Consider the following 72,089-nt stretch of genomic DNA (forward strand, 5'->3'; position numbering starts at 1 on the left):
TTCCATCTCCAACTTCCCATTCCATTAACAAGGGGGAAATTCTTCTGAGGTCCTTAAGAGTTCATCTTTCCTTAGTATATTCCCCTGTGATGTCTTCCAAAGCCACTTGGTTCCTGAAGGCAAACAACTCTACTCATTTGTGTCAAACCTGAGCCCTAGAATCTTTGTCAAAGCTATGAGTCCCCCTTGCTGTGGACCAGGTCTCTCTAGGAACAACACATGGTGGATCTATTCAGATCTCTTGCCAGTTCCTGAGGGTATTACTAGGTACTAGACTGTGGGTTATCACTATTCTTGAGGGGCATGAACCTCCATTCCTAGTCTTGAGGAATTTCTTTTCCTTTATTCACTTTCCTTGAAGGGATTCAACTTTCTTCTCTGCACTGACTAGTCTTTGGAAGCTCAGCTCTCTCCATAAAACAAAGGAAGAAAACAGCTCTTTGCAAGTAGTATCTCCATTGATTCAGGTAATACAAATTCTTCTTGAGATGAAGAAGAATGAAGACCAAACTATTTGCTCCTAGTAGAGCAGAGATACAAATATAAGAGGAGAAAACTCAAATTAATATAATAAAAGATCATCATATTCATTGATATGTTGGTAAATGCTTATCAACCAGTTCTCTGTGGGGGGAGGGAGATAGGGAGTGAAGGGAGAGGGGAACGCTGATTTGTAGGAATTGCCTAATTCCATATTGTAAATATTCCATTGTGGTTGATTTCAAGCTAATCACATAACATAACTGAATATAGTGAGAAAGAGATTGCACACTAGCATGTAATCATGTAATGTTGCCATTACAGATATAATAGATATCATCTCAAGAGTGTGGAGAATGCTGAATATTTATTATTTACTTATGGCCTAACATATCTATTATTTATTTGTAATACAACTGATTTACTTATGAGTTTGTATAATTTAATTTCTTAAAAATGGATTTTTAACAACTGTCATGCATAATTCCTAAAAACTTGCCAATCTACTTTTATGATATACTAATACCAGCTGTAAGAAATGTCAAAGGTCCAAGAGCTGGCTGCAGCCCACTACTGATCCTACTGCACAGTAAAGACCTCAAGCCTGACACTGGAAACTCTGTGTGACGAAAATTGACTTAGTCTCTGCAAACAAGGACAACAAAGAAAAGTTCCTTTGCTCTCTGCAGTATAGAGAGAAACCTTATCTGTTCAACTTAGAAATCCAAGTATTCCATCATCTGTCTTACTGCACGTACAACAATTCTCAAATTTATTGATCTCATGACCACTTTGTGTTCTTAAAAATGATTGAGAAACCAAAGAGCTTTTGTTTATGAGGACTAATCACTGAATATTTACCATACTAGAAATTAATACTGAGAGGTTTGCTTAACACATAGTCATTCATTTTAAATATTTTTATTTGTTTATTTGAGAGAGAGAGTGAGAGAAGGGAGGGACCAAGAAAGAAGGAGAGAGACAATTTCAAGTCAACTCTCCACTGAGTACAGAGCCTGACACAGGGCTCACTCAGTCTCACAACCTTGAGGTCAAGACCTGAGCTGAAATCAAAAGTAGGTCAATCAACCTACTGAGCCACTCACACATCCCATATTCATTCATTTTAAAGTAACAGTAGGGACGCCTAGTGGCTCAGTGGTTTAAGTGGCTGACTCTTGGTTTCAGCACAGGTCATTATCTCAGGGTCCTGGGATTGAGCTCCTGGCCACACCCTGTAAAGCACCACACTCAGCAAGAAATCTGCTTGTGGATTCTCTCTCCCTCTGCCCCTCCCTCACTCATGTGCCTTCTCTCTCTGTCAAATAAATAAATAATCTTTTTAAATAAATAAACAAAATAAAGTAACAATAAACCTCTTACATGTTAACTATTTTTATGAAAAATAACAATATTGTCCAGAATAAAAACTTAATGGAAAGAGCAGTATTTTTGCAAACTCCTTTAATATCTATTAATAGAAGGTGATTGGATATTCATACTTGCTTCCTGATTAAAACAAGATGAAAATCCAGTCTCACACAGATAGACTGTTAGAAAAGAGAAGGAACTTTATTATTTTTTAAAATAACTGTGAATTAAAAAATAATAATTGTGAATAACATTATTTAATAATATACCATGACTCAAAAAATGGGTAGTTTTTTTAAAAAGGTTGGTTGTAATGTGGAGTCTGAAATTATGTCAATTTTCCTACTCTGTTAAAGTGACACATCTTCTACTTTTAATGTGTATTTTACCCACATATAATTTTGTTAATTCATGCAGTGGTCTTTTGAAATACATCAGTTAAACTAGTTATGTAGATTTTCTGAATGGTAATTTTTTTTCATGTTGTATTTAAATTCCAGTTAGTTAACAGTGTAATATTAGTTTCAGGTGTAGAATTTAGTAATTCATCACTTACATACAACAAACACCGAGTGCTTATCACAAGTGCCCTCCTTAATGCCCATCACATTATTTAGTCCATCCCCCCACTCATCTCCCCTACAGCAACCTTTCATTTGTTCTCTATCGTAAGAGTGAGTTTCGGTTTGCTTCCCTTCTGTTTTTATCTTATATTATTTTCCTTTCCCTTCCTCTACGTTTATCTGTTTTGTTTCTTAAATTCTGCATAGGGTGAAATAATACGGTACTTGTCTTTCTCTGACTGATTTATCTTGCTTAGCATGATATTCTAGTTCCATCCATGTCATGCACATGGCAAGATTTCATTCTTTTTATGCCTGAGTATTATTCCATTGTATACAGATACCACCTCTTCTTTATCCATTCGTCAGTCTATGGATATTTGGGCTCTTTCCATAATTTGGCTATTGATAATGCTGCAATAAACATTGGGGTACATGTATCTCTTTTAATCAGTATTTTTGTATCCTTTGGATAAATACCTACTAGTGCGATTGCTGTGTCAGAGGGTAGCTCTGTTTTTAACTTTTTGAGGAACCTCCATACTGTTTTCCAGAGTGGCTGCACCAGTTTGTATTCCCACCAACAGTGTAAGAGGATTCCCCTTTCTCTGCATCTTCGCCAGTACCTGACTGGCGAAGTCAGTACCTGTTGTTTCCTGACTAGTTAATGTCAGTTGTTCTGAAAGGTTTAAGGTGGTACCTTATTGTAGTTTTGATTGGTATTTCCCTGATGCTGAGTGATGTTGAGCATCTTTTCATATGTCTGTTATCCATCTCGATGTCTTTAGAAAAAAACTGTTATTCATGTCTTTTGCCCATTTTTTTTACTGGGTTATTTGGTTTTGGGGTGTTGAGTTTGACACGTTCTTTTTTTTTTTTTAAGATTTTATTTATCTATTTGACAGAAAGAGACACAGCAAGAGAGGGAACACAAGCAGAGGGAGTGGGAAAGGGAGAAGCAAGCTTCCCGCCAAGCAGGGAGCCCAATGCGGGGCTCGATCCCAGAACCCTGGGATCATGACCTGAGCTGAAGGCAGACGCTTAACGACTGAGCCACCCACGTGCCCCTGGTTTGACACGTTCTTTACAGATTTTGGATACTGACCCTTCATAAGATATGTCATTTGCAAATATCTTCTCCCATTCCAAAGTTTGCCTTCAAGTTTTATTGTTTCCTTCACCATATAGAAGTTTTTATCTTGGTGAAGTCCCAATAATTTATTTTTGTTTTTTGTTTCTCTTGCCTCAGGAAACATATCTAGAATGAATTTGCTATAGCCGTATTAAAGAGGTTACTGCCTACGTTCTACTGTAGGATTTTGGTGGTTTCCTATCTCACATTTGGGTCTTTCACCAATTTTGAATTTATTTTCTGTGTGGTATAAGAAAGTGATCCAATTTCATTCTTTTGCATGTTGTTGTCCAGGTTTCCCAACACCATTTATTGACGAGACTGTCTTTTTTCCATGGGATAGTCTTTCCTGTTTTGTCAAAGATAAGTTAACCATATAGTTGTGGATCATTTCTGGGTCTTCTATTCTATTCTATTGATCTATGTGCCAGTTTCTGTGCCAGTACCATACTGTCTTGATGACTACAGTTTTGTAATATAACTTGACATCTGAAATTGATGATCACTCCAACTTTGCTTTTCTTTTTCAAGATTGTTTTGGCTATTCAGGGTCTTTTGTGGTTCCATACAAGTTTAGGATCACTTGTTTTAGCTCTGTGAATCATGCTGGTGCTATTTTGATAGTGATTGCATTAAATGTATAGATTTCTTTGGGTAGAATAGACATTTTAACAATATTTGCTCTTCCAATCCAAGAGCATGGTATGTTTTTCCAATTCTTTGTGTCATCTTCAGTTTCTTTTTTCACCAGTGTTTTACAGTTTTCAGAGTGCAGATCTTTTACCTCTTTGTTAGGTTTGTTCCTAGGTATCATATGGGTTTTGGTGCAATTGTAAATGGGATCCATTCTTTGATTTCTCTTTCTGCTGCTTCATTATTGGTGTATAGAAATCTGATTTCTGTATGTTGATTTTTGTATCCTCTGACTTTACTAAATTTGTGTATCACTTCTAGAAATTTTTGGTGCAGTCTTCCAGGCTTTCTACATAGACTATCATGTCTTCTGCAAATAGTGAAAGTTCTTCTTTGCTAATTTGGATGCCTTTTTTTTCTTTTTGTTGTCTGATTGCCGAGGCCTGGATTTCAGGTACCATGTTAAATAACAATGGTGAGAATGGACATCCTGTCTTGTTCCTGACTTTATAGGAAAAGCTCTCAGGTTTTTCCCATTGAGGGTGGTATTAGCTGTGGGTCTTTTCTACACAGCCTATGCAGTTGAGGTATATTCCCTCTAACCCTACTTTGTTGAGGGTTTTTATCAAGAATGTATTCTGTATTTTGTCAAAGCTTTTTCTGCATCTTTTGAGAGAATCATATGGTTCTTATCCTTTCTTTTAATATTGCAGTGTATCATGTTGATTGATTTGCAAATATTGAACCACGCTTGCAACCCAGGAATAAATCCCATGTGATCATGTGAATGATTCTTTTAATGTACTGTTGGATTTGATTTGCTGGTATTTCGTTGAGAATTTTTGCATCCATGTTCATCAGGGTTATTGGCCTGTGGTTCTCCTTTTTAGTAGGGTCTTGTCCAAATTTGGAATCAAGGAAATGTTTGCCTTATAGGATGACTTTGGAAGTCTTCCTTCCTTTCCTATTTTTTGGAGCAGTTTGAAAAGAATCGGTACAAACCCTCCTTAAAAGTTTGGGGAAGAGATTATGCTGAGTGAAATAAGTCAAGTAGAGACAGTCAATTATCATATGGTTTCACTTATTTGTGGAGCATAACAAATAGCATGGAGGACATGGGGAGATGGAGAGGAGAAGGGAGTTGAGGGAAATTGGAGAGGGAGGTGAACCATGAGAGACTATGGACTCTGAAAAAAAAAAAAACCTGAGGGTTTTGAAGGGGGCGGGGGGGTAGAAGGTTGGGGTAACCAGGTGGTGGGTATTAGGAAGGGCACATATTGCATGGAGCACTGGGTGTGGTGCAAAAACAATGAATACTGTTATGCTGAAAAGAAATTTTTAAAAAAAAATTTTAATTATTTTTTAAATTTAAGAAGAAAAAGTTTGGGAGAAAACCCCTATGAAGTCCTCTAGCCCTGGACATTTCTTTTTTGGGAGATTTTTGATTACTGATTCTCTTTGCCGATTATGGGTCTGTTCAAGTTTTCTATTTCTTCCTATTTCAGTTTTGGTAATTTATGTTTCTAGGTATTTATCCATTTCTTCCAGCTTGCCCAATTTGTTGGCATATAATTTTTCATAATATTCTAATTGTTTGTATTTCTGTAGTGTTGACTGTAACTTCTCCTCTCTCATTTGTGATTTTATTTATCTAGGTCCATTCTCTTTTCTTTTTAATGAGTCTGGCGAAGCATTTATCAGTTTTTTATTTTTTTCGAAGAACCAGCTCCTGGTTTCATTGATCGATTTTTGTTTGTTTCCATATCATTTATTTCTGCTCTAATCTTTATTATTTCCCTTCTTCTTCTGGGTTTAGGTTTCATTTGTTTTTCTCCTACTAGCTCGTTTAGGTGGAATGTTAGGTTGTGTATTTGAGATTTTTCTTGTTGATTATTTCTTTCAGTATTAGGGGATTTACTATCTGAAATCAGAAAAATTGACTACAAAGCTAATGCAGTACACAGAACAAGTATTTTGTAAGAAATTAAACTTTATGAAGAGAGATATATAGCTTTCTAAGTTAATGTGAAATCAGAAAATGAAAATTTGACCTATAATTTAATTATACCTTTGCTTAAGAATGCTTGGATCAACCAGGAGATCAAAGAAGAACTGAAACAATTCATGGAAACCAATGAGAATGAAGACACTTCGGTCCAAAACGTATGGGATACAGCAAAGGTGGTCCTAAGGGGGAAATACATAGCCATCCAAGCCTCCCTCAAAAAAATTGAAAAATCCAGAACACAGCAGCTTTCTCTACACCTTAAAGAACTGGAGAATCAACAACAAATCAAACCAACTCCACACATAAGAAGGGAAATCATCAATATTAGAGCTGAGATCAATGAGGTAGAAACCAAAGATACAGTAGAATGTATCAATGAAACTAGAAGTTGGTTTTTTGAAAGAATCAATAAGATCGATAAGCCACTGGCCACACTAATCCAAAAGAAAAGAGAGAAAGCCCAAATTCTTAAAATTATGAATGAAAAGGGAGAGATCACAACTAACACCAAGGAAGTAGAAACAATCATCAGAAGTTATTATCAACAGTTATATGCCAATAAGCTTAGCAACCTTGATGAAATGGATGCATTCCTGGAAAACTATAAACTCCCAAAATTGAACCAGGAAGAAATCAACAACCTCAATAGACCGATATCTAGTCACGAGATTGAAGCAGTGATCAAAAACCTCCCAAAAAAACAAGAGCCCAGGACCTGACGGATTCCCTGGGGAATTCTACCAAACTTTCAAAGAAGAAATAACATCTATTCTCCTGAAGCTGTTTCAAAAAATTGAAGCAGAAGGAAAACTTCCAGACTCTTTCTATGAAGCCAGCATTGCCCTGATCCCCAAACCAGGCAAAGACCCTACCAAAAAGGAGAATTTCAGACCAGTATCACTGATGAATATGGACGCTAAGATTCTTAACAAGATCCTAGTAAACAGGATCCAACAGCACATTAAAAAGATTATCCACTATGACCAGGTGGGATTCATCCCTGGGCTACAAGGATGGTTCAACATTCGCAAATCAATCAATGTGATAGAACAAATTAATATGAGAAGAGAGAAGAACCACATGGTCCTCTCAATCGATGCAGAAAAAGCATTTGAAAAAATCCAGCATCCGTTCCTGATTAAAACGCTTCAAAGTATAGGGATAGAGGGAACTTCGTGAACTTCATAAAATCTATCTATGAAAGACCCACAGCAAATATCATCCTCAATGGGAAAAAGCTTGCAGCCTTCCCATTGAGATCAGGAACAAGACAAGGATGCCCACTTTCACCACTCTTGTTCAACATAGTATTAAAAGTCCCAGCAACAGCAATCAGACAACAAAGAGAAATAAAAGGTATCCAAATTGGCAATGAAGAAGTCAAACTCTCTCTCTTCGCAGATGACATGATTCTTTATATGGAAAACCCAAAAGACCCCACCCCCAAACTACTGGAATTCATACAGCAATTTCAGCAATGTGGCAGGATACAAAGTCAATGTGCAGAAATCAGTGGCTTTCTTATACACTAACAATGAAAATACAGAAAGGGAAATTAGAGAATCGATTCCATTTACTATAGCACCAAGAACCATAAGATACCTGGGAATAAACCTAACCAAAGAGGTAAAGGATCTGTACTCGAGGAACTACAGAACACTCATGAAGGAAATTGAAGAAGACACAAAAAGATGGAAGACCATTCCATGCTCTTGGATCGGAAGAATAAACATTGTTAAAATGTCTATACTTCCTAGAGCAATCTATACTTTTAATGCCATTCCGATCAAAATTCCACCAGTATTCTTCAAAGAGCTGGAGCAAATAATCCAGAAATTTGTATGGAATCAGAAGAGACCCCGAATCGCTAAGGAAATGTTGAAAAGCAAAAATAAAACTGGGGGCATCATGTTACCTGATTTCAAGCTTTATTACAAAGCTGTGGTCACCAAGACAGCATGGTACTGGCATAAAAACAGACACATAGACCAGTGGAACAGAGTAGAGAGCCCAGATATGGAACCTCAACTCTATGATCAAATAATCTTCGACAGGAAAAAATATACAGTGGAAAAAAGACAGTCTCTTCAATAAATGGTGCTGGGAAAACTGGACAGCTATATGTAGAAGAATGAAACTCGACCATTCTCTTACACCGTACACAAAGATAAACTCAAAATGGATAAAAGACCTCAACGTGAGACAGGAACCCATCAGAATCCTAGAGTAGAACGTAGGCAGTAATCTCTTCGATATCAGTCACAGCAACTTCTTTCAAGATATGTCTCCAAAGGCAAAGGAAACAAAAGCGAAAATAAACTTTTGGGACCTCATCAAAATCAAAAGCTTCTGCACAGCAAAGGAAACAGTCAAAAAAACAAAGAGGCAACCCACAGAATGGGAGAAGATATTTGCAAATGACAGTACAGACAAAGGGTTGATATCCAGGATCTATAATGAACTCCTCAAACTCAACACACACAAAACAGGCAATCATATAAAAAAAATGGGCAGAAGATTTGAACAGAGACTTCTCCAGTGAAGACATACAAATGGCTATCAGACACATGAAAAAAATGTTCATCATCACTAGCCTTCAGGGAGATTCAAATTAAAACCACATTGAGATATCACCTTACACCAGTTAGAATGGCCAAAATTAACAAGACAGGAAACAACATGTGTTGGAGGGGATGTGGAGAAAGGGGAACCCTCTTACACTGTTAGTGGGAATACAGGTTGGTGCAGCCTCTTTGGAGAACAGTGTGGAGATTCCTCAAGAAATTAAAAATAGAACTTCCCTATGACCCTGCAATTGCACTACTGGGTATTTACCCCAAAGATACAGATGTAGTGAAAAGAAGGGACATCTGTACCCCAATGTTTATAGCAGCAATGGCCACGGTCGCCAAACTATGAAAAGAACCAAGATGCCCTTCAACGGATGAATGGATAAAAAAGATGTGGTCCATATACACTGTGGAGAATTATGCCTCCATCAGAAAGGATGAATACCCTACTTTTGTAGCAACATGGACGGGACTGGAAGAGATTATGCTGAGTGAAATAAGTCAAGCAGAGAGAGTCAAGTATCATATGGTTTCACTTATTTGTGGAGCATAACAAATAGCATGGAGGACATGGGGAGTTAGAGAGGAGAAGGGAGTTGGGGGAAATTGGAAGGGGAGGTGAACCATGAGAGACTATGGACTCTGAAAAACAATCTGAGGGGTTTGAAGTGGCGGGGGGGTGGGAGGTCGGGGTACCAGGTGGTGGGTATTATAGAGGGCACGGATTGCATGGAGCACTGGGTGTGGTGAAAAAATAATGAATAATGTTATGCTGAAAATAAATAAATTTAATTTTTAAAAATATAAATAAATAAATAAATAAAGTATCACCAGGGGGCTTAAAAAAAAAAAAAAACAATTTCACCAAGTACAGGGAAATAAAGAACAGTACCAAAAGTATGTGGTTCTCAATAAATACTGGTTGAACTGAAAACCGAACACCGGTAAAATCTGTGCTGCCTAATTATTTAAAAGCCTTGACTTTGAAGAAGAGAGTTCCTGTCTCTTCAACTTAAATAAGTGACTCTAGAAAACTAACGGGTTTTACATAAGCCTAAATTTTCTTACTTGAAAACTGGAAGTTATTATAACTCTATCTTTAGAAATAGATTTTTTTTATTAGCTCCTATTAGCTGATGTAAGTGAAAGCATTCTGCAAATGTTTAGGTCACTGTACAATTCTTACAGCTATTCAATCAGAGCTATCAGATCATAAGCACTAAAACTTAGACTACAGCAACTTAAAAACCTATTTTCTATTTAACTGGCAAAAAAGCGTATTTTGATTTTTAGCCTTGACATATGGCAATGAAACATGAATTACACATTGGATTCACACGTAAATGTCAGAAAATTTCCGTATTTTTTTATATGAAAGTTATTCCATTTGGAGAATCCGTTGCATTTTCCTAAGAAATTAATAACTTGATCAAAGCCATCAAATAAAGTTTGCTGCATATATTGTGCTTCTTTCACATAATGGTGTTTTCAGATCTGTGCCTTTGCCTCACAATACGTAAAGGAGAGCGTTTACTAAAGAAGACTGCTCTGTGTTTCTTTGAGTTTTGTTTGCACTTGACATTTGAATTAATATGTCCCAATTCTTCCTCCAATTTACTCGAGAGTTTATTGTAGTTGGTTAAAAAAAAAATACTGCAGGTAAGTCCAACGATAAACTGTGATAAGCCATTAATCCTCAGTAACAAGTAAGAGTCAGAAAGCTGCATAGACAACTGGGCTATAGCCTTCAATAAGACAACTGATAGTGAATCAGCATGTCACTTCCTATATCCTATTCTATAGGCCTCAACAAAGTAGCTGCCATTTTCTTCCTCTATTGGAAGTTATATAACATACTCCATTTAAAGAACAACCCTTACCTCATAAGAACATACAGGAGAGAATATATTTTAAACACATTAGAAATACCAATTAGCATGATTTACTTTAGCAGTATTCAATAGTAGATGAACTGGAGGGGAAATGTCCATTGTGGAGAGAGATCAAGGAAGGAGAGACTGATCTGGTACAGGTGCAGAATGCTTCCCAGTGAGGTCCAAAGTTACCTGCCTACCCACCTTGTTCTCCTTACCTTTAGTCAGTGGTTTTTCTTTTAAGTGGACTTCTGGGGAAAAAACTTCATTTGTTTTTACCTTTACCTCCAAATACCTTTATTTATGCCTCATATTCCATTTCCTCTTATTTCAGAGAGACTGGTATTTTCCTAACCTATCCAGAGAAAACATTTCTTCCTATGTTTTCCATGCAATCATATTCAGCCTCCTTGATTTTGACTAATCCACTCATCATGGCTACAGCTAGTGGTGCCTGGGTGGCTCAGTGGGTTAAGCATCTTCAGCTCAGGTCATGATCTCAGGGTGGTAGGATCAAGTCCCTTGTCAGGCTCCCTGTTCAGTGGAGTCTGTTAGTGCCTCCCCATCAGTCCTTCTCCCTGCTTGTACTCTCTCTCAAATAAAGTCTTTAAAAAATAAAATAATTGCTACATCTAGGCTGTCTTTGACCTCACAACCTATAAACACATTCATGCTTCCCCACTACCTTGGACAGATATTTCCTTATTTTTGTCATTCCCTCAATCAAATTTTTCCCTCTTATTTCCAGTATCCTTCAGATGTCATTTATATTTATTGTTCCCACTTTCTAATTGATTTTTCTATATGGCTTTTATTACCATAAACTCTAGTAAAACTTAGATCACCATGGCCCTCCTAACCAGAACCAAAGGCCTTTTCCAAGTGTAGTACTTTCACCTATTGCATTTGACATAACTCCTCCTTCTAAAAACTCTCCTCTTCTGGTTTTTTCAGCACTGTTCTTTATTTTTCTCCCACATCTCTGACAACCCCCTTTTTTTTTTCCTTCAGTGTCCTTGTATTAGTTATCTATTCCTGTGTAACAAATCACCCTAAAACTTAGAGGCTCAAAGCAACAAATGTTAATTCACTCCAAGTGTCTGTTGGTCAGGAATTCACTCTGGCTCAGGTCTCTGATGAGGTGCAGTTATGACATTTCCTGGGGCGACAGTCAGCTAAAGTTTGGAATGGGACTGGAGGGTCATCTTTCAAGAGCTTCCTCCATGTGGCTATTGGCAGAAGTCCTCAGTTCCTCTCCGGCTTATTACAGGTGTTCCAGTTCCCCACAGTTCCCCACTTCTACCTCAATTGCTAGAAATCTCGGTTCCTCACTCCATGGGTCCTTCTACATATGGGCTGTCTGATTGTCTTCATGACGTGGCATATGACTTCCCCCAAATCAAGCAAAGAGGTAGATAGACAGGAAGACAGACAGACAGAAAGCTGCAATACCTTTCATGCTCTAGTATTTAAAGTTGTACACTGCCACTTTTACTTGAATTCTATTTGTTGGAAGTAAGCCACTAAACCCAGTCCAACACTCAAGAAGAGAGGAATTAGATTCTACCTCTTGAGAAGTATCAGTTAATATGTGGACATATTTTTATATTACCACTGACTTCTACGTTGCATTCTTTGAACTTTACTGTTCCTGAGGAGTCTTATCACAGTCCTCTTACCTTCTCACTTTATCTCTTCCTCAGTGATCTCAATTACTCCAAAGGTTCCAAATGTCAGCTATATTGTTTAATATATTCTATGTTTAGTCTCAAATCATTATTTGAGAGATACATTATTCTAGTTCTGACCTGTCTTCCAAATTTCCAAATATTTGTATTGTCAACTTCCTGTCATATGTCACCAGAAAGCCAACTCAGCTTAACCAGAATCAAATTCTTGTTTTCCTTTCTCTTTGCTCCCAGTTCAGCTAGTTCTTCTAGATCTTCAACCCAGTTTCCAAGATAGAAAACATGAAATTATCCTCAATTCCTATTTCTCCTCACCTCTCAGGACTTTGATATAGATTCCCCCTCATTGTTTATACCTCCTAAATAACAGTTTATTTCCTCTCTTCATCATCACTATCTCTGCAAAACTGTCATCATTTCTCTCTAAGACTACTACAGTAGCCTAATAATTGATCTCTATGTCTAGTCTCTCCTCTTTCTAATTTATCTTTTGTCAGATTTATCTTGGCTAAAATATATATCTGAGATCATGTATCTCTATAAAAACCCTGAATGGTTCACTAATAACTTCAGTTTAAAGTCCAAGTCCTTTAAAATGATATATAAGGCCCTTTAAAATCTAATCCTAAAATGTTTTTAACTTCATCTCTTGTCACTGTCCTAACACATCTTCACCAAATCACTGGCATTCCCCAAAAATGTCATGTACTTTCACACAGTCATATATTTGCACATGCTATCTTCTGTCTGAAATACCCACCACTCTCCACTCTGCTTGGTAAACTCCTATATTCAGAGTTCAAACAGCACCTCCTCTGAGCTCCTCTCTCTGACTTCCCTAGGTGAGAAGTCATTTTTATCACACCATCACATATCCTGTTGGCATATCTTTGTCACCCATATGTCATGAATGTTTTTTAGGACTGCTTCAATTTCAGATGTTCTGTCTTTATTTCCTCAAGAGAACATGAATAAATTTGTCAGACTATGTTTCCCACTTCTTAATTCGGAAAATGTGATTGCTAGTGACACTACTTGTCCCCTCCAGGAACTGCAGAGTAACTATTGCAGGAAGACACCTTCTCTTGCAGAAATTTTGGAACGTAGTTAAATTTTATGTTGCAAACACTCATCATTAAAGAAGACAAAGAGTCATTTCAAGACCACAGCACAAGTAAATATTTTAATAACGTTTACACCCTTCTCCACATTGCCCATTCCCCATCCCCCCCACCCCAACACACCATTAAAAATCCACATTTCATAATAAGTAGCTGTGTCATCAAGAGAACTGGAAGAAAGGAAGCCTACAAATGTGTCTCTACACCTAATTAAAGATGTTTATCCTCAGAAACCTCACCTATTAAATGTTGTCCTTTTCTTGTGGAATCTTGGCATTTGGTGACATATAGCACATCCCCATAATTACTGGAAAATTCCCCAGATGGAGGTTGATGCTCAAAACATCTTGGCCCAGAGGCTTTTTATCAAATTCATTTTCCATAGATAAGATAAATACCAAAACTAAATATACTTTTGCAGAGCAAATGGGAAGGAACTCTCAGCTATCACCTCAGTTCTTAACCACCATTTACTTAAAACACACACACACACACACACACACACACACACATTCATTGAGTTCATTCTAAGAGACAGGTTGTGTTAGATGCTGTAAATGTAGTGGTAAATAAGACACTTAGGATCCCTGCTCCCATGAAGTCTACATTCTGGGGTAAGTGACATCTGATTAAGAAATAAAGAAACAGGGGTGCCTGGGTGGCTTAGCAGGTTAAAGTCTCTACCCTCAGTTCAGGTCCTGGGATCGAGCCCCTCATCGCATCGGGCTCTCTGCTCGGTGGGGAGCCTGCTTCCCTTCCTCTCTCTCTGCCCACCTCTCTGCCTACTTTTGATCTCTGTCTGTCAAATAAATAAATAAAATCCTTTTTAAAAAAAAGAAATAAAGAAGCAAAAGCACAAAGAAATTACAAACTGTGGTAAATGCTATTAAAGAAATGATGAGTGATGAGATGGAGATCACTGGGAATTGGGGGATGGAAGTCCTTTAGATACAATGGTCATAGGTAGGCATTTGGAGGAACTGGCATTTGAGCTGAGACCGCTGAGATGAAAATGAGCCAGTTATGTGGAGATCTGGCAGAATAATATACCCCAAAGCAGGACTAAGAGCAACCATACCCTAAATACAGTACCCTAATCACAAAATGCAGGTTACCAGCAAATAACAGTATCTACATACACATGGGAAGAAATAAGAGGCCAAGACAGCTTGAAATATCTACAAACACTGGAACTTTATGTCTTACATTGGATGCTCAGTACAATTCATCCGAATTCTAAATGAGATACATTTTTAAACCAACTCCAGAATCAAAATTACCGTTGACAATCTCCTACCGGAAAGGTTCATCTCAGTAAGCATCCCTGTCACAGTTGCCTCTTCTCACTTTCCTCCCTGAGCTGCTTTTCCTATGTTTGCCTTTTAAATGCTGTTCCCCTATATTCCTATTGTTTTTGCTCTGTATAATCTCCCTCAACATCATCCATTCCCATTGACATTCATATGTTCCAAAGTCTCTCCTGAGTTTTCAATATGCCGTATGTCAAATATCCATATGCCATTTCTCCACATGATGTCCTGCTAGCACCACCCTATATGCAACTGAGCCAAAACTGGATGCATTACCCCCTACCCCACACTCTGTACATTACTGATATAACGCACCTAACATCATCACTGATCATTTGGCCATGCTTGACACAAGGAAATCTTCTCCTTACTTCTTGGCTTCTTCTGCCTCAGCTCCCACACCTAGTCACCCAATCTCCCATTTATACACTCCTAATATTTCTTGGAGTAAGTTCCTTTAGAAATTAATGAGTCAGCACTAAACTATTTACTTCTTTATACTATGACCTGGATTATATGGTAATCTAAACTAATTTTGTGCTTACCATGTGTCATGTACTCTGATGCATTATGTCATTTCGTCCTTCCAATAGCTTTGTAAGCTATGAAGAGTATAATTATTTCTCTTCTATATATGAGAAAACCAAAGCTTAGAGGTGTTCAGGAATTTGCCTAAAATCACTTACAGAAGTGGAAAGGATGAGATTTAACCCATATAGTTATGACTTTAAAATTTGATCTTCTAAACACTGTATCATAGAAAAGAAGTAGAAGTTAGTTTTCTTAACAAAAAAAATGAAGCATTTAACTTAATAGTTCTTTCCAGGAACAAACTTAAAAACCACTTCAAAGATTTTAGCATTCTGGGATAACTGCTAAATCCAGATTCATAGGTGACATGGTATTTGATTAAATCAGTTATTCTAAAATGTATTCAGATAGCAGACATCTGGAAGTTGTGGTATTATTTGAGCAATAACAAAATATATATATATTTAATTTCACAAAAACCTAGATATGTTTCAAACAGAAAATAAGACTCATTTTATGTAATATCCTGATTATTTGAAATGTATATAAAACATGAAGCCACATGAAGTATTTTATCCATGACTGCTTGTTTCTTCTTTGTTCATTTGTTTGATTATATGCTAACTAAAAATGCTAGCAATCTACTTTTTAAGAACATATATGAACGATAAATATTGAAAATGAGAATATGAGTTTTTTGCAATAGTTCAAGAAGAGATGTGTCCTGCGAATAAAATAGTGAGGTAGGAAGGGCATAATCTGAAAAATATTTAAAAGGTAGAGTCATTGGGGGCACCTGGGTAGCACAGTAGGTAGAGCATCCCACTCTTGGTTTTGGCTCAGGTTATGATCTGAGGGTCACGGGATCAAGCCCCACATCGGGCTCCTCTGCTCATTGTGGAGTCTGCTTGAGCCTTCCTCTCCCTCTTCCTCTGCCCCTCCTGTCCCCTTCCCCGTTCACACTCTTGCTTTCTTTCTCTCTCTCTAAAATAAATAATTCTCTTTAAAAATAAATAAAGAATAATTAGGACTTGACTGGATTTGGAAGCTGAAGGAGGAATCAAAGATAACTCATCAGTTTCTACCTAGATAAAAGGTAGGCAGTTTCTGTTATATACACAGGAATATTTATGAAAAATTCAAGAGTGTGGAGTCTAGTATGTGGGGTACAGAGGGGATAGGAAAGTTGTCCTAAAATGAAGAGTATAAACTGAAATAACCAGATAAAAAGTAATCATTATTGGGCTGAGGAAAGTATAGAATCCTTAGTATTGAATTCGAAGGGGCATAGGAAGCCATCAGAAAACTATTACTAGGGCAATGACATGATTGATGGGAACTGGTTTTAACTTCAATGAAACAAAAAATATTTGGAAATTGTACATCTTGATATCTTGACAAATGCCATAATAACTATTATCAGAATGGCACCAAGAAATATTTCAAATAGCAACAGATAAGTCACCCACATAAGTTACTCATTTAAGAAAATTTTATGTCAGTGTAGGTTGAAGCGAAGGTTTACAGAATTTAAACTCATACTGACAAGTGAAAAGAGGTTTTACATGCTCTATTGAAACATTGGCAAATTTTTTGTAATAGTTTATTATTTTGGAGAGGAAAAAAATGTCTTAAAGGAGACTGCCTACATGTCAGAAGCATTTTGAAGAACCCAATATTATATATAAATCAAAATACTTTCTACTATGTACTGCCTCAACTCATAAAATGCATCAGTGACTTATAAGACCAGATTGATCTTATTTCTATGACAAGAATTTATTTAGATAAGCTAGCAGTCTTGCCTCTGCTCACCGTAATAGCAACATCTACAGAAGAGACTGGTCCTTTACCAGTCAGGGCTGTAGTACTTTGCTAGAGCTGCCATGACAAAATACCACAGATGGGTGGCTTACCCAACAGAAATTTATATCCATATGATACTGGAGGCTAGCAATCCGAGATCAAGGTGGTGGTTTCTTCTGAGGCCTCTCTCCTTGGCTTACAGATGGTGGCTTTCCTGCTCTGTCCTCATCTGGTATTTCCGCTGAGTGCAGCCATTTCCAATGTCTCTTTGTAGGTCCAAATTTCCTTATCTTATTAGAAGACCGGTTAGATTCCTTTAGAGCCAACCCTAATCACCTCATTTCAACTTAATCAACTCCAGAAAAGCCCTATCTCCAAACACAGTGACAATTTCACATTTGGAGGTACTAAGATTGGTGCTTTAATATATAAATAAAGGGGGAACACAATTCACTATACTCCAGAGTCCTTGGTTGCAAACAACTAAAATCAACACTAACTTAAGTAAAAAGCGAATTTATTGGAAATATTTCTCACAGAATTTAAGGAATCCTGGAAATCTTAGTAAATCAGAATCTTAGGGAGCCTAGAAAATCAGGCTAGGAAAACAAAGCAGCAAGAGAGAATACCAAAGAATATAATTAGAAAGTCTAGTGCAGATGTTGCCACTGGCCTACCACCACCCTAAAATGCGCTTAAGAACTCCAGAACTCTTCCTGAGTCTTGTCTCCTTCCTTTGAGTACAAAGCCTTAGGTGTAGGTGGGAGAGAAAGAAGAATCTTCCGGCTCCTCCCTAGATTATGAATTGAGGATCTGGTTGTGTGGGGTAAGGGAAAAAGAGAAACTTGCCCCCATTTAGCTTGTAAAGTGGGAATTATAACATAATGGGTAATTCTCTTTCACACACACAGGGAGGACCTTTGTTTGCTTTGTCTTTTTTTTTTTTTTTTTAAGATTTTACTTATTTATTTGTCAGAGAGAATGAGCACAGGCAGACAGAGAGGCAGGCAAGGGCAGAGGGAGAAGCAGGCTCCCTGCTAAGCAAGGAGCCCAACGCGGGACTCCATCCCAGGATGCTGGGATCATGACCTGAACCAAAGGCAGCCGCTTAACCAACTGAGCCACCCAGGCGTCCCTGTTTGCTTTGTCTTACATCTTGGATCTCTACCCTGTTCTCTTTCTTCCCTCCATTTTTATTGATATATAAGTAACATATAACACTATGTTAAGTTTAAGGTATACAACACGATTTGATATAGGTATGTATTACAAAATGATACTGTGATAAAGTTAGTTAACACATCCATCATGTCACATAGTTACTTTTGTTATGTGTGAAAGAACTTTTAAAATCTATTCTCTTAGGAATTTTTATGTATACGATACATTATTATTAACCATGGTCAGGAAGGACCTTTGGATGTTGGGTAACAACAATAATAAAAAATCTTCCATTCCAAATCTACACCCTAGTGATCCAGGTTCAAAAAATATATTCTGGGGGCGCCTGGGTGGCTCAGTGGGTTAAAGCCTCTGCCTTCGGCTCAGGTCATGATCTCAGGGTCCTGGGATCAAGCCCCGCATAGGGCTCTCTGCTCAGCAGGGAGCCTGCTTCCCCCACTCTCTCTTTCTGTATGCCTCTTTGCCTACTTCTGATCTGTCAAATAAATAAATAAAATATTTAAAAAATATATATGTTATATATATATTTATTAAATATATATTTTATATATACATATATTTTTTTTCTGATATCTTCTAAAGATGTAAAGTTTTGGAAATGGTATCCAAGGCAGTAAATTCACAGCCTGTCCATCAAATCAGCCAGGCAGGTATGACTTTTTCTCTCTCTCTTTAATTGTGTGCATTTACCTGAGGCTTGGCCGTGGTCCCACCATTCCCTAATGTATTTCACTTGTCTTGACACCCAAATGTATATCCCTGCCTTTTGGGCATTTGAATTTGGTAACCCCTGACTACAACTTTAAACTTTGTTTTGTGGGAGTTTAGCTTGAATTATGAAGAAGTGGAGTAGCAGGTATAGAATTCCTTCTCTTGTTGCAGTTTTCTATCAGAGATTGCAAACCAGCAATTACCTTATTTCAGAAAACAGTGAGTTCAATTAGTCAAGATTTCTGACTGATGAAGAAATGACTGTGAGAGAGAGCTATCAGAGAAGACACCATATTTAGAAATGTTTATTTTTGGGGGGATGGGAGGTTGGGGTACCAGGTGGTGGGTATCATAGAGGGCACGGCTTGCATGGAGCACTGGGTGTGGTGAAAAAATAATGAATACTGTTTTTCTGAAAATAAATAAATTGGAAAAAAAAAAGAAATGTTTATTTTTCAGTTGAGGCCAGGAAGGATCTTTTTCCTCTACAAAAATCACAACTTCAGGGCAGAAACAAAAGCAAATGTGAAAGGCAGAAGGTAGTTAAAAATTATGGACCCAGCACTACTATTATAATTTATGAGATTCTAGATTCTTTGTATTTTCCCCCATATTTGTTACTTATTATTGATCAGATTCATAAGAACAATTGCCAGTAAAGTTCTTCCAAAAACAAAGGGTCCAAAGTATATTTTTGAAAGCACTAAAAAGTAACAATTAAGACAACTACATTCTACCCCTCTTAAAGGAGAGAATCCCCAAAGTATCAAATCAATTATAAAACTGAGTAAAGAGGAAAGAAGGCTGGGTCCCTCTGTGCTCTAACAAGAACAACTACAAAAATAACAAAAGATAAACAAGGAAATAAATAAGGGAGTAAATAAAGAAGTAAAAGATAGGGTGGTTCATCACCCTGGGACAGGAGCCCAGAGGAATTTCATGATTGTATATACAGCCAGTACCCAATTTATGAAGGTTTGACTTAAATTTTTTTTACTTTTAATGACACAAACAAACGTGATATGCATTCAGTAGAAACCATATTTCAAATTTTGAATTTTTATCTTTTCCCAGGCTACTCATATGTGGTAAGATACTCTCCCAATGCTGGGCAGAAGCAGCAGTGACAGCTCCTAGTCAGCCACGTGATCACAAGGGTAAACAACCAACAGACCCATAACCATTCTTTACCCATAGTGCCATTCTGGTTTTTTTTTTTTGTTTTCTTTCATTTTGTTTTGATTTTATTTATATATTTATTATTTATATATATAAATAATATTTATGTAATATATATAATATATATTATTTATATATTTATTATTTATATATTATTTATATATTTATTTATATATTTATTTACTTTGACAGAGAGACAGTGAGAGAGGGAATAAACCAGGGAGAGTGAGAGAGGAAGAAGCAGTCCTCCTGCTGAGCAGGGAGCCTGATGCAGGGCTTATTGCGGGCTTGATCATGACCTGAGCTGAAGGCAGACACTTAATGACTGAGCCACCCAGGCACCCCTGCCATTCTTTTTTTTTTTTTTTTTTTTTTGCTTTCGGTACAACATTCAATAAATTGCATGAGCTATTAAATACTTCATTATAAAATAGGCTTTGCATTAGATGATTTTGCCCAACTGTAAGCTAATGTGAGTGCTTTGAGCATGTTTAAGGTAGGCTAGGCTAAGCTATGATGGTCAGTGGATTAAATATATTAATTTCACTTTGATTTAATCTTTTCAACTCACCATGGTTTTATCAGGACATAACCCCATCATAAGTTCAGAAAATTCTTTATATACACAAACACATATACACAAGCACAAACACCCATACTTGGGATTTTTTGGCATTACCTAGCTTATGTTGAAAGCTACTACTCAAATAATCAATTGCACTAATTAAAGGAACTCTTAGTTCTCTCCATATGGAAATTAATGAAAAAGATTTAAAACCTTTATCTATAAAGATGACTCTAGGCCCTATAGTACTTTTCTAACAGAAGTACTTTATCTAACAGATAATCATGGAACAAAAGTAACAGCCAAGCATTATATTAAAACACACACACACACACACACACAACAGTATTTTGGTCTGTAGAAATATTAACAGGCGCCAGCCATTCATTCACGTACTTTTTCAAACAGGACCATTTTTGTAATATTAGTGATAGAAATCTAGACTTTTGTAATTTCAGTGATAGGAATTTAGATAGGAATGAAACTGTCAAAGTTGAAATCCGTGGCTCAGCCTTTAACATAACCTTGGGCATGTTTCTTTCTTTCTGTGCTTCATCTATAAAACACAAATAGTAACAATTCCTACCTCAAACAAAGTCCTTGTGATAACTAAATGAAATAACGTGTGTAATGTGCCAAGTAGTTTCCAGCCTCTCAAGAACTTAATGAACGTTGTTGAGAGAGATGTGCTCTCCACCCCCAAACTAGGTTTGGTTTTCATATTACAAATGGGTTTTTAGGAATCATCTAGACACTTTCCTGAAATCTGAAAACGATTTGATAAATACAGTACATCAGAAGAGTTCAAATTCCCCCTTCTCTGGGCTGCCACCCCTGGTTCCCTTCAAATGAAACTTTTTCCATGTCTTAATAAGACTTTGCAGGAACCCGAAGCATGCTGTATTCGCCGGCCCTGTACCATCTGTGCCTAAGAAAGTACGTGAGTACCGTGGCCTCCGAGCAGCCCTGAGTTGCGGCGACTGCTCGGTGATCATTCAGGATGATAATAATAATAAGGGCAATTATTAACCGAGCAGGTAGGACAAAAGAATCGCCCATCCTCAACAACAACGAACCTGAAGGGAGGACCAAAGCGCAGCGGGCGCCAACCAACTCGCCTCATTGATCCTAAGGCCTGACACAACCTAGAAAGGACCAGGTGGATGAACGACATCACAAGTGATGCCAAGTCATTTCCCCACGTCCCTTCCCTGCCCCCTCCTGGCCGGCCGCGGCAGAAGCGCAGGCGCAGCTCCGTTTCCGGGCGCCGTCCTCGCGACCCACAATGCTCTGCGGCGCCGACCTGTCGCAAAGGCCGCATTTCGGCGGCGAGTGAGCGCCTTGCTTTCCGTGCGGTGCGGCGGCGAAGGAGGCCCGTGTCCTCTTCCTCCTGCCGCGGGGCCAGATCCCCTGACGGTGTCCAGCTGCGCTTAAGTCTGGCCGGTGCCACCTGTCCCCGCAATGCCCCCCAAGAAACAGGCTCAGGCCGGGGGCAGCAAAAAGGCGGAGCAGAAAAAGAAGGAGAAGATTATTGAAGTGAGTACCCACCCCCTCCCCCACTCATGCTGTGAGCCCTCAGGGAAGCAGCCTTCTGGTTCCCCGCTCCACGGCTTCTGCTCGCGTCTTCCGGGACGACGTGTGCCCCTCTGGCTCTGTGGCCCACTGCCCCTTCCCCAGCCCCGTGATGACGCTCCCTACCTCTCATCGCTATAGTGACGCTGCTGGCGCCCCCGCACCCAGCCTCTGCTTCTCCGCCCACGCCCCCGCCTTCACCGACCCAGGTCCGAAAGGGCACCCCTCTCCCCTACCCGTTTCAGGGTTTTGACCTTCGCTAGTCCTTAAAATTGAAAACGTTTCTACCCTGGTGTTTTTGGAAAGGACGCTGAATGGGCTTGGGTCAGACTTTTTCTGGGGGGTCGGCTCGTGAGGAGCCTTTGTGTTCCAATTTTACCCATCACTTAGGAGCGGTAGTTGTTTCGAGCTAACAAATTACCACTTCGTGGCTTTTTCGATCCATTACAAGTTTCATAGAGTGGTGGTTTCTTTAAGGTCGCAGCTCACCGTTTTGTACATGGCTCTGTATATATACGTTGTGAATTACATCCGCTCTGCTTTAAAAGAGATTGTTTCAGTGTCACTAGCTGTATTAAGTGCCGTATTTGAATTTGTTATGTATTCACAGATATGTAGATGCACATATATATGTATGTATACACACACATTTATTCAGTTAGTGCCCTGAGTCTACAGCTCTTTATGGCCGAGGAACATTATTGACGTTCTTGAATGTTTTGTATTTGCCTTCTAATGACTACCAGTGAGTTTCCTGAGAGTGAACCATCAGTGACTTTTAAACGGTTCTTCGTGTTCTTTGGATATAATTGGAAAAACCTATGACCATTTTCCTGCTTATGGTATACCTGAATAATGGACACCCTTTGTGGAAGTGTTACTTTTTATCAAACTCGACCAAAATGCATGTTGGTTGTTTTGAAATGAATTTATTTATAAATGATTACTGGTTTTGTTTATTTGTTTTTCAAAGGTTTTATTTATTTGTCAGAGAGAGAACACTCAAGCAAGAGGAGCGGCAGACAGAGAGAGAAGCGGGTTCCCCACTGAGCAAGTAGCCCATGCGGGACTCAATCCCAGCACTCTGGGATCATGACCTGAGTGGAACACAAATGCTTAACCAACAGAGCCACCCAGGCATACGTAAATGATTACTGTTTTTAATATTTGGTATTTATAGCCTTGAAAAACATCAGTGAAAACCCTCAAGGCTTCATAGTATAAACCTTATTGGAACTTGTCTTTGTCAATTTTTACATAATTTTTAAAGTCTACTGGTTTAACATGCTTATAAAGAATTCTAGTAATCTTTGCTGAGTTCCAGCTCTGAAACAGAACCTGTATTCTTTTTTTCTTTTTTTTTTCCTATCTTTTTTTTTTTTTTTAAGTGGGCTCGAATTCATAACCCTGAAATCATGGCCTGAGCTGAGGTCAAGAGTGGGAGGCTGAATTGACTGAGCCACTCAGGTGCACCCTCCCAACCTGTATTCTTATTGCTAATTTGTTCTATTTAGAACTGTGATGAAGCAGATAGCCAGAACTTTAAAAGCAAATGACTATCTTCTTCACGCATGTGTCTCCTGTCACCTTTTTGAACAATCTGGACACTGGCATTTGAGTAGATCTCTGGGAATGGTGATCTCATAGCACTCAGTGCTATGTAAACAAGGGACATTTTAGGGATCACATTATACTTGTCAGTTTCCTGTACTAAGATTGAATTAACATGATACAAAGTGAAATTTCCTTATAGACGTGAAATTAAATGTTACCTGACAAAGTATACCTCCTACATTATTGAACTTTAACTGTATGCAGTGAATTTTATTTTAAATTGGCAGGAGTAGTATTTTTGTTTTAAGGAGTTTTACATGAAAGTTATGTACTGTTTCTCAACTAAAAGTGTAGGTATATAATGGGTTCATTCATCTTGTACACAGTTATTCTTAAGGTAAAGAGAAAGCGACCTTAGTTTCATTAATGAAAACTTAGCCAAAGAAAAATACAAAATAAGACAGCTGCGTTTTTTAACCAAAAATACCCGAACAGTGTTGATATTAGCCTGCCCCTCCCCCCCATTTATCATATATGGTGGGCATCTTTTTTTTTTTTTTTTTCCCTTAATGATAGTAAGGTTTTGTAGACTTAAGTGTACTGTATGGATATTTGCTACCAGTGGAGAGGTACAAAAATACCCCCTAGTGAATTTAGTGTTAAGTTTATCATTTGTTGTGAAATGAGATTTATGTAGAAAATTCTGTTACTCAGCCTGGTTAGGAAACAATATATTTCTCTTTGTTAAATATTATAGATGACTTTTTTTTTTTTTTTTAACTTACCCCAAACCCTAGCATATCTTGATGGGTAGTGTATGGGGTTAAGGATGAAAATTGATAGAGGAGCTGGGAGCAAAGACTGATGATGTACTTCTTATCAGCAAAATGGAACTAATTCCTATATTATAGAGCTGTGGGTTAAATGAAATGACATTTGTAAAATAATTGACATGTAGATAATAAATGGCAGCTATTATTTACTATTTAAAAAAGAACTAGTAAGTGAAAATAATCAGACTGGCCTGTGCAGTCTATAAAGGGTTTACTTTCTGTCACCTGAAATAATTTCCTTCTGTTGCCTACATTTTTTTCTTTCTCTCTTTAACCTTTCCAAAATGTATTAATTGATTTGCATTAATAGGTATTTTCTTTCTGAAATGATTATATCAAAATATGCTATGGTTCTGTTAGACATTTATGCAGTTATCTCAAATGGCATATATTATTTGCTTTCTTATAGCTGACATTTAATAAACTGAAGTCAACTTTGAGAAGTAGATTTGAAAATGGAAAGAGAAAGGATCCTTGGGTTGTAGGGCATGCAAATAAATTGTCCAGCTAAGGACTTGTAGCAGCAAGAAAGTGGTAGTAAGACACCTAAAGAGATGGTATCCAGATATGTAAAGGATGGAGAAAGAGAAATGATTGGTTGCCAATGGAAAAACTTTAGTCAAGGTCAGTTGTTGATTATTTGAAGTTAGATTAACCAGCTGTAGAATATCCATTTCATAAATGGAGAACAAAAATACATTAGACAGTGCGTGTGGCGGGTGGGGGAGGTAGACAATGACTAACGAAATAAAACAGTGCTTGCTTCTGCTTACCCTAGTGTCCCAAAAGGTAGTCTCTAGTTGTCTTGGAGTACTATTCAGTATTGTCCTGCTCTCCCAACCCTTCCCCCTTGTTTTCACACATCTTATTTAAAGAGTGGAGACTGGCTGTAAAAGAAGCATGATTACTTAATGGGATGGCAGGGGGAAGAAGAAAGGGTCAGTTTTAAGTGAAGTCTGGAGTTCATTGAATGCTAAGGCTCTTGGAGCTTCAGGGAGCCATCCTTTTTTAAAAAAAGTGTTTTCTAAACTGCTTTGTATTCAGTTTTGCACATCTGAAACATACACATACACTGTTCCTTCCTTATAACCTAAACTTGGGGACCATATTGATCCAATGAGGACTACTAATTCCAAGTTTATTTTTTATTTTTTTTAAATAAGAGATTTTTTTTTTAAGATTTTATTTATTTGACTGAGAGAGAGAGAAAGCACGGGAAGTGGAGTGTCAAAGGGAAAAGCAGGCCCCCTACTCAGTGGGGAGCCCAATGTGGGACTCCAGGATCCTGACCTGAGCACAAGGCAGTTGCTTAACCAACTGAGGCACCCAGGCGCCTTTCCCAGTTTTATTTTAAGCACGATTTGGGTTCAATTGTAACCTCCAGTCTTCCTGTCTCATACTCCCCACCTGCAAAAAATCCAGGCTAATCTTCACATAAGTGTCCTAAATTCAAGAAAAAGGGAGAAAGCCCTTTTGAAGTATTCCAAATTATAAACCATCCTATTTTCAATAGGCAGTGTTAGTATCCCACATCAGCAATGTGGTATTCAGAAAGCTTTTTGTGTACCAACCTGCACAGTAATCTAACTAGGTTTCCCTGGAAAATAGTTTTTCATGGTGGAAAGAACAAAGACTTTGCTTGGAGTCAAATATACCTTGGTTCAAATATCATCTGTGTCACTTAATAGTTAACACTTACTGAGCCAGACACAATTATCATTGTGTTGGAGAGAGAAGACAAGCCACGTACAAGTGATAAATTTATGCAGCTTTTTTAAATTCTCTCCATGAGATAAGTTTTATCACCCTTTTTGTAATTGAGGAAACAGGTACGGGGATTACATAACTTGCCCAAGGTTACTAAATTGGCCATTAGGAGAACCACCATTCAAACCCAGGAAGTGTGGCTGCAGACCTCCTACTGTTAACCAGTTTGCTCCACTACTTCGTAGTAAATCTTTTAACTTCCACAACAGTCCTAAAAGGTTAGAGTGAGACCCACTTTACAAATAAGAAAACTGCGGCAAAGAAGGTAATTTGCTCAGTTTTGTTTGAGCTTAGAACTTTTGCAGCCTGGCTCTAGCTTATACTCTTAAATCATTACACTATACAGTCTGAACTTCAGAAGAATTGTTGAACCGTTCTCAGCTTCAATATAACATAAGATTGTTAAGAGATTCAATAAAATATATGTTGACTTTAGGTTTCATGAATGCTGAATAGATGTGTCCCCTGTCTCTGAAAAAAATAATGATTTCTGAGCTCTACCCTAATTAAAGACTTTAAAATCACAACTCATTCATTATCTCTTTTAGTCTGGTTAATTATGTGCTAAAGCGGTGTAATTAAACCTGAAAAACTGTTTTTCTTCTGGGATCTGGAGCTTATATACTTCTATCAGAAACTGTTGTCATGAGTATTTTTTTCTAACTAGGCAAGTCCCCTTAGGCACTTTTTTCTTTCCTAAATCTTCATATGTTAGTATCTATCTTGCTGTTTGTTATCTATCTTGCTTGTTTATTCAATAGTTTTGTGGTTAACTTATGGGGCATGGTTTGAACCCTAGTTATGCTCTTCTCTGACAGGCCTTATGTAGATGCACTTGCACTTTGATCTTGATATTTTTATCTAGGATTTTTCCATCTCCCCTACCTCCCATGAGAACTCACTTTTTGTAAAAGGAAAGTGTCATTTCATACCCGGTTGCTGCATGTGCTCATTTCTTTTCATATATCACATACTTGACCATCTTTTCTTCTTACTGAATTGAATGTTGAACTCTCTTACCTATAAAAACAAGGGACACCAAGGACACCTGGGTGGCTCAGTGGGTTAAGCCTCTGCCTTCAACTCGGGTCATGATCTCAGGGTCCTGGGATCAAGTCCCACATCTGGCTCCCTGCCCAGCGGGGAGCCTGTTTTCCCCCTTTCTGCCAGCCCCTCTGCCTAATTGTGATCCCTCTCTCTGTCAAATAAATATATTTTTTTAAAAGGGGGGGAGAGGACACTGGCCCTAAAAAAAACTCAAGTTCAGCATGTTTGTATGTCCTACTTTTTTTACATGAGTAAATTACAGAAAATTCATGTAGAATTTTGAAATATGGAATATTAAAACATGAGAGAAATTTAAGTAGGGGAAAGTGAAATTTTGGTATATGGTTGGATGTAGATGTGAATGAATAAAAAGATACTTCTTAATGAGAACCTTCTAGAGCTGAACTGTCTTCAACTTTGCAGATGTTAAGAAAACTGAAAGATCTGTTTTACTGATTTTGAGATTCTGTAAAATTACGTCATGCTGAATGTTTTCAAATACTAATCATATCAGTACTGTTTTTCATTTCCATCGTGTCCACATAGGTATTCTGCAGCTGTAATACTTCCTATTACTTTGTCCCTTCCCTCAGAATAATACCGAAATGAAGGCTTTAAAATCATCAGTTTATTTCAGACTGATTATTTTTAGAGGGTCTCAACATTTCTTTCAATAGTATAGACCTTTTTACCGCTTCATCCTTTCTCAGATCTACCCACAAACAAGAGAATGAAGAAGATGCAAACTCCCATTTTAAAATTAAACATCTAGGGTCAGCTAGTTGATTCAGTTGGTAGAGCATGCAACTTTTTTTTTTTTCCAGATTTTATTTGTCAGAGAGAACAAGCAGACAAACAGGGGAAGAAGCAGTAGGCAGAGGGAGAAGCAGGCTCCCCACTGAGCAAGGACCCCAATATGGGACTTGATCCCAGAACCCTAGTATCATGACCAGAGCCAAAGGCCAATGCTTAACCAGCTGAGCCTCCTAGGTTCCCTGAGCGTGGATGGAACTCTTGATCAGGAGCTCATGAGTTCATCCCGCATATTGGGCATGAAGCTTACTTCGTGATAAAGTTAAACATCTGTTTGAACCTCAGTCTACAAAGATTGATAGCGTACGGATAAATTGGTAACTGGCTCAGTAGAAGAACAGAGTTCAACCAACTAAGCCACTCAAGCACCTGTATAAATAAATCTTTAAAAAAATTTTTTTAATTGTTTTGAGAAGATAATTCTCTTACAAAAAACAAACAAACAAAACCAGTGGAGTACATAATATTTATGCAGTATTCCTAAAATGTGTTCGGTAGTACATAATCCCTTAGGGTACTCTGAGAAGACTGCATTTTGAAGTAAAAAAAAGATTCAGAATTGCTACATACTGCATCCCTTCTGGTAAAAGCTCTAAGATATCTTACATTTAAGAAATTTAAGAATTAAAAACACTGTTAGGCAAGCATTTTCCTTAACTTTCTTGACTGTAGGTCATCTTGTCCTATATTCCAACCCTGCACATCCTGTAGAATTTATATTCTGAAACACACTTTGGAAAAAGCATCTTAGAGTAACAGGTTTAATAACGATAGTTGTAAGTATGTATTGAATTGTAAAGAACTCTGGGTGGACTTGATGTTTTAGTGTTTCACATGTTTATGTAGCATACTAAAGAAAAGTTTTCTTTTGCATAAGTGAAAGTGATTTTTAGATATGACTGAAAAAAATAGATGAGAACTTAATATAAATTGCTAAGATATTTCTGTACTCTTTTTCATTCAGGACAAAACTTTTGGTCTAAAGAATAAGAAAGGAGCAAAGCAACAGAAGTTTATTAAGGCTGTCACTCATCAGGTTAAGTTTGGCCAACAAAATCCACGTCAGGTAAATAACTTAAAAATTTCTGCATTTTCTTCATATGGATGTAATAAGGCATTTGTTACAGATAGACATATTTGGAATGGTAATTGTATTTTAAAATGGAATCCTACTCTAAAACTTTTCTGCATCTTGCCTCTGTTACTCAGCAGTATGTCTTAGATATTTCTCTAAGTCATTTTGATACAGCTCTAATTTCTTCTAATGGCTTCATACTGTTCTACTATATGGGTGTACTGTAAACATCCATTTCACTATAAGTGATCACTTTGTTTCTAGCTTTTTGACATTAGAATAATTCTATGAGAAATGTCTGTGTACGTGTGTTCTTAACAGGCATTTTTGCTTTTTTGTGACACATTTCTAGATCAAGGGAAATGGACCTCTTTTTTTTATTTGTTTGTTTTTTTAAAGAGAGAGAGTGTGAGAGTGCCAGCTGGGTGGGGAGGGGAGAATCCCAATTAGCTTCGAGTTAACACAGGCCTCGATCTCATGACTCTGAGATCATTATATGAGTGGAAATCAAGAATCTGATGGTTAACCAACTGACCCATCCAGGTGCCCCAGATATCTAATTTTAATAGATTAGATTAGTTTCTGTGGCGATTGTAATCCTTCGCATTTTCATTTGCAGTGCATGAGTTACAGGTACTAACGTTCTTTTTAATGTTTTCCAATCTGGTAAGTATAAATTGAGACCTCATTCTTTGCTTTGTTTCCCTCATTACAAGTGAGTTTGAGGGGTTTTTTTGTTTGGTTTTTTGTTTTGTTTTGTTTTGTTTTTTGGTTATTCTGTTTTGAGTACCTTTTCAAATGGTTGTTGGCTGTCTGGGTTTATACTTCTCTGACTTGTGTATTCATATCCTTTGCTTTTCTGGTTGTCTTTTTCTTGTCAATTTATGAGAGACACCTTTGCCTGCATTACAGATAATTTGTGATGTTTCTGTTTCATTTGCTGTACAATAATTTTTATTTTTTGTACTGTCAGGTATGTCTAGCTTTTTAAAAATACAGTTAAAAAGTCTCTTGCACCACTGGATTATGTGTGTTTTTCCTAGATTTCTATTTTTTTTTTACAGTCTATAATTTGTCATAAATTTATTTTATATGTCAGTAAGTTAATATTCTTTCAAATAAATGGCCATTTACACCAGCATCATTTATCCCACCAAATTGAAATACCATTGTTGACATATAGTAAAGTCTCAAATATATTAGGATCTATTCCTGCATTCTCTTTTCTATTCTGTTTATTGTCTGTCCCTAAACCAGTATCCCATTGATTTTTATTATAGTGCCTTAGTAAAGTGTTCTGTTAGCTCTTTTTTTTTTTAATTATATTTATTTATTTGACAGACAGAGATCACAAGTAGGTGGGGGGGGGAGCAGGCTCCCCGCCAAGCAGAGAGCCTGATGTGGGGCTCGAGCACAGGACTCTGAGATCATGACCTGAGCCAAAGGCAAAGGCTTAACTCACTGAGCCACCCGGGTGCCCCTGTTCTGTTAGCTCTTAAAGGAGGTCCTTTCCCCCAAATGTTACTTTTTTTATATTTTTCTTGGCTGTTCTTAGGCATTTATTCTTCCATATGAATTTTGAAATCATTTTATCTATTGGCAACACGTTCAAAAAAGTTAGCTCCTTTTCTTCATGTTCTTTAGATCTTTCACTTTCTTGAGTTTAAGATTTTACAGACCTGCATCTTTATTTTAAAAAGTATTCTTTTTCCCACTCTGTCCTTAACTTTTGGAAATACTTTTTTTCATCTGAGAATATCAGAATATATGTTTGTGACTGCAATCTGAAACAAATTTCTCTCACATATATTGTCAGCAGGTTAGTGCCTCGAGCATTTTTTTTTTCTTATACCCAGCTTGATTGTAGAACCAAAAACTATTGCTCTTCCATGCTGCTAATTTAGTAGCCTGGTTTAATAAAAATGTATGCTTAGATCTTGGAGTCATCTTATTTGTTACATGAACTTAAATTTTAGTGACACTTATCTGTACAGTGGAAGGATAATTACCCTTGTAAGGTACCTGTGGTGGTTAAAGGAGAAGATAATGTGGATCTTCTGGAGAATATAGGTGTGTGAAAAGAATTTAGTTTTCTTCCCTTATTCCTTTTTTCAATCCTGTTCTCCTCTCCCTATTTTTTCTTCTAGTGGGAAGTATATTGACAGATAATTTTATATTTTAAAGACCCGAGAAAGCCTGAAATTTTCAGTGGTGGTGGTGGTTAGGATTGATGGCACCTTCAGTATTATAATTTTTGATAATTTCTTGGGTACTTGGGCTTTTATCTGCAAAATGAGCAGCAGTCCTGCTGTTAGAGCCAGGCAGTAGGTACCCCACTGTAGGCCCTGTACTGTAGAGGATGACCCTACTCTATGTCTCCTCTAGACATAGCTCTCCCACAGGCAAGGAGTCAGTGGGTTAAGGGAGTTTATACCATCCCTCTCCACAATACTTCAGGGCCTACAAAGGTCATGTTGCCTATACTTAGGGTATACTGTACTGCCAATATGCCTGAAGTACTCAAAAGGAAGGTTGTGTGTTCACTTCAGCAGCACATACACAAAAAAAGAAGGGTGTATGTGCTGGGAGTATGGACAGATCTGAATCCATACCATGTCCTTCCCCACACCTTCCACCTTCATGCACACACATGGTGGGATGAAACTCAGTGTGGGAAGAGGAAGAGCCAGAAGTTGATTCTTGTTTTACTGCCGTGCTCCAGCGTAGAACTCCATGGAACCTGGGCATTTTAAATTTGAACCCGTCCTTCCAGGTTGTAAGGTATATTTGTTAAGTAGGGGTACAAACCATATTTTATTTAGCATTAGTTTGATTTCTGATTTTTCAAATATTCACAGAAATGGTTTGTGGGCTTCCAATGTATCCTTGCTCTGGGTCCATAAATGTTTTAGATGAACCTCATGAGCAAACGATAGTTTTATTATAGATAAAATGACTTAAATTTTTCTTTTTAAAAAATGTTTTACAGTTTTTCCATTGAACACATCTACCATCTGATCAAAGTTGGGATTTGGAATGTCTTTAACCTTATAGCATTTGGCCATTGCCTTCCTAAAACTTCTCCTTCCTTAAGTACTTTTTTGTGCTGGATTTCCACCTGTATCTGTGATGTTTCTTGGACCCTTTTATGGGCTTTTTAAAGTTGTGTTGTTGGCTCATTAATATTGGTATTCTTCGGGGAACTGTCCTCTGCTCTTATCACTTTCTTTTTTAATCACTTCTTTATGCTATTCTTGAATAATCTCTTATACACTCAAAGTTTTAATCAATTACTATCGGTAAACTGTTTCTAAAATCTTTATTTCAAATCAGACTTTCTCCCCAGGTATCAAGATCCTTGTCCACTTGCCTTCTAAGTAGCTCTGTTCAGTTGCTCTGTAAGCATCTCATACTCAGGATGTCTAAAGCTGAGTTCATCTCCACCTTCTGCCCTGAAACCTGTTACTCCTGTATACCCTGTCTTGTTTAACAGCACTAACCATACATGTGATAGTCCTAGACCCCACCCTCTCTTTTCTACTTCATGTCTAGTCAGTCACTTTGTACTGTCAGTTCTACCTCCTTAAGAGTTCTCACCTCTTTTCTCCAACCTTGCTACTAATGCCTACTTTAAGCTCTTGTTTTCTTGCCTACAGCAGTTGCATTAGCCTCTTCATTTTCCTTGCTGTTCTTGGGCTTCTTCTAGTCCACTTTTCACACAGTTGCCATTGTGGTCTTTATAAAATACAGTCTGATTGTGTCATTGACTTGCTTTAAGCCATGGAGTTTTACCTGTCACCTACTGATGCAGTCCAAACTTTTCATTGATGTTTCTCATACTGTGTTCCTTCTCGTGCCTGTATCTTTGCATTGGCTGGCTCTCTGCATTCCTTTTCTTACCCATCAGAAAAATTCATCCATAAAGTGTTAGCTCAGTCTAGTTTTCATAGGCATATAGGCGTTCCTTGTTCCCAGAGAACCATGTATTATATTACAGTTGTTGACATGTCTGTCTTCCCACTAGAGTCTGAGCTTCTTTAAATAAGCATCTTTATCTTTTCATCTTTGTATTCCCTGTCATCTAACATAGGACCTGACATATAAATGTCTGGATGAATCCTCTAATCATATTAGGTATGTAAATCGTGTGCCTGGAACTATGTCATATGTCATATTTGTTTTGTTATCTCCCACATTGACCTAGCTCAGTGTTTTTCCACAAGGGGAATAGGTATTTTGGGTGGTACAGTTCTTTATTGTCTGGGACTGCGCATTTCCGGATGTTTGCATTTCTGATCTTCAAAAGGCACCCTCATGTTTCTGGGAAGTGGGTGGTTGTCATAAGAAAATCCCAGGTGAGAACCATTTACTAAAAGTGCTGGGCATGTAGCAAATGCTTAATAAATGCTTATTGCTGTAAGCTTTTGAATATGCTTTTTACTTGGCATGGTACCATTTATAAATTATTTTAAGTCAACTGATACAAGATTTTGCAGTTTCATTTAATAGTTTAACCATACAATTTAATATATACTTAAAGGCCATTGTAACACTGATACTAAGAGGTATGGATACATAAATGTGCAAATGTTTTGTTAGTGATGCTCTATGTACTGTTGTATAATGAGAACAGTTTTATTATATGAAACAAAATTTTCATATTATTCCTGGGAATATTTTAGGTAGCACAAAGTGAGGCTGAAAAGAAATTGAAGAAAGATGACAAGAAGAAAGAATTGCAGGAACTAAATGAGCTATTCAAACCCGTAGTTGCTGCTCAAAAAATAAGTAAAGGTAAATTTTAAATGTCGGAAGTATTTTTATCAAATATTGATATTTCAGAGCCTCTTGATTTGTTTTATGAATACACACACACAAAAAGCACAAACCCATAAATACAGAGAATAAACTGATGCTTTGCCAGAGGGGAGGAGGTTGGAGGCGTGGGATGGGCAAAAGGATGAAGGGGAGTGGGATGTATAGGCTTCCAGTTACAGAGTGAAGAAGTCATGAGTATAAAAGGTACGGCAGAGGGAGTATAGTCAGTGGTATTGTAATAGCATTGCATGGTGACAGATGGCAGCTACATTTGTGGTGAGGGTGGCATATAGGCTTGTCAAATCTCTATGTTGTACTCCTGAAACTAATGTAACATTGTGGGTCAACTACAATTTAAAAAACCTTTAATTTGTTTTGATGTATATTTTCTTCATATAAGCCAGTGTGTCTGCTATGGAAATGATATTCCCTTTGTCAAAATTAAACTATATCAATGACTTTCTTAGAATTCCTCTATATATATGCATAGCTATGTGATTATACAACTATAAATCCAGCCACTAGCCCCCCACTTAAGGTAAAATTAAGGATTTAGATAGTCTGCTAGTTGATTTATAATATCTGTTCTTTGGTAGACAACCTGTGGTTCTATAAATTATAAGTTCCAAACTCTTGGTAGTTTATCTCCATGTATGTTTATATTTCTCTTTTACCTCTGCCTCATTGACTCAAACTAGATAAGTGACTATGGAATAACCTCTGAGTTTGTTTGGTTTCCCACCCCTGGAAATAAGAGTAAAAATGGAAGGAATAATGGTAAGAATAAAAGAAACAAAAATAGGTAAAAAATGGTGTAGAATGAGCTTTAAAGAAATGTCTTAATAATCACCTGTAAGTGGTATTTTCCTCTCACATCAGTGAATGGAAAATAACAAGTTCACCAGTAGTAATTATATCTCAGATAGAAGCTATACTTTGTGATCTGGCAGATTATAATACAAATACCATGTGCTATTTGACGTAGGTGCAGATCCCAAATCCGTGGTGTGTGCATTCTTTAAGCAAGGACAGTGTACTAAAGGAGATAAGTGTAAGTTCTCTCATGACTTGACTCTGGAGAGAAAGTGTGAAAAGCGAAGTGTTTACATTGATGCAAGAGATGAAGAACTTGAAAAAGGTATTTTTTTAAGACATTTTCTTAAAAATATCTTTTGGTTGTTACTAAGATATTTGGAACTTGAAGAATATTTTGCTCTTAGGAAGGCTGTGTTTGTTTAAAAAAAAAAAAATTCTTTTCCACAAAATCGGAGTTGACAGCATTATGTCCTTTAGTTAAATAAATGAGGATGTATAAAAAGCAGTTACTTCTTTTGGATTTGTCTCACCCTTTCTTCCAGTACTACCTTCTCATTTGCCTAAACTGCTTGGGATTTTGGTGAATAATTTTGTAGCACTGTTTATTCCTATCTTTGGTGTCCTTTAAAGAAAATGTGTCAGGTTATAAGTCTTATATCCAGCTTTCCTGGCTAAGAAGATATGCAGTATGTTTTGGGAACAGTAGATAAAATTACAGTATTTAGTTTTCGTATCTCTTTTTATTTAGATACTATGGATAATTGGGATGAGAAAAAGCTGGAAGAAGTAGTGAACAAGAAGCACGGTGAGGCGGAAAAGAAAAAACCAAAAACTCAAATAGTATGTCCTTTTCTTGAATTGAGTTGCTGTGATATTTATCGTTAGGGAGAATTATGTGGCAAGGTATTTGCTGCTATTTTTTACTGGATTATTTTTTAAATTATTGGAGCTTTTTATAAAGTGCATCAAGCTTTGTTGGAATTTGCAAGTGTTAAGTCATACAAAATAAGATTCTTTTTTCAAAAGTAGCCTTTGAAAAGCATGTGACTAAAGTCCTCAAGTGTCATTTTCTGAGGTGATTTTACTTTCTCTCAGATATGGATGAACACGATCACATATTCAGACAAGAATTCTTTCCTTATGCAAAGTGAATGGAGGGACAATTGATAAACACCTACACTAATGATGAGATTTTTAAATCAAGAAGGTGAAAATGAATTTTGGATAGGTAATGGCTCTAGTATTCCAGGAAATGCACTTTTAAAAATTTATACCTTTTTTCTCGGACCCAGCATTTATGTCCACATATTTACCTATAGTGCAGTTATAGTGAAAAACCTTGATAGCTAGAAAATTTCTAAACACTAGTTTTATTTATATCTGCTCTATTTTTTTTTTGAGGAAAAGAATATTGTTTATTAGTTAATTTTCACTTCTTTCTTTTAAAGTTTATTACCTAAGGCTTCAATACAATTGTATTCTGCACCAAAGGTCACTGTCCTTTGGTTCCTTTTGTACCTTGCTTGCTTTCTCCCTTCTTAGATGTGAGAAATTGCCTATAATTTCAGGTAATTCAAATAGTATTTGTATCACTATTGCATGTGATGAGTTTTTAGGAAAGATCAAAACAAAATCATTGGTTTTAGTTTTTTATAACCACATTTTTTTTCATTTATTTAAAAATCAGGGTTGGATTACATTTACAAAGGCTAAAACTGAGGCATGTCCTTTTGTGTAATTCAGAATTTGGAGCAGTGTTGAAAATAGAAATATTATATAGATCTTCTCAAAAGGGAATTTACCATTGTATTAAGTATTTTAAGATTGATTTACGTGTACGTTTCTGTGCCAAGGGTGCTCTGAAAAGTGAATAGCCTAAGGATGTGAATAAGAATGTACTTGTTCCATATATTTAAGCATTTACCTTGTAAATGGACTTCACTGAGCCACTACTGTGAATAATATTGTCTCTACAGGTGTGCAAGCATTTCCTCGAAGCTATTGAAAACAACAAGTATGGCTGGTTTTGGGTATGCCCTGGAGGTGGTGATATTTGCATGTATCGTCATGCACTTCCTCCTGGATTTGTATTGAAAAAAGATAAAAAAAAAGAAGAGAAAGAAGATGAAATTTCATTAGAAGATCTTATTGAAAGAGAGGTAACTAGAATTTTTTCCTACTATAAAGCTAAAGTAGTATTTATCGTGAAATTATAATATTTACCACTTGGGGGCAATAACATGTTATTATGGAAGGGGAAAAAATAGAACCTTTTCCCAATTGCCTTATTTTTTTCTTTAGTTATTTTATGTCTAGAATATAAACCTAACCATAATCACTAGTCCATCATGACATTAATTTTAGGATTATGAAACAATTTTTTATGCCACTGGTTTATCAAATTCTATAAGATTGTTGTACTAGTATATTCATTAAAATGATACTCTGATTGAACTTGAAGTTTTAGATGTTTCCCCTGTTGTCTTATTTTTTAGCCATTTTACTAATCAATAATACGTATTGAAGGAAACAACTCCTGCAGTTTTCCAGTTGTGTATTTTATCATCCCTGGGGTCAAAACTCCCACTGTGTCAGTAGAGGGGAATATGTCTCATTGAAGAAAATCTTCTCCTCATTTCTGGTTCAGCACAAAAGAGGTTTACTCCATGAGATAGCAGATGGGGCCACTGAGTTAATAGATATGGCTCCTGGGAGTGACAAGAAGATGTTGAGATTATTGGAAATACTAGGTTTAGGATTATATATTTCAAATTATATCCATTTTGTCTTTGGATTGTCTAACTACGTAAGTGTCTAAGGTTGGGATTATGTACATTTGTTCTTAAATGGACATACTGTTTAGTGTCTCATATAAGGCACTATGCTATAATAGAAAATACAGACTTTGGAGTCTGGTATATTTGGGATTGTTTGTATCCTACTTCTGCCAAGTACTAGCTATTAACCTCGGTAAATTTCCCATATCTTTCTATTTGCTTATTTGTGGAGATCAGCGTGTTAGTGTATGTGTAGAAAACATTTAATAGTGATAGCTGGCAGATGTTCAGGAAGTATTATTTTTCCATATATTTATTACTTGATTATTCGCTCTGAGGAGCAGATGGTGTTTTTGCCTAGTTTTTTCCCTCTTTTCCTAAGGAACACAAATGATACTTGGATATTTTCATGGTACTTATGGTATTTTTTTGTTTTCAGCAGTTGACTTATTTTAAAACCATTTTTCATATAACAGGTTTTACTCATTTTCGATATTGAAAAGAAATGCAGCTCAGAATAATATATTTTACTGTGTTTACAAATGTTTGTATCTCTGGACACTCATTTTACTCATTGCCATATAAGATGAAAATAAATCTGTTTATTCTAAATTTCATGTCTTAATAGTCACAGGCAAGAACTTAATTGCATTAAGAGAAAATTATTAAATATTCTTATAGGTGATTTGTGGGAAAATAAAGAACTCTTGTCTTTGCAGCGTTCTGCCCTAGGTCCAAATGTTACCAAAATCACTCTAGAATCTTTTCTTGCATGGAAGAAAAGAAAAAGACAAGAAAAGATTGATAAACTTGAGCAAGATATGGAAAGAAGAAAAGCAGACTTCAAGGCAGGGAAGGCGTTAGTGGTACGTCCCAAACTCACCTGAAGAGATTCTTTATTTTTTCTTATAATTTTATAAGAAAATTTCTTATAATTTCTTATAATTTTCATTTTATAATTTCTGTGTCATGCAAGAATTTATTTTAATTTAATCATGTTTATGTCTGAAATCCATGACCATGAAATGTTTGAATTTTACCATGAGTTGATATATTTGTGTATCTGAATAGATTAGTGGTCGTGAAGTGTTTGAATTTCGTCCTGAACTGGTTGATGATGATGATGAGGAAGCAGATGATACCCGTTACACCCAAGGAACAGGGGGTGATGAGGTAAGAGGAAGCTTTGGCACCTCATCTCCTCATGTTGATGGAGAGAAACAGTGGAGTATAACAATAGAATAGCATGGTTAAGAGAATCAATTCTAGGGCCTCAGTTCAAATCCTGACTCTAATCTGGGAAATCATTTACACTGTAGGTCTCTATCTTGATCTGTAATAAAGTCATAATGATAATCCCTACATGCAGACTACTCGTGAGAGTTAAATGAGGTAATAAAATTATATTATAGTTCTTTATACAGAAAGTAGAACAGTGACTGGGGTAGAGTTAAATGCTTGTATGTATTAGCTAAAAAGTGTGTGTTTTATTTTCCTAAAAGAAAAATGATTTTTTTGTTTGTTTGTTTAATATTTTATACTGGAAAAAAAATGGGACAGAGACTAAAAGGAACAGAGTAAGGGGAAAATTGAGTAGGGAGCAAGAGACAACAGCTAAATCACTCAGTTACAGGCAAACGTAGCTGATTATTCATTTTTCGTATAGTATAAAATTTTAACCTCTGTCTTTGAGTTGAAAATAAAAATGTCATATTCTGTATGTGAGAGGAAGAAAGTTGAAATATGACATTGCTACTTTTTTCCCCAAGAAATTTCGGAAAAGGAGTGAATTTTGGCAGTTGTCAGTTACTGTTTTCACTGGGCATTAGTAATAATTTTGTTTCACTAAGATAAATGTCAGAGGTAAAAGGTAAGTAATTTATGAAAGCTGTTCTCATAAGTAACAACTTTATTTTTTATGTTTTTAAAGGTTGATGATTCTGTGAGTGTAAATGACATAGATTTAAGCCTGTATATCCCAAGAGATGTAGATGAGACAGGTATTACTGTAGCCAGTCTTGAAAGATTCAGCACATACACTTCAGAAAAGGATGGTAAGTATCCTAACTTTTGTATTCCAAGATCCCAAGAATTAGGATGCTGTCTAAAGATAGCAGGGGTGGACAGTTAGACCAGACTGGCGAACTTTGATGTCTGCAGGTACCAGACTGTTAACAATAAATATGTATGGTTTGGCTATATATAGAAATAGTGAGTCGTGGAAGCTGTAGAATTGGTGGCTAGGTGGATACTGAAGCCATTAACTGGAAGTAGAAGGGGACAAAAATGAATTTGGAGATGTAGCTAATCAGTTTGGAACCTCCTGATTTTGAGATATTTTAATTATCAAACGTTGACACTGTCAACAGGAGGAAAACTTTTGAAAATCATTTTCGTTGGTAGCTCAGTGAATGAACTCACCCAGGCACAATACTTAACATGAGAACATTGTAGAATATACTGCAAACATCAGTTAGAATACTCAAAAGAGGGAAAGCTTGAGAAGTACAAAGGAAAAGAAAGAAGAATTTCAGAAAAATTAAGTGGGATTTAGACTGGAAGTCTTCAGTTATAGTAAGAAAGGAGTTGTAGGAATTAGGGTGCCAGTTTTCATCAGGACTGCAGTGATAAGAGGAATGAGGAGAAAAATAAGTGCAGATCACTCTTAACAAATTTTGTTTGAGGGGGAGACATGGTCATGGGAAGGGCTTATATACCAGGGGAAAAAGATCTGGGAGAAGAAGGAAAATGGAAGATGAAAGCTTGTTAGTTACAGAAACAAGATCTGGAAATGGAAGTAATAAGTTCAGTTAAGAGTGAGAACGGGGGAAGGGCTGGGTAGTAAGGCTTGTTGATAAAATTCATGTCTAATGGTGCTTTGACTGAGGAGTTGAAAGAAAAGTGAACGTATTGGCATGGTTAGTGTGAAAGGAAAATGTAGAATACTAATCAAGGCAAAGGTTGAGAGCGCAAAAACTAACCTTATTTTTACAATAAAGGAATGCAAGTTATAACTTGAAAAACTGGCTTGCCCTCCTGAGGTCTGAGTGCTGTCAGCCTATTGTCTTAATGCCAATCTGAAGACTGGATTTGCTCCTTTTAGAAGTAGGGCTGGTAACAGTAGGGAAAATTGCAAGTACTTCAGATTCTATAATCCCCCAAGACTTGACATCAAAGATGTTTAAAATAGCTAAAATCTAAGTAAGGCTATTAAAAATTGTCTTTGTGTAAATATTGGTGTCTTTGAACATTAAAAGACAGCATTTTTGTTGTCTCAGTCTTTCCTAGCCTATAAAGTAGCTGCATAACCCTAGGTTCTTTTTTTCACAATTTGATAGGTTGAAATGTTTTGGGATTCACATCTCTTTGCAGCATTACAACTAGTGTGATTTAACTGCTGTCCCCCAAATCAAAAGCTAAGTAGCTGCTAATAAACATTTTTTGATTCCATGGTCATTTATTCAAAATACTATGTGGAAGTTGACTTTCTAAAAACCTAATTGCTAGGTCATATAGGAGACACTAAATTATATAAGATAAATCTTGCTTTCAAATGTATACCATTAAGCAATCAAATGTCTATAGTGCACAACATACTTGCACTAGGTATATAGCTTAAGCTTTCTTAGGCTTAGAAAAAGATCATTTCTTGTTGGAGTAATCTTAGGAAAGGCATTCATTGAAAAAGGAAAAAAAATGTAGTATGTCTGTGACTCTCAGTTGCTAATGGAATGGTGTTTGTTTCTTGGCCTTACTGATTTCAATGTTTACTTTTAGAAAACAAATTAAGTGAAGCTTCTGGAGGTAGGGCTGAAAATGGTGAAAGAAGTGATTTGGAAGAGGACAACGAAGGGGAGGGACAGGAAAATGGAGCCATCGATGCTGTTCCTGTTGATGAAAATCTTTTTACTGGGGAAGATTTGGATGAACTAGAAGAAGAATTAAACACACTTGATTTGGAAGAATGACACCAGACAAGTCTGAAAAAATTAAGCCAGCTCAGCATGAGTTGAAATTGACTACAGTAATTTTTTTCCACCTAGAATTCTTCAACAGGATGTTTATTTCCCATGCTGATTCTGGAGGGCTTACTCTCCTCCAAAAAAGGAATATTCTCCCTACGTCTTGTCTTCTGACTTTGGCTACATCTCATAGTAAGTTCAGAGTAGTTCATGATAAATTGAAAATATAATGGTCATTGCAGAAAATGATTGTTGTAACTGTCCATTCAAGTAGGAAGTGTGACTGCTTTTCCAGCTTTTTGTTTTCATTGGGCATGTATTATAAGAACAACATAAATATAAATTTAAATTTAAAATACCCTTCATTTAACACAGTTTTTAATGAGTGTTTTTCTTTGTATTTATGTGTTTCAAAGACTGCCTAAAATATGAGCACTGTATTTCATAAAGGAAACTGCATATGCAGATTCAGTATTGTATATCTTTGGACGATTAGATGGACATTTAAAAAGAAACTTCTTTAACCTGACAGAATCAGCTGCAATGCCCTGTGTTAAACTGTTTTAAATGTTTCCCTCTTCTTTTTTGCCAATAAAGTTGTAAATAAAGACCGTCATACATTAAAATCCAAATATAGTCCTTTTTTTCTTTAAGTTTTTATATGAATATTTTCTTAGAATTTATAGTTTGAGGATCCCTTATAGTTAGCACAGAAGGTATACACAGTTAATGGATTCTCTTAACTGATTATGGGACTACGTAGAATACTGACAGTACTACTATGAATTCAGTAAACTATGAATTTGGCTTTAAAGAGACTATAGATAAAACTATAGGAAAGAGTAATTCCCTAATTGATAGATACCAGCCTAATTAAATATCACCTACAGAACTAATTACTACTTAGCCATTTTTGTGGAGACCAATGGTATTAACAATATTACTTGCTGAAATTTGATTACTATGAAAGAGTGTAAACAAATTCACCAGAAAACTGAGCTGAGGGTCTTTGTCATTGAGTTCCCTGAAAAATTATGATGATACAGTTAAATGGACATAATTTACAAATGGCAAATTGTGCCAGCAGCTGTTTGTCATTTTATTTTCAAATATTTGTACTATGTTTCGTTTGTTATCTGCAAATAAAAATGGATTCTAAAGCATTAGAGTAAGATAATAGTATGAGCATGTCTGGTGATGGCCCCAATTTCATTTCTGCCTCAGATAAATTGATTTTTAAATCTGAAACTTAGTTTCTTCATCTGGGTATAGCAGTTAAAGTGCTTCTCAGTTATAAAACCTAAGAAAACATGATTGTAAATTTTGTCAAATGATAATATCAAAGTTTATAAGGACTTGTACTGTAATTGACACTTTTAAAATGGAGAACATGAACCAAGTTTATTTCCCATATGCAATGAAAGTATACTTTGTATATAAAAAGACTGCTTGAGTTTTAAAATTTTGATCTATGAAAGACTGTTCATTTCTTTATGAAAAGTTTTAAATGTTACCAATTCTAATATTTAATAATGAAATATTTTCAAAATAATGTAGAGTTTAAATCTTTCTAAAGCTATAACCCAAGCAATTGTTTTCTTTTTCACTTTTGAAACCATCTAAAACTTTTCCAAATAATTGTATTACTTAAGAGCTTACCTTTAGTCCTTTTACTTTAGGCCCTAAATTTTGTATGTGGAAGGCCTTTTTAAACAAAAGTATGCTGAAGACTTTTAGTTCTTGAATTTGAAGTATTACTATCTTACAGCAAATATGTGATTTTGAAAACCCAGATTTTCTTTAGTCAGTCAGTCAAAGGGAATGCTATCATGGAGGTAATTTTTGATACCAACAATTTTTTTTTTACGATTTTATTTATTTATGGGGTGCCTGGGTGGCTCAGTGGGTTAAGCCACTGCCTTCGGCTCAGGTCATGATCCCAGGGTCCTGGGATTGAGCCCCACATCTGCCTCTCTGCTCAGCAGGGAGCCTGCTTCCTCCTCTCTCTCCGCCGGTCTCTCTGCTGGTCTCTCTGCCTGCTTGTGATCTCTCTCTGTCAAATAAATAAATAAAATCTTTAAAAAAAAAAAAAAAAGATTTTATTTATTTGTCAGAGAGAGAGTTTGAGAGCATAAGCAGGCAGAGTGGCAGGCAGAGGCAGAGAGAGAAGCAGGCTCCCTGCCAAGCAGGGAGCCCAATGCGGGACTTGATCTCAGGACCCTGGTATCATGACCTGAGCCTAAGGCAGCAGCTTAACTGACTGAGCCATCCATGCGTCCGGATACCTACAGATCTTTAAGATGGCCTTCACCTATCTTGCCCTTAGGTTTCTTCCATTATAAATACGATCAATATATGCTCAGAGAATACAAAATATCTTAATATGAGAAAATTAAAATGTAAAATTAAATCTAAAATAACAGTATATTTCAGAGGCCAATCGATACAGTTTTGTATTATTAACAGTACAGTTATGGTATATTAGTACAGTAAATCTGAAATTAGCTCCTTTTTTCAAACCCATTTACACATAACTACATAGTTTTTTTCCTACAAATTGTTCGTTCTTCTCATTCCCATTGTTAACATAGTGTATCTCTGTAATCTAATTTCAGTTATGTGACTTAGCTTCATTTTAAAAGGCTTGTGATTTAGACATTCAGAAACTTACAGTGTAAGCCTTCCATAGTTTTGCACTTATTTCCTTATAGTCTGTAAAATGAGATTATTTTCCCAAATGTAAGAACTTTTAGTTTTCTCCTCAATATCCAGATTTCATCAGCCCATGTTCTTTTTATCCTATTAACCACTTTTTGGGTAATCTCCAGGTTGTACCAGTGTTCTCAGAAGAACATACATCAGTTTTTTTGTTTGTTTGTTTGAACTATTTTATTTATTATTTTTATTTTATTTTTAATTTTTTATTTTTTCAACGTAACAGTATTCATTATTTTTGCACCACACCCAGTGCTCCATGCAATCCGTGCATACATCAGTTTTATTCTACGTGTGCATCTATTTCTACCTGTGAATCCTTGAACTATTTTTATCTTAGTCTTAGGTTCTGTGTATATCAGTGACAAAGGTCATCAGTACCACTTTGACTACACTACATATTTTAAGAATTTTGTGATGGTGTTTATTTAATATTTATTTTGAGTAATCCTGTTTATGGCATATAAAGTAAGAATGTAATTGAAAGTACTTGAGTTAATAGAAACCCCTCAATTTAAAAGTACAGTGTATAATACACTAATTGTGTGGATCAGTTCATAATTGTGCATTATTGTATATGTTGTATGTATTGCGCTTAGAAAAGTTCAACGTAGGGTAGTAGAATCCACTGCAGTAAGTTACGTAATGTTCATCCTTGAATTTAGTAACTAAATCCTTTTGATGATTTTGTGAATTAACATGTGATTGAGAAGCCAGTTAATTTGTGGAGATAATGCATAACTATACCAGCTGTTATCCATTCAGTTATAGTCAAGCTAATTAACTAACTACATTGGTAGTTCACTCCATGGATTATTTTCTTCTAATATGCTAAGAATTATTAGGTAGTCCAATACCTCTTGCACTGATTACCCACCACGGAGGAAAAGTAAATAATTAATATCTCTTATACTCCAGAAATATCTTCCACTCCTGTAGGGGGGTGGGGATTAATTGCTAATAGTTTTAGCCTATTTATCTTCAGGCAGGACTAAAAAGAATTACGATACCATCTAGTTTGAACTAATCATTGCCGTTTTTTAATTATTTGATTGGTCTTTTTAATTTTTTCCCCCAGTGTAGTCTTTTAATGGGAGGGGTAAAGACTCAGCTAACTAATATGCATGCAGCCTTCAAGGACACTTAGATGTGTGAAATGGCTTATATATAGGAGACCCCATTCATCCTTGACACCCATGCCACACCTCCCCTCTCCCGAGATTTTTGACAGAAAAGAGCTTGATCATCCAATATTAGAGATAAAAAAAAATTTATATATACTCTTTATTTAAAACAGTAAGAATCACTATTAGAAGTGACAGAATTATCAGCACAGGTGAGTTGTCTGTAAGAAAACAGTGTTCGGAAGGCTGGGAAGGCATTCACTGGAACAGTAGTTTCATGCTAATCATAGAACCCTGTGTCCATACACAGCATGCTACTGTACAAACATGTAATACTCCTTAAAAATATAGGAATGTAAGAACAAGTGAAACTGTTTAGGATCAATTTTCCTGATAATGCATTTGCATAAAATCAAAAAGTTTCACCTGGGCAGGAACATAAATCTCTTCATCCTTTACATGTGTCATGTATATAAAAAAGGAAGAAAGGAAAAAATTTCTTAATTTCTTAAGTTCTTTATTTGGCAGTGGTGGGGGGTGGGGTTGCAGAGGGAGACAGAACCCCAGACAGACTCCCTACTCAGCACAGAACCTGACCACAGGACAGGATCTCAGGACCCTGAGCCTATATCAAGAGCCAGACTTAACTAACTGAGCCACCCAGATGCCCTTATCATTTAATACAAGCTTTATATGCTGCTTAGAACTCTGCCAGTTTATTTGAAGTCAAATGAAAATAAGTACAGATTCTTTTTTAAGTTTCAGTAAGATTCTTAAATAATAATGCATATCACTCACTGCATTCTTCCTGAACAGAGTTGAATGGTGCTAACAGTTTTCAAAAGCCTGTCCATCTTTTTCATTTTCTCTTCTCTTTGATAGTTGAAGATCAGAAGACCAAGTGCAAAACTGACTGTCAGAACTTGTCCAGAGGCAAACAATAAAAGCATAGGAAAAACTTAAAAGTGAGCCAATAATATTTCAGAGGCTTTGACAACAAACTTAAGCTGCTAACAGGTTTATTCTTGTACTTATGTTTTTGTATCTGATTTAATTTCATACATAAGAATCATCATACTTGTCTGTAGAACCAGGAATAACTTTTTCTATGAGAAGTACATAACACATTGGAATTTGCTTGCAAATGGCCTTCACATGGAGATTTTTGCCACAGTTTTAAATGAAATTTATTTTTCAAAATGTGACCTTATATGGTGAGTTACTAACATTTGAAGGTGTGAAATAAGGCAAATTTCAGAGGTAAATTGATAGAAATGTCTGAATTAATTCCTCTGACAAAACCAAGTGGCTTTTCAGAGCACCTGGGAGGCTCAGTTGGTTAAACATCTGTCTTCGGCTCAGGTCATGATCCCAGGGTCCTGGGATCGGGTCACACATCAGGCTCCCTGTTCCTTGGGGAGTCTGCTTCTCCCCATGCCTCTCCCTCTACTCGTTCTCTCTCTCTCTCTCAAGATCTTTTTTTAAAAACCAAATAGCTTTTCATTAAACAGATTTACTGAGGTATATTGACACAAACTATGCATATTTGAAGTAAACAGTTTTGTTTGACAAATGTATATACCTGTAAAATCGTAATCACAGTTAAGATACGTTGTACATAATCAGCCACACCAGAATATTCCTCATGCATTTGGTAGTCCTTCCATCTTCAAGCAAGCACTTATGACTATAGTTTCGTTTGCATTTTCTTTAACTTTATGTAAATAGAATCCTGTGTATTTTTTTTAACTTGGCATAATTATTGGAGATATATCCATGATGTTGGAGGTATCAACAGTGCATTATTTTTTGTTGCTAAGTAGTATTTTCTTGTATGGATAAAATAACTTGTTTATCTGTTAGTCTGTTGGTACATTTTAGGGTTATTTCCAATTTGGGGTTATTATAAAATTACCGTGAATATTCCATACAAGTCTTTGTATGAACATACAGTTTCACTTCATTTGGATAAATACATAAAAATGGAATGTCTAGTTCATATTTCTTTTTTTAAAAGATTTTATTTATTTGACAGAGACAGAGAGGGAACCACAAGCAGGGGGAGTGGGAGAGGGAGAAGCAGGCTTCCTGCTGAGCAGGAATTCTTTTTTTTTTTTTTTTTTTTTTTTAAAGATTTTATTTATTTATTTGACAGAGAGAGATCACAAGCAGGCAGAGAGGCAGGCAGAGAGAGAGAAGGAAGCAGGCTCCCAGTTGAGCAGGAATTCTGACTTGCGACTGGATCCCAGCACTCTGGGATCAAGACCCAAGACGAAGGCAGCCACTTAACTGACTAAGTCACCCAGGTGTCCCATCTAGTTCATACTGTTAGCTTTTAAGAAATTTCTACAATGTTTTCAAAGTGGTTATACTGTTCTGTACACCAGCAGTTTATAAGAGTTCTGTTTGCTCTACATACTCACTAATACTTGATGTAATCAGTTTTAATTTAGGTCTGTTATCCACTTAGGGTTAATTTTTAATCTGGTCCAAAGTATGGATATAAGTTAATATATTTGTGCATAGTGAACAACCTGATAATTCCAGCACCATTTATTGTTAGACTGTTCTACACTGAATTGCCTTTGTATCTTTGTTGAAAATCAACTGACCATCAATTGACAATTCAACTGTTGTGTTTTTTTTAACTATTTTGATTCATTTATCTCTTTGGCTAGCATATTGATATCATGCTTTCTTCATGACTGTAGCTTTATACTAATAGAGTCTTGAAATTAGAATAATTTCTCCAACTTTGTTAATCTTTTACAAAGTTGCTTTGGCCTTTCTAGATTCTGTGCATTTCCATGTGCATTTTAGAATAATGAGCTTGCTGATTTTTACCAAAAACAAAACAAACAAAAAAAAGAATACTGCTAGAATTTTGATCAGACTTACATTAAATTTGTAGATCAGGTTTGCAAGGAATTGACATTTCAGTATTGAAACTTCTGATCCATGAGTATGATACATGTGTCCATTTTATTTAGGTCTTTGAATTTCAGTGTTTTGTAGTTTTCTGTATGCTGTTCTTACACGTTTTGTCATATTTATCCTTAAGCATTTCATATTTTTTGTTATTATAAATGGTATTTTTTAAAATTTCAATTTACAGTTATTGGTGGTTAATATACAGAAACATGATTTTGCATTTTGATTGTATTCTGCAACATTGCTAAACTCAACTTAATTCTACTAGATCCTTTTGTAGATTTCAGTCTTCCACATAGATGATCATCTGAGAGTCACATGTGAATAAAGAGAGTTTGCTTTCTTTCCAATCTGAATATGTTTTGTTTCTTTTTCTTGCATAATTGCATTATTGTGCATGAATCAGCAAGCCTGTTTTTGTAAATGAAGTTTTATTCAAATACATTTGTTTATGTATATTATCTTCCCTTCTTTCATGCTATAATGATAGGTTAGTGGTGACTACAAAGATGAAATGGCCTCACAAAGCCTGACTTATTTACTACTTGAACCTTTATTAAAAAAAAATTTTTTTAATATTTTTTAAGAAGGCTAGAACCTTTAGTAAGTGGTAAAGCAAACATTTTTACTTTGTTCATGATCTTAGGTGAAAAGCATTCAGTCTTTTCACCAGTAAGTAATGTTAGCTCTAGATTTTTTATAGATTACTTCTATAAGACTGAGCAAGTTCCCTTCTTTTCCAAACTAACTGAGAGTTGGAGGGGTTTTGGTTTTGTTTTAGTGAAGAATAGATGTTGGCTTTTGAATCCTCTGAAGTGATCATATAATTTTTTTAATTTGTAACATGTTAATATGGTGAAGCCAACTTTTAATTTCTGAGATAAACTCTACTTGATCGTAATATATTTTTAATACATTGTTAAATTTGATAAAATTATATTTAGAGTATGGTTATGTGTATAATTGATGAGTTAGTTTGTAGTTTTCTTGAAATGTCTTTCATTTGGGGATCAAGGTAGTACTGTTCTTATAGAATGAACTGGGAAATATTTCATCTCCTTGATTTTCTGGAAGGTGCTATATACTAGATCTTTCCTGAATATATGGTAGAATTTACCAGTGAAACCACCTTTGTAGAAAGGTTTTCAAATATAAATTCAGTATCTTTTAATAGATAGAGGGGTGTTTAGATTATGTCTTCTTGTTTAGGCTTTGTTAGTTTGTGTCTCTCAAGGAATTTGGCTATTTCATATGTTTTCATTGTATTAGCATACATTTACTTATATCCCTCAATTACTGCTTTGGCTGTATCTCATAAGTCTTGATATGTTATATCCATAAATTTGCATTTTAATTCAGATCAAAATACTTCCTAATTTCACGACCAGTGAGATATTTAGAAATGTGTTTTTTCACAAATATTTGGAAATTTTCCAAGAATCATCTGTTACTGATTCCTAATTCTGTTTTGAATGAAGAACATATTTTTTTTTATTTGGATCCTTTTAAAATCATTGAGATTTATTTTATGATCCAGCGTATGGTTAATCTTGGTGAATGTCCCATGTGTATTTCTGCTGTTGTTGGTGGTTATGTTCTATAAATGTTTATTAGGTCAAATTGGTCAGTAGTTTTTTTTAGTCCTTTTATATCATTACTGGTAAGTGCTAGCATGGCTTATTTTTTCTGTCCTTTTACATTTATCCTATTTATGTCTTTATATTTAAAGTGGGTTTCTTTTAGACAACATGTAGTTAGGTCTTGGGTTTTTTTTTTAATCTAACCTAATAATCTGTGCTTTTTAATTGGGGTTCTTAGACCACACATCTGATTGGGTTAAAGTCTACCATCTTTCTCTTATTTCTCTTTGTTCTTTTTCCTTTTACTACCTTGTTTTTAGATTGTATGATTTCATTTTATTTCTTTTCACTTATTAACTGTAATCTGTGTTAATTTTGATTGGTTAGTTTTCTTCTCATTATGGGTTATATTTTTGTGCTTCTTTCACCTGATAATTTTCAATTGAATGATTAAATATTTTGAACTATTCTTTGTTGAGTGCTGGATATTTTTGTATTTCTGTAAATATTACTTGAGTTTTATATGTAGTTAAGTTACTTAGGAACATATTTAGTCTAGGTGTAATTTTCCTCACAAGTGAGGCAAAACCTTTCTGAGTACTGTGCCAGATGCCCCATGAATTAGGATATCTTCCTCTCTGATTGGTGAGAGCAGGAATTGTTCTGGCTTGGTCTGAGCTTTGAGTATTATTCTCTCTAAAACTTTTAGGTGGTTTTTTCCTCCAGCCTTGTATACTTTACTGAAATGCATGGACATGTCATTAGTACTCAGTTGAGAACATCTTCTAAATATCTCTAGAGTGGCCTTGTGTATGGCTTTCTTCTCTCTGGTACTCTTGTCTTACAAATTGTAGTTGCTTTGGCCTTCCTAGACTCCATATCCTCCTGGGTTTTGCCTTCCTGCTCTGTGGCCTGGAAACTCCACATAGTTAGCTGGGAGCAATCATGGGGCTCACCTTTGTTTTCCATCTGTTAGGGATCACTTCCTATTGTCTTGTTACTCAGTGCCTTGAAAACCATTTTTCAAGCAGGAGATAAATCTGATTCATTGTGACATCTTGGCCAAAAGTAGAAGTGAAGTCTAAATTTAGATTTGCACTATTTCTTTGTTGCAGGAAAGATTTGGCCTAACCTTCAAAATCTTGCAGAAGTGTGGGGGTTCACAAAGTTACCACCCCCCCCATTAATTCTTCACCACAGATCCTTATGTTTACCCAGGTATCTTGTGTTCTTAGTCAGTACTATTTGTGAAATTACTTGACAGAAATAGCTTTGTAAATATTAAGAATGTTCATACTCAAGAAAGAACAATTTGCTTTATTTTGTTAAGTTTTTTTTAATGGTTAAACATTTGAGTAGAAATTCTCTGTGATTATAGTATGAAATATTAAAATCTCATGAGAACAACTCAGATATAAGTAAATGTAAAGAAATTAAGTGGAAATTGATAAAGAGGTCTACTGAGTGGCTGAAAGAATGATCTTATTATTGCACATACTTCTTTTGAATTCACTATTAAAAAGATGTGTCTGTATTTAAATGATTATGTGAAACAAAAAAATTTTCCCCAAATTACTGCTTTCAAATCTTTCCTAAGACTTTTTATGTAAAAGCCACAATAACTAACAAATTCTTTAAAACTATATAAATTTATAGAAGCTTAAATATTCAGTGGATTACCTTCTCAGAGAAGATATAGATGTATCTTTATGCTTTGTTTTTATTTCCATATGTTTAGGTTAAAAGCTGCTGCTTTAAATTGCATCTCAAGAAATGTTTTGACACATCTGACTACTTTTGGTTTCTTGGTTCATTTACTTGCCTGTATGTTAATGATGAAGACCGAAGTTAACACCATCCTAAAAATGGGGAAAACATTTGAAGTGGTAATAACAAACTGTTCAAGCTCTCCACTTTAAAATTGGAAATTCAGGGAACATATAAGACCACAGTTTATTTTGCCTCATCCTCTGAACCTATCATGGAAATAGTTTAGCTCCTGGGAAAGAAAAATTCTCAGCCTCTATAGGCTATTTACTAAACCTATCACCAAAAGCGGTTTACAGATTTTTTCTTGATATGAATATAGTAGTCCTTTAAAAAAAAAAAAAAAAAGATGAAGCCATTAACGATGTCAAACGGCATAGTGTCTAGCTAGATCTAGCCATTAATTGACTTTACAACTTAATAATGAATGTGTTTTACCATCAGGCACAAGTTTCCCATGATGACTATATATATTTTTTTAAAGATTTTATTCATTTATTTGACAGATATCACAAGTAGGCAGAGAGGCAGGCAGAGAGAAGAGGGAGCAGGCTCCCTGGTAAGCAAAGAGCCCGATGTGGGGCTCGATCCCAGGACCCTGGGATCATGACCTGAGCCGAAGGCAGACGCTTTAACCCGCTGAGCCACCTAGGCGCCCCCCATGATGACTGTATTAAAAATTTTCAGTTTTACATGTGAAAGTCCTAATACCAACCTGGAAAAATTGGTTGCATTGATGAGTAATGAACTCTGCAAATTGCGGATTATCATACCACCTGAATTCATCTTAAATATTGGCAAAGTATCTGAGTTCTTAACTGGACACATACATTTTTTTCCCCCCAAGCAGGTATTAAAAACACATTGCTTTTCAGAGAGTCTTAGCAGAGTTGCTGCACTGTCTTTTTGACAGTAGGTTAAGGTTTGGAATGTATTGAAATTGCTTGGAAAGATTCATTATAATCCTCTGTTTTCTTCCTCATAAATTAACTCCAGTTGACTGTGCCATTTGTTTTCAGATATATGGAAAAATACATAGTTTACTTTAAAACTGTTTCTACTCCAAAAAGTGAATTTTGTTAAATGAAGGAAGAGATCATAGCAGTTGCAAAGTCTCTGTTTTCAGTTAGACTTGTAGTTAATTATAAATGTTGTTGGTACTGAAACATCAAATTTGGTTTTGTTTAGTTTTGTTTTGTTTTAAGAGACAAGCTAAAATCCATGGGGGTAATCATGTTTAATTTCAACTTCCAGCACAGTACATGAAGTTTTGCATTTAAAGTGCTTTCATATGGCTTAGTTTTAAGGGAAAAAAGAATATGAATTTGCTCTATAAAATATAAACATTTTTAAGGCACCCTTTTCTCAATTGTCAAAGTAGCCTTAAATTCAGATCTCTCTTTTTTTTAATATGTTTATCAATTCCATGTAGTAATTTTAAGATGTATCTGGTCTTTCCTGGATGAAATTTACATCTCTAGATATAAATCAAACAATAAATCATGGGCTTTTACATATGAATGCTTGATAATTTGCCAATGTACCCTGTAGTTCTGAAGGCACTGATAATACAGAGATGAATTCTATTCTTTAGTCATGTACAGGGAAGTGAGCGACAGAGAATGTAGACACTTAAATGGCCCACATCACCTACTGCAATATTTACCTTCTTATATCTGAAGGCTCACAAAATATGCCACTTAGGCATTTTGATTATTTTTAATTAAAGAACTTAAGAAATAGCCAGTGTAAAAAGGACACTCTGAATGCAGGAAATAAACCTCCCATGTGAATTTATCCTTTCTATACCAAGTAGGGAGAAAGCATCATTATTGCCAGAGATAGGGAATTCAAGGCCAAGAAGGCTGGATAAGCAAACTTTGTTACTTCATTAATTTGTTACCTTAAGCCCAAACCTCTTTGCTTTGTCAGATCTTCACAGGTACTGTTTCTTTGTATGAAAGCTATAAAAGCTGCCTGCTTTGGTCACTTTTTTTGAAGTCTCTTATCTTTGGGGCTCCCATGAGTATGAAATTAAATTTGTTTTTCTCCTGTTTGTTTTATGCCAATTTAATTATGAGACGAGCCAAGGAACCTAGAAGGGAAGAAGGGAAACCTTTTCTTCACCTACATATTAATCACTCTAGTCCTGGACTAAGAATATGTGTTATGGTTATAACATAATACTTGGGAGGAATTCACATTTGCAAGGAAAATGTTAACGCAAATTTCATGAAGTGTTAACGAGCAGGAAAGTTTGTGAAGTTGCCCTTTGGTTTCTTGACCAGCTACTTTCAAACTCATCCTTCCCCGTGGGCGGTTGTTGGATGGGCTCAACACGCTTAAGTAATTGCAGAATTATCTATTAACTCTATTAACTTCGTTTAGCATTTACAGTTTGAGAATTTTTCTAAATAGGCTTTCCTTGAAGTCCTCTAGCCCTCTTTGCCATCTTTAATTATTCCCTGTTCTTTGGCAATCTCATTCACTTCCATGATTTCAATAATCACTTCCATATGAACTCCAGCCTCATGTTTCCAATAAGCTACCTCATGGCTCAACATGAATATCCTGCCACCGCATCAGATTCCAGGTTAAAGTCATCATTTTCTCTCCTAAATCGTTTCTTCTTTTTCTTTTTTCTCTCTTTTATCGTCCTTGTTACTGAGATTTTACTATCCATCAACTTGAACTAAAAAATACAAATTGATTATTCTAACACCACCAAGATTCTCTCACATCCATCCTCCTTTCTATTTAACTATCCTCCATTACTGTTCTGTATTATTCAGGCTCTCAACTGCCTTCATAATTATTTATCTTCCAAACTGGGATATTTTTGAGTGTGAAAAAGACATTGTGAAGTGAAGAAACTCTTTAATACTTATACTAGTACAACTGACACACATTGAAACTGCCCCTTTCAAACCTGCGCATTTGGTCACTTTGCTCTAATTAATCTAACTTATTTCCTTTCCTTCCTATAACTAATCATCCAAAGCACTACCAGATTTAGCTTCTTAAAGCATTGCTTTAATCATGAGGTCTCCTTCTTCCTAATTCTTCAATGGCTCTAAATTGTCTAAAACAAAAAAAAATCTAAATATCCGGGCATTATCTTCCAAGTCTACTTTTGTCTGGTGCTATCTTCCCTTACATTATCACTTCTTTTTTCCCACCAGTTTTATTGAGGTATAACTCAATACATACAGCACTGTACAAGTTTAAGGTTTACAGCATAATGACTTCACTTAAATATATTGTGAAATTACCACAATAAGTTAACATCCATCAACTTATATAAATACCCAAATTTTTTTAAGATTTTATTTATTTATTTATTTATTTATTTATTTGACAGAGAGAGAGAGTGAGAGCAGGAACACCAGCAGGGAGAGTGAGAGAGGGAGAAGCAGGCCTCTTCCTAAGCAGGGAGCCCAATGTGGTGCTCAATCCCAGGACCCTGGGATCATGATCTGAGCTGAAGGCAGAGGCTTAACAACTGAGCTACCCAGGTGCTCCAATACCCAAAATATTTTAATGTTTTTTCCCTGTAATGAGAACTCTTAGGATCTACTCTCTTAACTCTCTTTTTAATGTTTTTATTCAAATTCCAGTAGTTAGCATACAGTATAGTATTAGTTTCAGGTGTACATTATAGTGATTCAACACTTCCATTCAAGAGCTGGTGCTCATCACAAGAGCACTGCTTAATACCAATCACCCACTTAACCTACACCCCCCCCACCCACCTCCCCTTTGGTAACCCTCAGCTGGTTCTCTATAGTTAAGTGTCTGTTTCTTGGTTTGTCTCTGTATGTCTGTCTGCCTCTCTTTTTCTCTCTTTTCCTTTGCTCATTTGTTTGGTGTCTTAAGTTCCATGTATGGAGGCACCTGGATGGCTCAGTTAAGCATCTGCCTTCAGCTCAGGTCATGATCCCAGGGTCCTGGGATTGAACCCCACATTGGGCTCCCTGCTCAGTGGAGAGCCTCCTTCTCTCTCTCCTTCTGCTCTGCCCCCTTCTCATCCTCTCTCTCTCTCTCTCTTTCTCTCTCACTTTCAAATAAAATCTTTGAGGAAAGAAAAAAGTTCCATCTATGAATGAAATCATATGATATTTATCTTCCTCTGATTTATTTCATTTATTGTAATACTCTCTAGCTCCATCCATGTCATTGCAAATAGCAATATTTCATTTTTTTTAAATGACTGGGTAATTTGTGAGTGTGTCTGTGTGTGTGTGTGTGTGTCTTATTTTAAAAAAAAAAGATTTTATTTATTTGACACTAGAGGAGAGAGAGAGAGTATAAGCAGAGGGAGGGGCTGGCAGTGGGAGAGGGAGAAGCAGGCTCCCTGCTCAGTGGGGAGCCTGATGTGGGCTCAATCCCAGGACCCTGGGATCATGACCTGAGCCAAAGGCAAACACTTAACCATCTGAGCCATCCAAGTGCCCCTGTATCTCACTTCTTTATCCATTCATCATTCAAGGGACATTTGGCCCTTTCCATGATTTGGCTGTTGGTGATAATGCTGCTATAAACATTGGGTTGCATGTATTCCTTCAAATTAGTATTTTTGTATTCTTTGGGTAAATACCTAGTAGTACAATTGCTGAATCATAGGATAGATCTGTTTTTAACTTTTTGAGAGACCTCCATACTATTTTCCAGAGTGGCTGCACCAGTTTGTGTTTCCACCAAGAGTGCAAGAGGGTTCCTTTTTCTCCACACCCTCAGCAACACCTGTTGTTTCCTGTGTTGTTGATTTTAACCATTCTGACAGGTGTAAGGTGTTATCTCATTATAGTTTTGATTTGTATTTCCCCACATGATTAGTAATGTTGAGCATCTTTTCATGTGTCAATTATTGGCCATCTGTATGTCTTCTTTGGAGAAATGTCTAGTCACATCTTCTGCCCATTTTTTAAGTGGATTATTCATTTTTGGGGTGTTCAGTTTTATAAGGTCTTTCTAGATTTTTGGATACTAACCCTTTATCAGATATGTCATTTGCAAATATTTTCTCTCATTCTGTAGGTTGCCTTTTAGTTTTGTTGATTGTTTCCTTCACTGTGCAGAAGCTTTTTTATTTTACTGTGGTCCCAATAGTTTATTTTTGCTTTTGTTTTCCTTGCCTCAGGGGACATACCTAGAAGGAAGTTGCTATGGCTGATGTCAAAGAGGTTACCACATATGTTCCCCTCTAGGATATTTTCTTGTCTCATATTTGGTTCTTTCATCCATTTCAAATTTATTTCTGTGTGTGGTGTAAGAAAAGTGGTCCAGTTTCAGTTTTTTGCATGTTCTGTCCATCTTATAACTTTCAAGTATAATATACAGAAGTATTAACTATAATCACCGTGTTATCATTAAATCCCTAGTACATATTTATCTGCTAGCTGGAAATTTGTACTTTTTAACCACTTTTATCCAATTTCCCCATCCTCATCGTCAGAGCTGGTAACAAGATATCTGACCTCTTTTTCAATGAGTTGGTTTTTTGTTTTTGTTTTTGTTTAGATACCACATGTAAGTGACATCATAGGGTATTTGTCTTCCTCTGACTTATTTCTCTTACCATAATGCCCACAAGGTTCATCCATGTTGTCACAACATTATCATTTCTTTAGTCAAATAACTCAAAATGTTCATGTTTACCTTTCCTTATCCTGAATTACCTCACTTGTAAAATAGAAATAAAATAGTCCTCAGTTGTGAGGCTAAAATATGGTATTATGTGTGAAGAATGCAGCTTTGTACATAGGTACTTAGTACTTGCTACCAAGTGCTTAGTACATAGGTGATGAGGAACTGGTAGGTTTTATTTTATTGTATTATAATTTTGTATGTTTTATCTACCTGTTCCTACTTTGTGAAGTATTTTGCTCTTTTCCAGTCTACCAATCTCCACATTCCTAAATCCTTCCTATCCTTGGATAGTCTGAAGACACATTCCCTTAAAACCACCTTTGATTTCCCCAAATTGGTGGTCTAAAATTCACATTCGAATATTTCTACCTTGTTTATTAATGTATCTATCTTTGCTTCCATAGTAGAGTATTATTTGCTTGAGAACAGGAACTCTCATTAATTTTAGCCCTTCCTTCCCCCAGTGCTGTGCTTTGAATAAATATTTATTCCTTATTAAAGTATTTATCATTAAAGTGCTCATTCCTTAAATCTCTGAGGCCTGTGGTTCTACATTTGTCAAGTATGGCACATCCATACAATGAGGTACTGTGCAGCTGTTTAAAAGAATGAAGTAGAGGGACACCTGGTTGGCTCATTCCATAGAGAATGCGACTCTTTCTCATAGACTTGTGACTTCAAGCCCCATGCCAGGTGTAGAAATTGCTTAAAAATGAAATCTGGAAAAAAAAAATTAAGTAGATTTTTCTACATACTGACATGAAAAGATAATTATGATACTACATTGACTATTAAAAAAGAAAGGCAAGTATCAAAAGTGTACTGAAAAGCGTGTATAGGTGTATTGTGTGTATCTTGTTAAAAAGAAAAGGTGTTGAAGCTATATACCTGTTAGCAGTAGTTGTCTTTGTATTATGGTTTTTATGTAGTATAATCGTAGTAGGGAGGAAGTGTAGTTACAGAGATCCTAGACGTTCAGATTTGTGTGTGTATAGCAAAAAAAAACAAAAACAAAAAAACACAACATTAAATATACTGTCTTGACTATTTTTAAGTGTAACAGTCAATAGTTTTAAGTATATTCACATTGTTGTTCAACAGATCTCTAGAACTTTTTCATCTTGCAGAACTGAAATGTTAATTTCCCCTTTCTCCTTTCCCCAACCCAAGCCTTGGGAAGCCACCTTTTTACTTTCTGTTTCTATGATTTTTGGCTACTTCTGATATTTCATATGAGTGGAATCATATAGTAGATGTCTTTTTGTGACTGGCTCATTTCTCTTAGTTTAATGTCCTCCAGGCTCATCACTGTTGTAACATGTGACAATATTTTCTTCCCTTTAAAGGCTGTATTGTATTCTATTGTATGTATATACCATTACCGTTGCTTTGTAGTATATTTCGAAGTAAGGAGGTATGAGGGCTCCAACTTTGTTCTTTTACATTGTTTTGGCTACTCAGGGCCCCATGGGATTACATATGAATTTTAGGTTTTTTTCTATTTCTTCAAAGGATATTGTTGGGATTTTGATAAGGATTTCCTAAATCTGCAGATTCTTTGGGTAGTATGGACATTTTTAACAATGGTAAGTCACTTCTAAAGTTTTCCCCTTTTTTGGTATCTCCTCCAGTTTATTTTAGCATTGTTTTATAGTTTTCAGTATGTAAGTGTTCCATTCCCTTAATTTATTCCTAAAATTTTATCCTTTTTAATGCTTTTATAAATGAGATTGTTTTTTTAATTTCCTCTTCTTCAGATTGGTCATCATTAGTGTATAGAAATGCAACTGAATTTTGCATGTTGCTTTTATATCCTACAACTTTGCTAAAATAGTTTTTTAGGTTTAACAATTTTTTTGTGTGAAATATTAAGGATTTTCTACATATACATGCATTCTACATGTCATCTGAGAACAGAGATTATGTCACTTTTTGCTTTATAATTTGGGTGCCTTTTATTTATTTTTCTTGTCTAATTGCCCTGGTTAGACATCCAGTACTATATTGAATAGTAATGGCAAGAGCAGACATCTTTGCCTTGTTCTTTTTAGAAGAAAAGTTTTCAGTCTTTCATATTTGATTATGATGTTCTGTGAATCTTTCATGTATGGCTTTTAATATGTTTAAATACTTTCCTTTTATCCGTCTTTTTGTCATGAAAGGGTATTGGTTTATGTCAAATGCTTACTCTACATCTACTGAAATAAGTATTTTCTTGTCTTAAAAACTATTTCAGGGTGCTTGGCTGGCTCAGTCAGAAAAGTACATGACTCTTGATCCCGGAGTCATGAGTTTGAGCCCCATGTTGTGTGTAGAGATTACTTAAAAAAAAGAAACTTTAAAAAACCCTATTTTCACATCCTATCAATAGGTTGAGTGGCACAAAGTTTCCTTTTCATGAGACTATGCCTAAATTCCTAAATTATTTACAAAGTATGTATATAAATAAATATTTTTATTTTGTATTTTATTATAAATACATTATAATTATAAAAAACAAGATGTTAGAATTGTTTACTGGATACTTAAAAGTACTGTGAAGGATTTTTTTAACCTATTTAAATTTTGTTAATTACTAAACTTAGATTTGATTTTCCTCTACTTGGGGTTCAACCCAATAGAGTTGAGGAGGAACAACACTTACATGATAACACTCACATGTAGAAGCGGTAGTAGTAATGACGATGATGATAGCACTTTACATCTATGGAGCACTTACTGTGTACCAGGCATTATGCTAAATTCTTTCCATTCTAATCTCATGTATTCCTCACAAGAACTCTCTGAGCTGAGTACTCTTAAAACCGAATGAGTACCAGAGAGGTTAAGAAAATGTCCCTGGGGTGCCTGGGTAGCAGAGTCAGTTGAGCATCCAACTCTTGGTTTCAGCTGAGATCGTGATCTCAGTGTCCTGAGAGCAAGCCCCATGCTCAGTGGGGAGTCTGCTTGACATTCTCCCTCCCTGTCCCTCTGCCACTCCCAATCATGCACTCTCTCTCTCTCTCTCTAAAATTAAAAAAAAAAAATCTTAAAAAATGAAAAATAAAATGTCTCAAGGTCAAATAACTACTAAGTGTTAGAAGCAGAATTAAATCTCAGTCCTTTGGACATTATTTTATGAATAGTTCTTTATTTTTAACTTCAGCTAATATACTATAGGGCTATTGTGATTATCAATATAAAAAATCAACATTACTGTGATTTAATTAGAAAAATATCTGAGTCTATTCAACTACTCATTCTGCTCATATTCTGGGCAGTGGATCTGCAAGATGAATTAATTGGGCTAAGGCACAGCAGATCCTTTCAGAATGAATACTGAACCCTGGGACCCAAATGATTATGCAGTAATACCAGTGAACTTCTAAGGCGAAAACTTAGCCATTTAATGAATCCACTCGTTCCATTTTTTGGATCTAGTCATTCCCTTCTTTTCAGGGTAACATTATCCTCACAATCATCTTTATAACTAGAACTTTTTAATTACAATGACCAAGTCATCCCCATTAAAAATGTGCTATTATTATATATAGCATTAACTGCTTGATAATTCACTTGAAATCATTAGAGGAGAAAGAATCAGTATAGAAACACATCTGTGTGCTGGGTTTACTTAGCAATGACTAGTTCAGTCGAGCATAGAGGAAAAAAAATTATCAAATCCCCACAATTTTGTTCCTTTGTTAAGCACCTCAACTTGTTCATTTATTCAACAAACACTTGCTGTGCAGGTACCACGTGCAAGCACTATACTAGGCTTTAGGGATAACAGAGGTTAAACAAAACAAAACTCTTCACAAGGCCCCAGTCCAGAGGGGAGGTTGGAAAATAAGTGGATGAGTTTAATACAGTGTCACAGAGATATCACCTAACGCAAAACAGGGAGGACCAAGAAGGTATCCCATAGAAAATAATACTTTAAATCTTGAAGTGCAGAGGGACAGAAACATAAGTAAGTATGGCTCTTAGTTCAGTTTAATCAAAGGAGGGGAGGAGTCATGAGAGATTACTGATTTCATGGCTGTGAACATTTCAGGCATAAGAGAACCATAGGTTAAAAAAAGAAGGAAGGAAGGAAGGAAAAAGAAAAGAAAGAAAACCACAGTTAAGATTCAGTTTCTTAAAAATCCAAAAACAAGTTTTCACAGTCAAATGATACTGTTAAAAATAAAGGAATAGTCTAGGGTTGATATTTTTTCCAAAATAATAAAATTCTTATTTTTTTCTAAGGCTTAAGTCAATGACTTAATGACTTAAGTCAATCTAGTACTGCTGGCCTTTAGTTAAGCCCAGAAAATAAGATTTAAAGTCCTGAGGTAGCATGTGCAGGAGGATGAAGATTACAAAAAGGCTCGTTCCTGAGATGGTTCGAGAAAGAGCACGTAGAGCAAAGAGTTAATCAGCTTCTGTTTCTTAAAATGGCTAAAACAGCCTTGCTGCCTACTGAGTCCTGAATGTTAACCAGAGATGGTGATCTTTAGCAGTCAATTTCATCAAACCCAAGCAGTAGCCAAGTTAATGCTACTATGTTACACCATCAAAAAGGGTCAGATTCTGATCTCCAAAATGAGGATTTTTTCCACCTTATTTCCATATCCTGCCTGCTCTAGCTTCCTCCAATCCTTAATGAGTTACTCAACAATAGCTTTAAACATAGTTGTTATTAATGTTTCAGACTAATATGTTATAATTAGGTAGGCATTAGCCCATTTATAAAGCATAAATTAGATTTGATTGAACTACATTGATCAAATTCTCTTGTATTTATTGAATTAGATGACCCAGAAAAAAGAATTAAACAGAACGGTGTTTAATCTCATGTGATATACTTTAACTTGACAAATGAAACTTTTGAAACCATGGATTGTTATACATGTCCGGTGTGAAAATACAAAATTTATTCTTGAGTCATTTCATGTATTCAACATTAAAATGAAAAAAATCTTATTTCCAAAGTTGACTTCAATTTCAAGTTAATTTCTAGAAACTGTGAAGGTCTCTCAACCATTACCTTAGGTTTTTCTTTCTGAAAAATAGTAAAGTGACATGTGAGATTTTTGTATTTCCCACTAAATTGGAAGATATTATTATAAGTATGTTCTGGAGTCCCATGTTTGAACATAAAAAAGACACGTTTCTCTCTCCTTACACTCCTCCACCTTGCCCACCATGCTTTTGCACAGACCACAAACTGACAAAGTTGTGTATTCCATAACTGGATAAAGAAGAAAGAATAAAGTTACCTGGTAGTCATGATTTCTCACTTTATGGTTCCTGAAAACTGCCTCATGCCTGAACACATTCACAACAATCATAGGCGCCTCACCCAATCTCCAGAAACACAAAAGCAAGGTATGGTAACCACCACTAATAAGGGTTTCTTGAATCTGGACCTGCCGAAGTCTAGAGTGGATTGAAGAATACAAAAGTGCAGGCGTAAGGGCCCTCTTGGCTTAAGAAGTGAAAATTCATAGCCAATGTGTCATCCCTCTCCCCCCCCAACCTGTGTTGTGGTTTTATTTGCCAAGTGGTTTTCCCAGCCATGTACAGAAATACTGCTGTATATGTGTATTAAAAGGTGTGGCTAAATTGGACTTTTTCCTGGAATCTTTGAACTGTATGATATAATGCCATGAACAACTTCTTTATTAAAGCATGGTAACACACTGGTGGCCCTAAACAGAGATTGGCTCCTATTGCAAATTCTTGAGAGAGAAGAAAGAAACAAACAAAAAATGTTATATAGATTAAAAACTTGTTTTAATTGGCACAGCACAAAATGTTTATGGGAGTGAGAACATTTTCAGCGACAAATGAACTAAACATGGGCTCTAACAGGAAAAGTTGATACCGAACTAACATGGCTGGAGTATCAACAATAAACCTCGTAGGGCAGCTCTCCCAATAAAAACCCCAAGTGAGGGACGCCTGGGTGGCGCAGTTGGTTGGACGACTGCCTTCGGCTCAGGGCGTGATCCTGGAGTCCCGGGATCGAGTCCCACATCAGGCTCCCAGCTCCATGGGGAGTCTGCTTCGCTCTCTAACCTTCTCCTCGCTCATGCTCTGTCTCACTGTCTCTCTCTCTCAAATAAATAAATAAATAAATAAATAAATAAATAAAACCCCAAGTGATGATTTTTTTTTTAAATACATGTTTTCATAAGAATTACTGGAAAATTTTTGTGTCCATTTGTCCATATCTCAGCACTGGGAATATAACATATTTTGGCATAGATTCAAAAAATAACAATGAAAGTAATTTATGTATAAGACAGATTAATTGAAAAGACACTTCAAGGATTAATTGTAGGTTGGTTATGCAAAGGATTTTAAAAGAATACCCTGCCTTTATTTCCGTTCTCCGACTTCATGAAGGAGGTGAGGTGGCCAATTTAAATGCCAGCTTTGTGCTCAGGAAATAGCTCATCCCAAATAGCTTTTGCTTTGCCTGGGAACTCACAAAAGAAGGGGCCCCTGGAGGATTTCTAGAGACTATGGACTAGTTTGAGTACACCATGCTCTCTTTGTACATAGTATCCAATAGAGTTCAAAGCACAAATAGACACTTAATAAATAATGTTACTTGAGTGAATTAACCTGATATCTTACAGTAGTTTAAAGTTAATTTCTCTTAGGAAAGATATAAAATTATCCTCCTTTAAATGTTTCTCATGTGATATACTTTAAGCCACAATATAACAGTAAATAATCATAATTTCTTAAACATATACTCTTCAAAATTTTTTGCTCACTAAAAAGCAGGTTCAGGGGGACTCTTTAATTCTCACCCTAGATTCTAAATTTGACTTCATCTGATAAAAACAGATGAGCTGGGTGCCTGGGTGGCTCAGGTCATGATCCCAGGGTCCTGGGATCAAGCCCCACATCCGGCTCCCTGCTCAGTATGGAGACTGCTTCTCCGTCGCCCTCTGCTGCTCTGCTTGTATTCTCTCACGCTCTCTCTGTCAAATAAATAAATAAAATCTTTGAAAAAAAAAAAGAAAGAAAGAAAGAAAGAAAAAGAAAGAACAAGAAAAGAAAAAAAAAAACAGATGAGCTTATTTTTCTATTTGTAGTTAATTCATAGCCTTCTCCCTCATAGACTTGGTTCCAAGAAATAGATGGGTTATTGTCCCTATATGCAGTAACATTTTACCAATCTTTAATCTTTAAAAGTGCTGATAGGAAATTTCTTCTGTTCCTCATATTTTTACAAAAGCCTGAGTTACAAGATTTTAAGCTCGATGGTAAGAACACAGCCACATATTATCATCCTTGACATTTGAAGACTGAAAAGAATTTTTTTTTCCACTTGGTTTCTGGCTTCACTCACTGACTCAATAAATAGTACTTATTTATTGTAGAAAGATTTAAAGACCAAACTCTGCGTGGTGAAAATGGCAAAAGGATAGATTTTGGAGTAACACAGTCCTAGTCACAAGTGCTAACTATTCCCCTTAATAGCTAGATGACCTTAACTTTCTACTCTTCCTCATCTGCAAAATGCAGTGGAAAACGTTTGCCCTGGGGGTGCTGAGTTTCAGAAAAGAAAATACATGTGAAGCACTTAGCACAAAGCCTAACAATTTATAACTGTCAGCTCTCTTCCCTTTGTCTCCTTTCCCTGTCTTTACTCTTTTCTCTTCATGTTGTACAATATAATAATGTCTTTAGAAGAAAAGATTAAGCAATACATTTCTCCATCCTTTATTTACACAAATTACGATTTTCTTTTTGCTAATACTCATTATGCAATTCTACAACATTAAAATATGAATAATAAGTTATGATTAAAATATGTTAATGATAGTGATATTTTTCACATACAGTGCCTTCCAGGTTGTTTGCCAGAAATGTTAATCAGCTCTACAGGGCGTGGTTGCCTCATGTAACAGTCCAAGGGTATGGCTGTCATTAGGCAAGGCTTGATCTAGATGCTCAAAGAATATCATCAAGAACCTGGTTTTGAAGTTTAAACATTATCTACAGGCTAGGTCCTCTCCTGGTGTCCATGATACTCAAGAGAGGGGAAAATTTTTTGAGGGTGATACGAAAGAAGGCAAGAAGCGATGAGCAGAGACATTTGAGCAGATTATCTGGAGGAAGGACATTCCAGGCAGAGGGAAATCAAATGCAAAAGTAATGGAGGAAGGAATATATTTGGTATAGTTGGGAAACAACAAGGAGGCTGATATGCTGAAGTGGAGTGAACTACACAGAGAGTGATAAGAGATGAAATCAGGAGCACCAAGCCAATTAATCTAAGGTCTTGTAGCTATTGCACAGACACTGGCTTTTACCCTGTATAAGATGCACAGCCCGTGGAGGAGTTTGAACTAAATAATGTCAGGATCTGACTTACATTTTAAGAGGAGCACTTTGGTTGCTGTGTTGAACTAGACCAAAGGGCGATAAGGAAAGCAGGGAGACTTGTCTGTAAAGTTACGGTAGAATAGGTGGAAGGTGATGCTTGTACCTTGGACAAGGATCTAACAGGAAAAGTAGATATGATTCAGCTTTCTGCTCTGGTGATGAGAATGGGAAGAATTAGGTCCTGAATATATTTTGAAGGTAGAACCACCAAAATTTTCTCATAGACCAGATGGTGAATATGTTAGGAAGTAAGTGATAATTTGAAAAAAATCTACAGGAGGGGGAACCCAAGAAAGAAAAATTGGAAATTTAGTTTTGAACACATACCATTTGTGATGCCTATTATACAGCTACCAAGTTTCTAGCTGATTATGTAAAGTACTTACTCTGTTCCAGACACAAATTTATATATATTAACTTACTTAATCCTCTCCACAGCCCATAAATTGGGTGTTTTGAATGAGGCATCCTCAGTTATCCATAGTAATTAAAACTATGAGTCTTGATGAAATCACCAAGAAAGTAAGTATAGGTACAAAAAAGAAGACCAAAGACTGAGCTCAGTCCACTCCAGTGATTAGCATTTAGGAACAGGAGGGAAAACTAGCAAAGGAAATTAAGAAAGAGTGATGCATAGGGAAGAAGGAGAATATTTAACCTAGGAACCTAGTGAAGTAAGTCTACCCCCCCCCAAAAAAAAAAAAAAAACTGAAATGATCACGGTGTCCAAAGCTACTCATATTTCAAGGAAGGTGAGGACTGACCACATTTTGGTGAAGTAATGAGGGCAAAAGCTTGGTGTGAATACACTCAAGAGAAGGGAAGAGGGGAAACAGGGAGTGAGAACGGGCAGCTCTTTTAAGCATTCTCCTCTAAAAGGGAGGAGATAAGTGAGGTGGCAGCTGGAAGGGAATGTGAGGTCCAGGGAGGTTCTTTGTTTTGTTTCAGTTTTGTTTTTGTTTTGTTTTGTTTTTAAGTTAACTTTGTTTTTAAGATGAGTTTCAGTTTATAGCAAAATAGAGCGGAAAGGTCAGCGGTTTTCCACATACCCGTTGAGCACACATAAATAGAGGCCTCCCAACTATCGAAGCCCCACATCAGATTGGTACATTTATTACAATTGATGAACCTATGTTGACATTTCATTATCACTCTGGGTTCATGGTTTACAGCGGGGTTGCCCTCGGTGTTGCACAGTGTGGACTCAGACAAATGTGTAATTGCGCGTACCCACCATTACAGTGTCCCACCAGATAGACCTACCGATGTAAACAACCAGCGCTCCACTTGTTCATCTTCTTCTCCCCCAAACCCTAGCAACCGTTGATCCTTCTACTTCCTCCATAGTTTGGATTTTCCAGAACCAAATTCTCTAAAAATCCTTTGTAACCTATTCATATCCCCAACCCCCACCCCCAAAACAACTGATCTTTTTATGATCTCCATAGTTTTGTCTTTTCTTAGAAGGTCACATAGTGGGGCGCCTGCGTGGCTCAGTGGGTTAAGCCGCTGCCTTCGGCTCAGGTCATGATCTCAGGGTCCTGGGATCGAGTCCCACATCGGGCTCTCTGCTCGGCGGGGAGCCTGCTTCCCTTCCTCTCTCTCTCTGCCTGCCTCTCTGTCTACTTGTGATCTTTCTCTGTCAAATAAATAAATAAAAATCTTAAAAAAAAAAAAAAAAGAAGTTCACATAGTTAGAATCATACAGGATGTAGCCTCTCCCAACTGGCTTCTTTCACTTAATAATATGTACTTAAAGTTCTTTTCATGGCTCAATAACTCATTTCTTTGTAGTGCTGAGAAATATTCACCATTGTCTGGATGTACCACAGTCTATTCATTCACCAACTGAAGGGTATCTTGATTGCTTCCCCATTTGGCCCTTATGAATAAAGCTGCTATAAACATCTTTATGTGCAAGTTTTTGCGTGGATATAACTTTTCAACTGATTTGAGTAAATACTAAGGATCTTGTGACAAGATATGTTTAGTGTAGTAAGAAATTGTCACACTGTCTTCCAAAGCCTTTCACATTTCCACCAGCAAAGACACTTCCTATTCCTCCATATCCTCACTCGTTTTTGGTGTTTGTTCTGGATTTTGACCATTTTACAAGGTGGATAGTGGCTTCTCATTGTTTCTTTCTTTTTTTTTTTTAAGATTTTTATTTATTTACTTGACAGACATATCACAAGTAGGCAGAGAGAGAGAGGAGGAAGCAGGCTCCCCGCTGAGCAGAGAGCCAGATGCGGGACTCGATCCTAGGACTCTGGGATCATGATCTGAGCCGAAGGCAGAGGCTTTTACCCACTGAGCCACCCAGGTGCCCTGGCTTCTCGTTATTTCAACTCACAGTTCCCTGATGACATATGATGCCTCCTACCTTGAGGCTTGTTTTCTCATTCTCTTGATATTTTCTTTTGCAAAGTAGAACTGTTTGATTTTAATGAAGTCCACCTTACCAGTTTTTTCATCATCTGAAAAACTACCACCATACCTAAGGTTACTCAGGTTTTCTCCTATGTTCTCTTCTAGGAGTTTTAAGATTTGTGTCTTACATTTTGGTTTATAATCCACTTTGAGTTAGTTTTTGTAAAGTGTTTAATTATCCTTTAAATATTTGTGGAACCTGTAGTGCTATTCCCTCTTTCATTTCTCTTTTTCTTCTCCTTCTAGTATTCCCATTATGTGTATATTCCACCTTTTATAATTGTCCCACAGTTCTTGGACATTCTTTTTTGTCTTCTTCCCCACAACCTTTTTTTTCTCTTTGTTTTTCAGTTTTGGAGGTTTCCATTAAGATCTCCTCAAGCTCAGAGATTCTTTTCTCATCCGTATCCAATCTACCAATAAGTACATTGAAGGTATTCTTCACTTCTGTTATAGCTTTTTTGATCTCTAGTATTTCTATTTTATTCTTTCTTAGAATTTCCACTTCTCTGTTTACATTGCCCATTTCTTTTTGCAAGCTATCCGCTTTATCCATTAGAGTCCTTAGCATATTAAACGTAATATGCCCTTAGCATATTAAATGTAATTTAGCATATTAAACTTAAAACGTAATTGTTTTAAGCTCCTGGTCTGATAATTCCAACATCCCTAAGATATCTGAGTCTGGTTCTAACGCATGCTGTCTCTTCAAACAGTATTTTTGCCTTTAAGTATGCTTTAAAATTTTTCCATGATAGTCATACATGATATACTAGGTAAAATTAACTATAGTAAATAGGCCTTTAGTAATGTGGTAATAAGGTATAAGGTAGCGAGGGAAAGTGTTCTATAGTCCTACTAGGCCTCAGTCTTTTGTAAGTACCTCTAAATTGTGAATTCCACCAATGCATCTCAGTATTTTCCCTCCAGGTGGGACAAGATGCCTAATGGGGGCTGGAGTGGGCTACTTACCTTCCCCCATGTAGAAGTCTAGAAGGGATTGGGTTGGGTATTTCCCTTATTCCACGTGGGAAGGCTAGAGCGGGCTAGAATTGGGCATTTCCCTTCTGATAAAATCTCAGTAGCTTAGGATCTATAAAATAGTTTCTCTTGTGGGCAGGCCTTGTTAAGAAGAAAATGCTCTTGCAAAATAGTTTCTTTTCTCTTCTCCCTGCCAGAAACACAAGCTGATTTTTCTCTGATACTCACTGTGAGAACCAAGTCAAGTTTCTAGAGATAAAACTCACAAAATTGTTGGGGGTCTCTAGGACTGAGTCTCTCTGGAGTTTTTAACTCCCAGACTTGTCCACACTGAGCTGAGCCTCCAGTAACTCACCAATTACAATTCAAGTTTTCCTGTCACAACAATGGTTCTTACACAGTTTTCTGCTATAGTAAGTTGTTACTCTCTGTATTTGCCTGTCTGTCTCTCATATTTGGAGAGAGTGATTTGTGTATAACCTCACCTCTCTGGTGAATCTAAGAAAAGTTTTTGAGTTTTCAATTTATTCAGCTTTTTACTTATTGTTAGGACAGACTGATAATGACCTACCTCTTTTTTAAAAAAGACTTTATCTATTTATTTGAGAGAGTGCTTGGGAGCCATGCAGGCATACTATGGGGGGAGGGGTTGGAGGAGGGGCCAGAAGGAGAGGAATAAGCAGACTCCCCATTGGGCAGGGAGCCTGACAAAGTGGAGTTGGATCCCAGGATCTCAAGATCACAACCCCGAGCTGAAGGAAGATGCTTAACTGACTGAGCCACCGGATGCCCCAGTTACCTACCTCTTTACATGCCACCCCAGACACCCAGAAAGTCTGTTTTTGTTTTTAATATAGGATATATTGTAGAATATCTATACTGATGGGAATAACTTAGTAGGTGGGAAAATTGATACAGTGAGGAGGACAAATTTGAAAGAAACCAATCCTAGAAAATGTAAGGAAATGGGATGCAGTGTACCATAAGAAGCTATTGGATTTAGACAGGCATGTAGACATTCACCCATGGTAAAAAGTCAGGCAGTGTTGATAGGACCCAAAGCTAGTAGATCAGAAGATGTGTTGGTGGGAGCATATGGAAGTTCTCCTCTGATTCTTTGTTTCTTCTCAATGAAATGGGGAATAACACTTCAGCAGAAAGAAGATTGGAGAAGTGGCAGCAAAGGTGTGAAGAGAGAAGGTGTGAAATAATCCACAAATGAACTGTCTTAGAAAGTAAAGTAGGCTTTCAGGACTATGTCAAGGCCTGAATGTGAAGGGAGAACACTCAGCATGATCATTTTTGTTCAATTATGTTCAATTTCCCAAGGACAGGCAGGGGGAAGTATAGAGTTGAATTTAACCAAGGAGAAGTTTTACAGGAGCGTGAAGTCTAAAAGTATGGACTCTGCAGTCAGACTGTTTGGATTTGAATCATGGTTCTGCCACTTTGCAGCTATGTGGTCTTGAACAAACTGCTTACTCTCTCTGTACTTTAGGTCCCGCATCCGTAAAATGAGTATAGCCTGTCTCTCATTTGGAGAGACTAGAAGCATTTACAAGAGATCTTTTGTATGCTTCCACCATACTGTCTTCCAAACTCTCTGCCTTTGGACCCATATACTCTGCCATATACGCATAGGGTGTTGTCGAGTTAGTAGGTGTACAGTGCTTAGAACAGCGTTTGGCACATAAAAAATACAACAGAAATGCTTTATTATCTGCTGGAAGGGAGTAAGATAGAGGAAGAAAGTAGCAATAAAGTGATTAAAGTGATGAGAGGAACTGAAAATCCTGCTTCTTTAGATCTCAACAAAAGTGAAAGAAATTCTTCAACTTCAGGGAAACCCCTTCTTCCAAAAGAATACTGTGGAATTTGATTTGAACCCAAATGAAAGTGAGGCAGACTTGAAACACGTGATTTCTCATACAGTTTGGTGATGAAAGGAAAAACATATGCCAAGAAAATGACAAATGCTTAATCCAAATTAGAGAAATTCTGCAACTTTATTGAAAATGGTCCTTCTTTTTTCTACTGTAATTACTTTAGTGGTATAGGATTGACTATAATCCCTGCTCAGAAGCAGCCTTGGAGCTGTTTCCATATTACCAATTTCCGGAATCTAGAGTTACATAGTAGCTTGGTATGTATCTTAAGTACTTTACGTTCAATGGCCACAGAATGACTTCCATGTTCTTACTTATTGAAGTGAAGGCAATTTCAGTGGTCGTTCTTACAGAGAGATGCACCAGATTTTCCCTGTGCCTTGACTGTATTATGTTTGTCATGAGGCTCTTTCTTCCCTAATGCAAATAAGGGAGTCTTTTAGAGAAGGAAGAAGAGAATGATTTTAGGAGGTAGCAAGGCTTTGACAGTCATGCAAATGAGCAAGTGATGCCTAGTGCTTGGAAGACAGACAAGACAGACTACCCAGTGGTGGGATCCGTGCCCACTTCCCATCAATGCTGATAACTGTACATCTTTGGAGATCTCTCTTGGTTTTCTAATTTGTAAAATGGCCATAATAATGACGTAGGTGTGAAGATTAAATAAACTAATATTTGGAAGTATTCAGAACAGTACTTGGCATAATATGCACTCAATAAATATTATACATCACCATTAAATAAATAACACATGAATGGGTTGTGGTTTTCAGTAGTTTTCTCCTTAAGTCCCATGCCTTGGGACTCAGCATGAGCAAAATGTATTTATATACCCTTATCTTTTTTGCTTGTTTGTTTCTTTTCTCAAATAATCCTGGGCTTGTCCCTATAAAAA

General features: G+C 36.4%; 1 protein-coding gene across 1 annotated transcript; it reads left to right on the forward strand.

The window, feature by feature from the left end:
• The first annotated feature begins 22,039 nt into the window (after positions 1-22,039).
• Positions 22,040-42,390, forward strand: ZC3H15 (zinc finger CCCH-type containing 15). Its single transcript, XM_044242499.1, has 10 exons — positions 22,040-22,260; positions 29,275-29,376; positions 34,068-34,179; positions 35,189-35,341; positions 35,768-35,859; positions 36,996-37,178; positions 38,516-38,662; positions 38,868-38,969; positions 39,727-39,850; positions 41,574-42,390. The coding sequence occupies exons 1-10, from the start codon at positions 22,186-22,188 to the stop codon at positions 41,762-41,764; spliced, it is 1,281 nt and encodes a 426-aa protein (XP_044098434.1). The 5' UTR covers positions 22,040-22,185; the 3' UTR covers positions 41,765-42,390.
• Positions 42,391-72,089: the final 29,699 nt, after the last annotated feature.

The sequence above is a fragment of the Neovison vison genome, chromosome 3 (genome assembly GCF_020171115.1).
Source record: "Neovison vison isolate M4711 chromosome 3, ASM_NN_V1, whole genome shotgun sequence".
NCBI lineage: Eukaryota > Metazoa > Chordata > Mammalia > Carnivora > Mustelidae > Neogale > Neogale vison.

Bases quoted from the DNA above. Each gene is read 5' to 3' on its own strand.
- ZC3H15 (XM_044242499.1), top strand. From the start codon at position 22,186: ATGCCCCCCAAGAAACAGGCTCAGGCCGGGGGCAGCAAAAAGGCGGAG. The intron at 37,179-38,515 runs GTAACTAGAATT...TTGTCTTTGCAG, and splicing joins AAGATCTTATTGAAAGAGAG to CGTTCTGCCCTAGGTCCAAA. The intron at 38,663-38,867 runs GTACGTCCCAAA...GTATCTGAATAG, and splicing joins AGGCAGGGAAGGCGTTAGTG to ATTAGTGGTCGTGAAGTGTT.